General features: G+C 51.2%; 4 long non-coding RNA genes across 4 annotated transcripts; all 4 read left to right on the top strand.

Moving 5' to 3' along the window:
• Nucleotides 1-14,901: 14,901 nt before the first annotated feature.
• LOC120403594 lies at nucleotides 14,902-22,878 on the top strand. The gene is made up of 7 exons (XR_005597611.1): nucleotides 14,902-14,984; nucleotides 17,905-17,957; nucleotides 19,318-19,386; nucleotides 21,191-21,262; nucleotides 22,254-22,307; nucleotides 22,439-22,513; nucleotides 22,780-22,878. It is a non-coding gene; the product is annotated as an uncharacterized LOC120403594 (long non-coding RNA).
• Nucleotides 22,879-33,779: 10,901 nt separating this feature from the next.
• LOC120403604 lies at nucleotides 33,780-34,612 on the top strand. The gene is made up of 3 exons (XR_005597613.1): nucleotides 33,780-33,849; nucleotides 34,187-34,260; nucleotides 34,554-34,612. It is a non-coding gene; the product is annotated as an uncharacterized LOC120403604 (long non-coding RNA).
• Nucleotides 34,613-36,950: 2,338 nt separating this feature from the next.
• On the top strand, nucleotides 36,951-38,393 carry LOC120403606. Its single transcript, XR_005597615.1, has 3 exons — nucleotides 36,951-36,988; nucleotides 37,714-37,855; nucleotides 38,322-38,393. It is a non-coding gene; the product is annotated as an uncharacterized LOC120403606 (long non-coding RNA).
• Nucleotides 38,394-40,163: 1,770 nt separating this feature from the next.
• LOC120403600 lies at nucleotides 40,164-44,647 on the top strand. Its single transcript, XR_005597612.1, has 5 exons — nucleotides 40,164-40,310; nucleotides 42,667-43,017; nucleotides 43,539-43,634; nucleotides 44,150-44,254; nucleotides 44,377-44,647. It is a non-coding gene; the product is annotated as an uncharacterized LOC120403600 (long non-coding RNA).
• The last annotated feature ends 26,211 nt before the right edge of the window (nucleotides 44,648-70,858 follow it).

The following is a 70,858-nucleotide window of genomic DNA, read 5'->3' as shown; positions in this document are numbered from 1 at the left end:
TGTCCCTTGTCTAGCAAGTGCTACTTAATGGATAGTGAGACATCTCTGTCCTAACGCAGTCTCATAGTTCCTCATTCACATAATCAGGGTGACAACACTTTATTCCTACTGCCCCAATAATCAAAGAAAGTGGGGGTCCCAGAGCTGTCAAAATAACCATGCCAGGCTGCCGTGGGCTATGCTAGGTGGGGTGGGTGTGCCAATGCAAATACCTGAAATTCCTTTCCACACTCCCCATACTTCACCACCAGATGTCAGGGTAGAGCTCATCCTGACTCTGCTTACATCAGGTATCATTACAAAGCTTATGATCTACTGAGTGTGTTCATCCCATTTGTTTGCATGTATTATTTCTATGTCTGGAATTAGGAGAATAAGATATAAACTTGTATTACTGATATAAACATATTAAGTGTAAGCCATTATGGGTGCTTCAGAATCAATGACCCGTAAATGGCTCTGTTTATTTGCAAACCTTCCTGGGTCCCTGCAGGCCAGCCCTGGAAGAATGGAGGCTGGGGTCTCGCAGGACATATGAACATGTCACCTGATACTGGAATCCATTTTAAACCAGGTGCTTTTCTATTTAGAAGGAGGGGAGGGGACCCAGAGAGACAAAAGATTCCACCTTGTGCCAAAGCTATAAAAGGGGGAGGAACAGAATCAAGGGGGTTGCCAGCCATGAGAAAACCCCTAGTTTCCACTGAAGATGTCTGCAGGAACTAAGAAGGTCTGTACCAGGGGAAAGGATTGGGCCCACACTAGGAAGGAGTCTAGTCTGTGAAAGAAGCTTATTGAAACATCTCTGAGGGTGAGATTTGACCTGTAATCAGTTTCTTAATGTATTAGCCTTAGACTTGCATGTTTTTGCTTTATTTTGCTTGGTGACTTAACAGACAGAATAAAGTATTACTTGAAACCACTTAAATCCTACTTTTTCTACTTAATAAAATCACTTTTGTTTATTAATTAACCCAGAGTAAGTGATTAATACATGGGGGAGCAAACAGCTTTGCATCTCTCTCTCTCAGTGTTCTGGAGGGTCGACAATTTATGAGTTAACCCTGTATAAGCTTTATGCAGAGGAAAATGGATTTATTTGGGGTTTGAATCCCATTGGAAACTGGGTGTCTGGGTGATGGAGATAGGTGATCTGCTGAGCAGTTTTTGGTTAACGTCTTCAGCTTTGGGGGCGTAGACAAGAGCTGGATCTGTGTTGCAGCAGTCTAGCATGTCTGGCTCAACAAGGCAGGGTTCTGGAGTCCCAAGCTGGCAGGGAAAATGGGCTCAGAGGTAATTCCAGCACATCAGGTCACAGTCCCAAGGGGGTCTCTGTGACCGAACCCATTCCCCACCTCTTGCCTTTAACTTTGTTCAGTTCCAAATTCTGTGAAACAGGAAGTGGTTTTGCACCACATTTAGTTTATTCAGTGTGTTCATGTCTACAGAACTAATATTGCTGCTTCTTTGTTGTGTTAATTTGCTGGGAGTGGGAAAGGGGTAACTTTAGTTAAGAGGAATTGTGTGAGGAGGAGATCACTCACACTTTTATTTCCTGTTGAACTTCCTCTCTTCCCCCCAACAAAACATTGGACAACTGGTTTGGCACCACATGTGGTTTATTTACTGTTATGTGTGTTTCATGTTTGCAGAATAATTCCACACATAGATTTTCAGAATCTCTCTCACCTCTGGTCTGCTTCTGGTTTCAGTGTAGAAGCCCCAGAGTAGGTGGGTGAAGTGTATGCATGGGGCATCTGGGGGGAGTACACTGTGAGGATTTTGGATCACTTGTGCTGTTACTGTAGCCTAGCCCACAGATAGGTAGTAGAAGTGATGGCTAATGTTTCCCATGTGTTGTTTTGGACAACAGGTACCTAAATAAAACAAAAGTTTGTTGACAATGAGTAATTCTGGACTCCAGAATGGTTTCTTTAGAAGGTCTTTAGAAGCATAACAAAGGAGTGATGATCAGGGACACACCCAAACCCCTCAAAGCAGGAGATGGAGGAAGAGATGCTAAGCAAACACAGCTGTTCAGATGTTGCTTAGGGCACGAACAAGGCCCCACCTTCCCCGTCTGTCGTGCTGTCTGCAGGAATGGCTGCCGTGATTGCTTCTATAATTTAACATTTTTACAAGGATGGGTTGCTGGCCTACCACTCCACCCTCAAGCTGGGTAACGAGTCTACTGCTTTTCATCTGGTCGCAACCCTTTGGCCTGTCCGGCTTAGGTGGCCCTATCAGGAATTACACTCCTATGTGGGGGGAGGGATAGCTCAGTGGTTTGAGCATTGGCCTGCTAAACCCAGCACTGTGAATTCAATCCTTGAGGGGGCCATTTAGGGAACTGAGATAAAAATCTGTCTGGGGATTGGTCCTGCTTTGAGCAGGGGGTTGGACTAGATGACCTCCTGAGGTCCCTTCCAACTCTAATCTTCTATGATTCTATGCATAGCTCTCCTGTCACTGGAACACACAAGCTCCTCTGCCACATCAAGGTGCAGTCCCCAGGAAAAGATCAGAGAAACAGAACAAACTTAATTAACATGAGGAACAAATAAATCCATTCATGCAATCTAGCTGAGTGAGCGGCTTCACATGCAGTTATGCTGAGCACTTAGAGGGGCTTGCTGCTTGTCACTAACAAGGCACTCATTGTTGACAATGAGTAATTCTGGACTCCAGAATGGTTTCTTTAGAAGGTCTTTAGAAGCATAACAAAGGAGTGATGATCAGGGACACACCCAAACCCCTCAAAGCAGGAGATGGAGGAAGAGATGCTAAGCAAACACAGCTGTTCAGATGTTGCTTAGGGCACGAACAAGGCCCCACCTTCCCCGTCTGTCGTGCTGTCTGCAGGAATGGCTGCCGTGATTGCTTCTATAATTTAACATTTTTACAAGGATGGGTTGCTGGCCTACCACTCCACCCTCAAGCTGGGTAACGAGTCTACTGCTTTTCATCTGGTCGCAACCCTTTGGCCTGTCCGGCTTAGGTGGCCCTATCAGGAATTACACTCCTATGTGGGGGGAGGGATAGCTCAGTGGTTTGAGCATTGGCCTGCTAAACCCAGCACTGTGAATTCAATCCTTGAGGGGGCCATTTAGGGAACTGAGATAAAAATCTGTCTGGGGATTGGTCCTGCTTTGAGCAGGGGGTTGGACTAGATGACCTCCTGAGGTCCCTTCCAACTCTAATCTTCTATGATTCTATGCATAGCTCTCCTGTCACTGGAACACACAAGCTCCTCTGCCACATCAAGGTGCAGTCCCCAGGAAAAGATCAGAGAAACAGAACAAACTTAATTAACATGAGGAACAAATAAATCCATTCATGCAATCTAGCTGAGTGAGCGGCTTCACATGCAGTTATGCTGAGCACTTAGAGGGGCTTGCTGCTTGTCACTAACAAGGCACTGTGAGAGACAGCCCAGGCTGGAGAAGTTAGTGGGCACAGCCACTGATAACATTTTACTACCCCTCCATTCAGTACTAATGTGATTTGTCACCGAACACCAGCCAGATTTGATCACTTTGAGTGTTATATCCTTGGGGGCAGCCAGTTTAGGAAGAAATCACTTGAGGCCAGTCAGCAGACAGCTAACAAAACTACCATTTTATTTACAGACACAGAGTTCACCCAACCAGCCGAAGCTGGCTGGGCAATCCCCTAATAATCTAACTCAGTTGCCATAGGAACAAAAACCATGACAACCAAATACACAACATATTCCTCCCCCCCTAATAAGAACATCCCCTAAATAAAACACACAGTAGACTAGAGAAAGAGGGTAGACTGCCTCCATTCCTGGCTAAACCCTGGGGATTATTTTGCCCCATAACCGTGGGTTCGCCCTAGCTAAAGATCCAGCTGATGAGGAGACCTTCTGTCTCTAGGTGGGTTACGGCAAACTTCTGGTGTTGTTGCACCCGAAAGTACCATGGGCTCAGGGTCCGCAGCACGAACAGGTGAGGTGGTATCAGCTCATGCTGGGCAAAGGGGTATCTCAGCCGCCGGCAGTAATGGAGGAGAACAGTCAGGAACAGGTGATTCGTGATTCGGTGTCTCACCAGAAGAGGTGAAGTGAGACCCCTCAACTGCAGATGTGTACTGAGGACTGGCATGACCTGGCAACAGCTGATCTACATGTCGCCACCAGGTAAGATTCTCTGAAGTCCGGACTGTGTAGGAAACAGGTCCTGTTTGAATGATGATTGTGGCAGGGACCCATTTAGCTCTGGAAGTATAATTCCAAGCCAAAACTGGCTGTCCCGGGCTAAAGGTTCAGTCTTTTGCTCTGGGTGCCCATCTGATGACTTGATATTGTTGCTGATGTTGTACAATTTGTCGGGGTTCAGAAGGTTTCAGCAGATCAAAGCAAGTGCGCAGCTGTCGTCCCATCATTAGAAAGGCCGGGGATGCCTGGGTCATAGCATGAGGTGTGTTTCTGTAGGAAAGTAAGAAGGTATCCAGACGCTTATGAATGGAGTGTTGTCCCCTTGCTGATTTCAAAGCGTGTTTCATTGTCTGCACAAATCTTTCAGCTAATCCGTTGATGGATGGATGATATGGTGCTGACGTGATGTGGTGTGTCCCTTTTGCCTTCATAAAATTTTGAAACTCCTGAGAGACGAACTGCGGTCCGTTGTTGCTCACAAGTTGTTCTGGCAGACCAAAACGACTAAAGAGTCCTCGTAGTTTTTGGATAGTACTCTCTGCAGTAGTGGACTGCATTATAGAGACTTCTGGCCATTTAGAATGGGCATATCTACAGCCACCAAGAACATGCTTCCTTCAAGGGGGCCAGCGAAGTCAACGTGAATACGTTGCCATGGGTTTTCAGGCCAGTCCCATGGGTGTAGGGGTGCCCACTGGGATGCATTCCTCACACCCTGACATGACATACAAGCTTTTGCCTTCTCTTCAATAGCACTGTCCAATCCAGGCCACCAAAAATAGCTTCGTGCAATTTCCTTCATGCGCACTATTCCACAGTGACCGGAATGGAGCTGTTCTAACATCTGTGATCTCAGTGGTGGTGGAATAATGACACGTCTCCCCCACAACAAACAACCAGATTGGACCGATAACTCCGTCCTCCTGGACACGTAGGTAACAAAGTTGGGTGAGACCAGAGAGGTTTGTCGAGTTTTTCCATGCATCACCAGGTCCATAACTTGGGACAATACTGGGTCAACGCGAGTTGCCTTCTTTATCTGAGTAGCAGTGATGGGTTTATTCTCTACCTGTTCAAAGTAGAAGATTTCCTTTTGGGCACTATCTTGATGTTTGACCGGCAAAGGCAACCTTGAGAAGCCATCTGCATTGCCGTGCAGAGTGGATTTCTGATATTTGATTTCATATGTGTGTGCTGAAAGTAACAATGCCCAATGTTGCATACGACTAGCAGCTAATGGGGGAATGCCTGTGTAGGGTCCAAAAAGTGACGTCAGAGGTCGATGGTCTGTGAGAAGAGTAAACTTTCGCCCAAACAGCTATTGATGAAACTTTCGAATTCCAAAAACAATTACTAATGCCTCACATTCGATTTGGGCGTAGTTAGTTTCTGCTTTGCTTAGAGTGCGTGAAGCAAAAGCAGTAGGTCTCTCTTCTCCCGAAGGCATAATGTGTGACATGACTGCTCTCACTCCATAAGGGGAGGCATCACAGGCCAATTGTAGGGGTAAGGATGGATCAAAGTGCGTTAGAACTTCAGAATTTAGCAATGCATCCTTAGCTTTGTTAAATGCAACATCACAGGCTTCAGTCCTCTTCCAGGCCTTGTTCTGCCCAAGGAGCTCATGAAGTGGTTTTAGCAGTGTGGCTAACTGTGAGATGAACTTTCCATAATAGTTCAGTAGTCCTAGAAACGAGCGCAGCTGGCTTACATTTCGAGGTGGGGGAGCCTCCACAATAGCTTTAACTTTTGCAGGGGCCTTATGAAGACCTGCAGAATCAATAATGTGTCCCAAATATTCAACAGAGGGCTTGAAGAATTCACACTTGTCTTTGCGAACTCATAGGCCATACTCTCCCAGTCTTTGTAGGGTAGCCTCTAAATTCTTTAAGTGATCCTCTTCATTTCTTCCAGTGACCAGGATATCATCCAGATAGCACTGAACTCCTGACAAGCCACACAAGATCTGGTCCATAGCCCTCTGGAACAGGGCGGGACCAGACGTTATTCTGAAGGGTAGGCGACAGTATCAATAAAGCCCCTTATGAGTCACAATAGTCAACAGCTCTTGGGACTTTGCATCGACGTGCATCTGTAAATATGCTTGACTCAGATCAATCTTACTGAACTTTTGTCCCCCAGCCAGGCCTGCGAAGAGTTCATCGATGTGGAGAAGCGGGTATTGCTCTGCACACAACACTGGGTTGACAGTGACTTTAAAAACACGGCAAATCCGGAAAGAGCCATCTTTCTTCACTATTGGAATGATAGGAGTGGCCCATGAGCTATGGGTAACTGGTATTAGGACTCCATTGGTGACCAGGTGCTCCAGGTCTGCTTCAACTTTTGGCCTGATGGCATATGGCACAGTTTGGGCTTTCAGATATTTTGGTGGACTGTCAGGTTTAATGTTCAATGTCACAGTGATTCCCTTCATACTTCCCAAATCATCTCCAAAAACAGCAGCATGTTTCCTTAGTATAGGGGTTAGATTGGTTTCTTCTTTAGTTATCTGGTGCACTTCTGCCCAGTTCAGTTGAATCTTCCCAAGCCAAGACCTACCCATTAAGGCTGGGTAGTTACCTCTCACCACAAACAGTGGCAATTTAGCAGCCTGTCCATTGAGCTCCACCTTAACATCAATAGTGCCCAACATGGGCACAGCTTCTCCCGTATACGTCTTCAGAACAGTTTCTGTTGCCTTAAGCGGAAGATGCTGTAGCTTTTCTTTATACACAGTCTCGGAGACCAGCGAGACAGCTGCACCGGTGTCCAGTTCTGTGCCTATAGGTTTGCCATCCAACAACGGGGTTACCCAGTATTCATGTGAGCCCACTGCCAAAGACAAAACATGCAGTGGCACTTCCTCTTGCGATGAGGTGTCACCTTGATCATCTTGGGTCTGCTCTAGAGTATGCAGGGTTCCTCTTTTTGTCGGCCAGACCACAGGCCTCTTTTTCTTTTGTTTTCAGGCACACTCAATGTGTCCCTTTTTGCCACAGTGTCGACACACCAGGTCCTTACACCAGCATTCTGATGCCTGGTGACCCGGCTTACCACAGCGGTAACATTCTTACTCTGCACCGTTTTGTGGGTCGGTTCTTGTGACACTTTTTGCACCCTAGGGGATGCACCGATGTGTTGCGCCTCCCTTGTAGCCAGTTCCATGGAGACAGCAATATCAACAGCCTTCTGTAATGTAAGCTGAGCCTCTGTCAGTAGGCGCTTCCGTATAGCTTCACTGTAGAGGCCACACACTAACCTGTCACGCAGGGCATCATTTAACATCTCTTTAAATTCACAGTGTTCTGCTAGCTTTTTAAAAATTGCTACAAATTGTACAACTGTTTCATCTTCCTTTTGGTCTCTTTTGTGGAACCTCTATCTTTCAGCAATTACCAGTGGTTTTGGGGAAAAATGGGAACCCGAGGATTTCCACAATGTCACTGTAAGATTTAGTCTCAGGCTTAACAGGGTGTAGTAAGCTGCATAGCAGGGAGTAGGTTTTAGCCCCTACAACACTTAAGAATATTGGCACCTTCTTCGCTTCTGTAATGTCATTTGCAATAACAAAAAGCTCAAAACGCTCAGTATACACATGCCACTGCTCTGTATTCTCATCAAAAGGTTCCAGTGGCCTGGTCAGAGTAGCCATGATTTTTAGTTTCACTTTCACAGTCAGTGCAAACAAGCAGGTTTTTTGTTTGTTTGTTTTTTACCTTGACTTCTACTTCCTTCTGTTACTAGAACAGCACCGGAATCCCATCCTCATCGCCACTTGTTATATCCTTGGGGGCAGCCAGTTTAGGAAGAAATCACTTGAGGCCAGACAGCAGACAGCTAACAAAATTACCATTTTATTTACAGACACAGAGCTCACCCAACCGGCCGAAGCTGGCTGGGCTATCTCCTAATAATCTAACTCAGTTGCCATAGGAACAAAAACCACGACAACCAAATACACAACGTTGAGCAACACTGCTCCATCTGCTGGATATCTTGGCAGAGTAGGTAAATACTCATGTTTGCTCCTGAAGTCTCTCCCACTCCCAGCTATTTGTCAGGGGAGAACTCATTCAGACCCTGTTTACACAATTGTAGCCATGCCACTAAAACCACAGAGCTGGGATGGTACCCCTGGGATCAGCTGTATTAGAAACACAGGGAACAACCCCTGCTTCTTCTGTGGAGCCCAGACTTCTCAGGGCTTCCTGAATGGAACAGGAACAGCAGTGGTACATTGGCATTAGGAGTGTTTTCTTCTTCAGGTGTGACCATCAGTGGCAGCAGAGTCTTGTAGAGCTTCCTGTTCACCCTCTTAGAACTTTTTCTTAATGCTTACTGATTAAGTTACGAGTGACCATTGCTCATCATAGAATCATAAAATATCAGGGTTGGAAGGGACCTCAGGAGGTCATCTAGTCCAAACCCCTGCTCAAAGCAGGACCAATCTCCAACTAAATCATACTAACCAGGGCTTTGTAAAGCCTGACCTTAAAAACCTCTAAGGAAGGAGACTTCACCACCTCCCTAGGTAACCCATTCCAGTGCTTCACCACCCTCCTAGTGAAAAAGTTTTTCCTAATAGTCAACCTAAACCTCCCGCACTGCAACCTGAGGCCATTGCTTCTTGTTCTGTCATCTGCTACCACTGAGAACAGTCTAGATCCATGGAACCCCCTTTCAGGTAGCTGAAGGCAGCTATCAAATTCCCCCTCATTCTTCTCTTCTGCAGACTAAACAATCCTAGTTCCCTCAGCCTCTCCTCATAAGTCATGTGCTCCAGACCCCTAATCATTTTTGTTGCCCTCCACTGGACTCTTTCCAGTTTTTCCACATCCTTCTTGTAGTGTGGGGCCCAAAACTGGACACAGTACTCCAGATGAGGCCTCACCAGTGTCGAATAGAGGGGAACGATCACGTCCCTCCATCTGCTGGCAATACCCTACTTATAGAGACCAAAATGCCATTAGCCTTCTTGGCAACAAGGGCATACTTTTGACTCATATCCAGCTTCTCATCCACTGTAACCCCTAGATCCTTTTCTGCAGAACTACTGCTTAGTCATTCGGTCCCTAGTCTGTAGCAATGCTTGGGATTCTTCCATCCTAAGTGCAGGACTCTGCACTTGTCCTTGTTGAACCTCATCAGATTTCTTTTGTCCCAATCCTTTAATTTGTCTAGGTCTCTCTGTATCCTATCCCTACCCTCCAGCGTATCTGCACTCCTCCCAGTTTAGTGTCATCTGCAAACTTGCTGAGGATGGCAGTCCACGCCATCCTCCAGATCATTAATGAAGATATTGAACAAAACCAGCCCCAGGACCGACCCTTGGGGCACTCCACTTGATACCGGCTGCCAACTAGACATGGAGCCATTGATCACTACCCGTTGAGCCCAACAATCTAGCCAGCTTTCTATCCACCTTATAGTCCATTCATCCACCCCATACTTCTTTAACTTGCCAGCAAGAATACTGTGGGAGACTGTATCAAAACCTTTGCTAAAGTCAAGGAATAACATATCTACTGCTTTCCCCTCATCTACAGAGGCAGAAGGCAATTAGGTTAGTCAGCTATGACTTGCCCTTGGTGAATCCAAATAGATTGTTCCTGATCACTTTCCTCTTCTCTCAGTGCTTCAGAACTGATTCCTTCAGGACCTACTCCATGATTTTTCCAGGCACTGAGATGAAGCTGACTGGCCTGTAGTTCCCCAGATCCTCCTCCTTCCCTTTTTTAAAGATGGGCACTACATTAGACTTTTCCCAGTCATCCGGGACCTCCCCCATTCGCCATGAATTTTCAAAGATAATGGCCAATGGCTCTGCACCAACTCCTTTAGCACCCTCGAATGCAGCACATCCGGCCCCGTGGACTTGTGCTCGTCCAGCTTTTCTAAATAGTCTCAAACCACTTTCTCCAAAGAGGGCTGGTCACCTCCTCCCCATGCTTTGCTGCCCAGTGCAGTAGTATGGTAGCTGACCTTGTTCGTGAAGACAGAAGCAAAAAAAGCACTGAGTACATTAGCTTTTTCCACATCCCCTGCACTAGGTTGCCTCCCTCATTCAGTAGGGGGCTCACACTTTCCTTGACTTTCTTCTTGTTGCTAACATACTTGAAGAAACCTTTCTTGTTACTCTTAACATCTCTTGCTAGCTTCAACTCCAAGTGTGATTTGGCCTTTCTGATTTCTCTCCTGCGTGCCTGAGCAATATTTTTATACTCCTCCCAGGTCATTTGTCCAATCTTCCACTTCTTGTAAGCTTCTTTTTTATGTTTAAGATCAGCAAGGATTTCACTGTTATTTACTATTCTTTCTACACATCAAGGATGGTTTGTTTTTGCAACCTCAATAAGGCTTCTTTACAATTCAGCCAGCTCTCCTGGACTGATTTCCCCCTCATATTAGCCTCCCAGGGGATCCTGCCCATTAGTTCCCCGAGGAAGTCAAAGTCTGCTTTTCTGAAGTCCAGGGTCTATATTCTGCTACTATTCTTTCTTCCTTGTGTCAAGATCCTGAACTCAACCATCTCATGGTCACTGCATCCCAGGTTCCCATCCACTTTTGCTTCCCCTACTAATTCTTCCTGGTTTGTGAGCAGCAGGTCAAGAAGAGCTCTGCCCCTAGTTGGTTCCTCCAGCACTGTACCATAAAATTGTCCCCTATACTTTCAAAAAACTTACTGGATTGTCTGTGCACCGCTGTATTACTCTCCCAGCAGATATCTGAGTGATGAAAGTCTCCCATGAGAACCAGGGCCTGTGATCCAGTAACTTCTGTTAGTTGCCAGAAGAAAGCCTCATCCACCTCATCCCCCAGTCTATAGCAGACTCCCACCATGACATCATCCTTGTTGCTCACACTTCTAAACTTAATCCAGAGACTCAGGTTTTACTGCAGTTTCATACCGGCGCTCTGAGCAGTCATACATCTCTTGAGTGGTGAGCTGGAGCCAGTTCCCACCGGTTCGCGGGAATCGGTTGTTAAATTTAGAAGCCCTTTTCGAACCGGTTGTCCCACGCGGGACAACCGGTTCGAAAAGAGCTTTTAAATTTAACAAAAGCTCCGGCAGCTCCCTGCCCTTCCCCCGGACCCAGCTCACCTCACTCTGCCTCTGCCTCCTCTTCTGAACGCTCCCTCGGCTTCTCCTCTCCCTCCCCAGCTTCCCGCAAATCAGCTGTTCGCGCGGGAAGCCTGGGAGGGCTGAGAAGGAAGAAGCAGTTTCCCGCAGGGCAGGGGCAGGCGCGCAAGCGGGACGAGGGCTCCAGGTGCCTCACGGCTCCAGCCTGGCCCCCAACCCTGACCGCGACCCCGGCCAGCGCATGTCCGGTCCCGGACCCGGCCAGCCGGGCGGCGCGGCTCTGACCTGGCCCCGATGTGGGCGCGGCTCCAGCCCAGCCCTGGGGTCCGGCCCCAACCTAGGCCGGGCAGCGCAGCTCCGGCCCGGCCCCTAGGTCTGGCCCTGACCTCAGCCGAGTGGCGCGGCTCTGGCCCGGTCCCCGGGTCAGGCCCCGACCTCGGCCGCGCGGCACAGCTCCGGCCACTGGGCCTGGCCCCAGCTGGGTGGTGCGGCTCTGGTCCCAGACCCGGCCCGACCCCGCCCCGCCCTCCAGGCAGCATGGTAAAGGGGCAGGGAGCAGGGAGGGAGTGTTGGATAGAGGGCAGGGGAGTTGTGGGGGCTGGATTATTGTCAGAGCGGTCAGAGGGCAGGGAACAGGGCGATTGAATGGGGACAAGGGTCCCCAGGGGCAGTCGGGAAGGAGCAGGGGTTGGATGGGGCGGTGGGGGGCAGTCAGGGGTAGGGATTCCAGGGATAGTCAGGGGACCGAAGAGGTGGTTGGATAGGGCAGGGTTCCCGGGGTGCAATCAGGAATAAAAGGGGGAGTTCGATGAGGCAGCGGGGGGCAGTCAAGGAATGTGGAGGGGTTGGATGGGGCAGGAGTCCCGGAGGGGTGAGTGGGGCACAACCCCCTCACGCGGTGAAGAGGAGCAAACCAGTTGTTAAAATTTTGGCAGCTCCTCACTGGGTCCATTTGTCAGAAGAAGACCCCTTTTGAAGGGGGGACAAAGAAAGGGGGTACGTTTCAAAGTGGCAAAGGGAAATACGCTGGCCAGGGGCATGAGGACATTGGCCCAGACAAACGGGGAGGGACTTGGTTAAGGGGTGGAGGGAGACAGAAAAACGGACAGGCGTGGGATTGGCTTCCTGGCTTTTTTCCTTTGGACACGATTTTCCCTGTGACTGTAACAAGGAGACTTGAGAAATACCTGCGGCCACCGGCGAGGTAGGTGGTCGCCCTGCGAGCACAGAGATGCACATTTTCTGCTCGGCTGTTCCCTGCGCCAGCGCCGGGCCGTGATCGTATAGTGGTTAGTACTCTGCACTGTGGCCGCAGCAACCTCGGTTTGAATCCGGGTCACGGCATTGCTTTTTGGTGGTGGCGGCGGCAGGGGGCTATCCTGCAGCACACCTGGTGGCTCAGCCTGATTGCGTCCATTTGCAAAGAGAGCCAGCAGCCGGTCCCTACTTTCTGCTTAGTAAAGGAAAGGCCGTGGGGTCCATCTGTGAGAAGAAGAGTCCCAGGAATTGTTGCTGGGCGCCAGGGTCGAAAATCAGCGCGTTCCCTCCTGGAAAGGGCTGCGTTTGGCATGTGCGTCCAGTGCGCGTTGAAGGGAAGGCTGTGCGTGCCTGGGAAGCTGAGTCCCTCCAGAGGCGCTTGAAAAGCCAAAGTGTCCCTGGGTGAGTTTGTGATGAGGTGAATGTGAAGTGTGTAAGGGGGAGGGTGTGAAGAGCAGGTTTGGAGAGGCCAAAAGGTGGTGCTGATGTGGTAGGTGAGGGCAAGGTCCCAGGTGGGTGTTGTGTGAGGAACTGTGTGGTCCGGAAAAGGCCGTCTGGTGGGCAAGGGCAGGTGCGTGGGTCGAGGTGTTTTTGTAAGGCCTTTGGTGCGTCCAAAGCCTTTGGGAAGTAGAAGAGGGCAAGGGGTGTTGTTGCCTCCTGGGGCCCAGTTCTCTCTTACATATAGTGCAACTTCTCCATCTTTTTTGCCCTGCCTGTCCTTCCTGAACAATCCTTCCTTTACCATGTGTCTACAATCCCCCTCATCTTTTCCAGCCAACCTGCTCCATGTCTTGATCACCCATCCCATTAACTCTGCCTTCCCGCCACATCTCCACTCATTCCCCTTCGGAGCCCTCTGTAAAATCATCTCACCCATCAGACCAACCCATTCTGGTCCCTCTCCTGGCTCTCTTGCAGGTCCTACACTAGAGCTAGCAAATTTCCCAAAAATGCATCTCTCAGGGCGACCCAAAGCACGTGTGAATTCAGCAAATCCTTTCAGCCACACACAAAAAGGGCATCTTTTGTTTTAAAAGTCAAACCAGTCTGTTTGGGCCATTCCACAGCAAAATGTTGTCACTTTTCATTTTCAAATTGAGGCAACTTTTAAAAGGGGCATGGGGGGTTGAAAAACACCCAAAAACAACCTGAAATGAAAAACCAAAACAATTTTTTTTCAGGCCAAACCGAACTAATTATATATATATATATATATATATATATATATATATATATATATATATATATATATATATATATATATATATATAGTGTGTGTGTGTATTTCTCCGACTGGCCCCAAACATGAAAACTCACTGATTTGCTCAGCTCCATTGAGCACAAAATGCAGCTCCTTGTTGAGTTTTTTGCAAACTTTTTCCCCACCTAGCTCTCTGGGTTCATTCCCCCGCCGCTCTCCCAGCCATTCCCTTTGTGTCCTTCCCTGGCTCTCCCTTGCCAACCCCTTGCCATGCTGCTCCTCAGGCTAACATTATTCTCCCTTTCTCCTGCCCCAAACTTCCCTCTCTTATTTCAAGTTCCTCCTTAAGCAAGATCCTGCTCAGGAGAATGGGAAATCAAATAAACCAAGCAAGAGATTCGCTGCTCTTTGGGGTCGGGCCTCTGCCCTCCCCTGTGTTGCACAGCCCCCAGCATGCTGTTGGGGCTCAATAAATAACCACGGGTCCTGCACTCTGACTGCCTTTTATTACAGCCTTTAACGGGATTTAGTGTCTGTGTGTTTCCTTAGGAAAGAATCTTCTCAGCCTTTTTATTCTCTCAGCCCAGGGCACCGATGCAGCTGTGGCTGGACTAGCAATTGGAGCACCTCACGCTGAAACAGACGGCCAGTCCAATCTCATGCTTCAGGGATTCCATGGTCACTGAGGGGTGAGGAAGGAATTTTTTACCCATAGGGCAGAGAACAGCAAAGCTGCCCAGGTGCATTGTGGGGATTTCACCTTTCCCTTCGCTGCTGCAAGAGGCAAGATACTGGAGTGGACTGACACAGAATGATTTTGCACCTTGAGGTTGAATCACCTTTTCTCATGACTCATTATACAGACAGGGTTTGTGGGGAGGCTCCCTTGGATTAAAATTCCCAACAAAAGCCAAGAGCAATCCCCGCTTAATCCAATCTGGGGGATGCAAACCCCAAGGGCCCTAGCTAGACAGCCCCAGCCCACCTTGCCTCTGTGATGTCAGCAGTGGCCCTGTGTCACAAAGGGAGTCGGCCCTGTGTCACCAAGGGGGTAGGCAGCCTGTGGCTCAGTGGGCTCTGGGAGCTGGAGGAGGGAGCACACGGCTGTCTGGGCTCTGCTATTCAGACAGCTGGGAGCATTTTTTGGAGTGCATAGCACCTATTTACACAGAACTCGCGGAGGAATCCACATCCTCACTGTCATCTGCGATTATATGTGAGACATCAGAATATTTCTGTGGCTTGACCAGCCCAGCACAGAGGTGAGGGACCTTTCCTAGTGTATCTTCAGGGGTAGGAAAAAGAAGTACGAAATTATACGAAGCTCTGAGAATCAGCCTTTCTTTAGGTAAATATCTAAAAAGCAAAAATGGAAAACAAGATTAAAATCACTGATTTAAATCAAGATTTCCTGTGCTTGCTGATTTAAATCACAATGAAAATCATTGATTTGACTCGCTCTGATTTAAACCAGTCCATACTGCCATGAACTTGATGTGGGATGGAAAGGGGTAATTTTAAATTGTTTTGGATATCAAGTAATTTTATCCCAAAACTTAGTAAAAATATTTAGTTTAGAGAAACAAGGAATGCTAGGCTAGCTCTTATTATCTCTTTCTGACATTTCTGGGTGTGACTCCACTATTTTAGACACAGGGGCTCTTTTACATACCTTAGGGAACACCATGATTAAAGCCAAGCAAAATAATCACTGTTATTAACCATGGCTATTTTATTATCAAAGAAAAGAAAACACTAAACACCACAACAAAAGACAGAACACAAATGATAAAAGGCTGATTTCTGTTCAGTCTCATCTGTATGCTTCTCTCTGGAGAGCTTTGAACAGATGACACCTTTGTGAGCAGGCCTGCCTTTGGTGGGGCACTTTCCTTTTTATAAGTTGAAACCAAGGTCTTATTTCCCAAAATTATTGTGAGTCATAGATACCAAGACTGTTTATGGATGGGCAAAATAATTTTAAGAGCAGGCGGATCCTGTTAATAACTAGACTTCTTATATAAATGGGCAAAGTAAGCAATTTTATCTAAATCCTCTGAAATAGAAGAAAGTAGTTAAATTGCTTAGGTAGAAGAAACCATTTAAGAGGCTGTCTTGAGACTGGCCAATTAACAAAATATTTAGAATCTTAAATTCAGTAAAATCACATGATTTCTCTGTTTCCCAATGTTTAGCCCTTGTCTCTTTCCCAAATGCATGGTCTAACCATTTAGTGGTTAACAGGAGAAACTGTTAACATCTTAAATTACAACAGCATTTCCATATCACAACAAAACTGTTACAAGAGTTTATAACTCTAATCCCTTGGCAGAGTTTTAGTTAACTTCTCTTACCAACACATGCTGAAGTTTTGGGGAGGTTTCCTTGGGCTGGTTTCTTCGCAAGTCTTCTCTCTTCTATCTGTGTCAGCTTGCTTGTAGAGAGAGAGGATGAGTTGAGTTTGAGCAGGGTAGCAGAGCCTGTGCAGGGTGCTCATTTAGAGTTTTTATACTCATCTCTTCCCTATTTCTGTTCAATTTTAGAAAAACACACCTCTCTCACCCTTTCATTGGCTCCGTACATTCCTGGAGCCTCTTCATCTTATGGATAGGTAGTTTGTTAATGGGTATATGTGTTAGGGTTGTAAGTCTTTCTTGACAGTTGCATTTCCTTTGTTTTTGTTGGAGAGATTCTCAGAACATCGTCAAATTTAGTCTTTTAACTTTTAACTTATTCAGTTCGTTTTCTGAGATATTTCTTCCATTTCATTAGGGTTCAACAGGAAATGGAATTCTGTTTTTAAAAAGCCCAAACCTGTGGTTTATGTAAAGGTTTTTAGTTCTCGGAGCAGTCTTTTATAATTAAATAATTTTTAACAAGTCTTTCGCTTAAATAGTGATTGAAGAAGTTGTTGATTCTCTAGAACAATTGTTGATGCTGATTCTTCTTATCTTTCTGAGTTGGGGGAAGGAGTGGCTAGAGCTCCGCCAGTAACTAATTAATTCCCCATTAATGTAATAAATAGTCTAGACTTAAATGTCTTCTTATATTGGTAATCCCCTGAGCAACGTCATTAGATTTCATGTTAGTACATAATGCATTTTACCACACGTAGCAATGAAATTAGAAAAGCACATTAGACACTTTGCATTCAGTTAAAATACTTTGCAAATATGCCCTCCAAAACAGTTTGCCATTGCAATATTTTAGAAATCAAGTAAGGTTTTCTACAAAACTTTTTCTCAACTACACACATTTTTCTCTAAAAATGTAAGGACACAAGCAGAGGGTTTTCTTGCAAAGAGGGGCTGGTAGAGCCCACTTTACAGCCTAGATTTATTGTTCTAACACATCCCTAAATTCATTTAGGAATATCCAACATAAATAACAGCCTCACCTTCTCCTACAGGGCCAGATCTTTACTAAAACATTTTTCTTTATAACATTTGTTTTATTGAGATAAAGGATTGGCTCTATAATAAACTGGCAGCTTATAGAAGAGGGAGGTGCTCTGGTGCAGATAAAACACTCTTTTGGGTGCTTTGATTCTTGAGTTCCTTAGTTACAAGTGGTTTGTTATAGCCATTAAACTTCTATTAAATATTTTGTACAAAGCACAAATGCCAATAATCAACATATATTTTAAACAGAGCACAAAAAGAAAATAGTATAAAAGTTAAAGCAGATTAAAATGAGGACAGCTGCCTTTTAAAGTTTGTACAGACACTCTTGCGGGACATAAACAGTTTTATGGTCAAGGAGATGTTATTTTCCGGACATTTGCTTATTTCTGGATGACCAAAAGCTGAAGCCTTCTGCAATTTCTTTGATTAGCGTGAACATTTTATAACCTAGCTAACTAAAACTGGGCTACCCTTATATTTTCAAGCATCCTGGTGATAATATACGTATGGGTATATTTGAATGTTCAGTAAAGGCACAAACATGTTTGTAATGACCTAACATTATAAAAATAAGTTATAATAATGCTGTTAATAAAATTTTGACATCAATTTTGAGGTCTCGCCAACTCCTGGCTGTCTTATCTCTCCAGCCAGGCAGGCAGCAAAACCCCCTAAATCTGGGTCTTCTTGGCCCATCTAGAAGTATGTGTGAGTATGGTTGGGTCTGTGTCATGGGAAGGAAGCCCTGGGGACTCATTCATGTTGGTTCTTGTCTTAGGAGCCGATATGGATCTTTCCGGCCACCTCTGCCAACTGCTGTTCGGTCTGGAGGTGAGTAGGAATTCTCCCCAGAAATGGACCATCCTCTCCCCCCATTGCTGTCCTCTCCAGAGCTACCTGCAGGGGACTACTGGGAATCTGCATGGAATCTTTATGTGCCTGGGGAGTCAGAGTCTCCTGATGGAGGAGATTTGGAGCATTTTAGCTTTATTTAAACCCCCAGACATTTCTAGCCCTTCTGGACTGGCAGGGAATTCTCTGATGGGACCCCAATGCATCACTGCCATCCTGGTCTTGTCTGCATTCTTCTTGTCTCCTGAGGGAGATCTGTTATTAACTAGAGAAGTGGGGACAAGCAGAGTTGTGGAAGTCCTGGCCTCTTGGGCTAAAATCTCGAATGGAATCTAAACCAAAATCTCTAATGGAATCCTGCTGATTTGGGAAGAATTTGGGGCAGATTCTCCCCAAATTTCCCCCTGGCCCCTATTGCCTCTGCCCATGTGTAACAGTGTGGACTCACCCCTGCGGCGCCTCCTGCTGGTTGTCCTCGGGAATTAGCTCTCCCAGCCTTGGAGCGCCCTCTGCAGGCCATTGATCCGCCTTGCCACTGGCCCCATGTCTCTCCCAGGACCCCGGTGCCCCTTTCTCTGGGTGCTGCCCCCTGGCAGTACCCCCACAGTTCTGGGTCTCCCCCTCCCAGGGGAACCCCCACCCACTATCCCCACTTCACCTCAGTCTTGGCTACTGCCCAGTCTCAATCTAGCCCCCGTTCACTGGGGCAGACTGCAGTATCAGCCACTCATCACAGGCAAAGGGTTTCGGACCTGCTGCCTCTGCCTACCATGGGATGCCCCTTTGCAGCCCCAGTACCCACTTGGCCTTACCCTAGGCCTGCAGCCTGGGGGGTTTCCAGGCCGGAGCTCCCCAGCTCCTCTTGCCTTCCCCTAGCCCTGCTCCACCTTAGGTACCCAGGTACGCTCCCTAGCAGCCAGGCCCTTCTCCCTCTAAAGGCAGAGAGAGAGTGTTTGCTTGAGCTCCAGGCTCAAGCCTTTATAGGGCCAGCTGGGCCCTGATTGTGGCGTGGCCCCAGCTGAGCCTGTTTCCTCCCAATCAGGCCAGCTTTTCCCTTGCCACAGCCCTCTCCCAGGCCTGTTTTAAGCCTTTCCAGGCAGGAGCAGGTGACCACCCCGCTACACCATGTTATCTCAGCTCCTTACCTGTTGGGTGAGGTGTTTGTGAAATGCCTTGGAGATGGGTGTGCAATATAAATGCTCTGGGCTGTGACTGATGGCAGTCCCTCTCCAGAGGTGCCCTGCAGTGTGATTAGTTCCCCACACAGCTGTATTGTCTACCTCACCCCCTGGGACCAGGAAAGGAGGAAATGACCCCTCCCCTTTGCTCTTATCCACAGACTAGTGGAAGGAGGATACAGCAGCCACTGGGAGTTGCAGCCCTTCCCTGTCTGGGCCTGCTGCTTCAGGTAAGTAGGAACCAGGGGTACAGACTCCTCAGATTCACCCCTTTCCCTGTGTAACCTTCTGTAACCTTGATGTTGAAATGTTTCCAATTCATAGTAAGTTGTTACAGATAAGGCTGCAACAAAACCCAGGTTCAAGCATCTAGGTCGGTTACAGAAAATGTATTTAGGTGACACTATGAATGATAAAATAAAATGATTAGTTAAGCAAACAGGTGTGCAATTACCACCTACACTGTCAACACTGAGTGTGTGTATAACTGTTGTATTGTGGATCAATGCAGGATCAGTCCACTGACAACAGCGTGAAGTACAGCTTTAGAACCCTGGGACATAACGGTACCCTAGGGGTGTTAATTGGAGCGCTCACCGAATTAACAAAACAACTCCCCGTAGAAACCATTCTCATACTATTGAACGTGCAACTGCCCCTTACACTAATTATATTTCCATCGTCTCCTTATTGACTTTTTACATTACACGTGGTTTACATTAACATCTGCACCAATAGCCTTCCCATACTATTAGTATAGATAACATTTTAATAAAACAGTCACAATTCTCAAAAACACTCATTAAACCTCCTGCTTAATCCAGTTATAACCAAAACCTAACAGTAGCATTACCCCAGGCCATGTCCTTGCTAACTCTTACTTTCCCATAACAGGATTTCCAAGTTATCGCTAACTTTCCTCACACTAACAACTTTGGTTTTCTAAATTCTTCTACACTTAAGCAAACTTAGGCCAAAAACCTATTTTCTATTTATTTCTTAACCTAAACCATCCCATAGGTAGGCCAAATTCACAGCCATGAAAAAGTCATGGACCATGAAATCAGACCTCCCCCATGAAATCTAGCTATTGGAGGGGTGGGGAAAGGCAGGCTCCTACTATGCCCCTAGCTCCAGCTACTAGTCCCCTCTGGGCTGGGGAGGGACGGAACTGGCACTTCCCCTGCACAGCTGCCCTCGTGGGGGAGATCAGACCCCCCTCCGGGTACATACCCCGGTTGCTCGGAAGGCAGTGCAGGAGTGAGGGTGGCAATCCCACAACCACTCTACAACAGTTTTGTGTCTCCTCCAGAACTCCCTTTTGGGGCAGAACCCCCACTACAACACTGTAAACATTTGAAAACCTGAAATTGATTTTCAAATCCTATGGCCATGAAATTGATCAGAATGGACCGTAAATTTGGTAGGGCGCTACCTATAGGCTATACCTGCCCTTTGCCAACTCCCTCCAGTGGGTCGGCCCCCTCCTTCCCATTACTGAGATTCTGCTTGTGCCTGGCATTCGACTTTTCCAGAGGCCTTGTGGTCTGCACTGCCTGAATGAGGAGGGCTCTTGGAGTCTCCATTTCCCTGCAGTTCTCCCTCCCCAGGCACTGCACGCGCTAGATTTCTAAATCCTCCAAGCTGTGTTTGCTGCAAGCTCGTTCCCCCCGCCCCCCCGCACTGCTGAGACCCCACTGCGCACTGTGTGGGAGTCGGGGGCTGTGATTGTTGGCACCAACCTGTGACAGTGAGAAGGAGAGCTGGGGTGGCTTTGCCTCTGTTTAGAGAATCGCTCCTTTCTGGATCACACAGGTGTTCTCTGTAACTGAGAAAGTTCTTTGGTGACCCAAGTGTGACTGTATATGTTACTCAAAGAAATCACATTCATTGGAGTGTCACAAGAGGACTGGAACCTGCTGCTTTGGGTACAAAAACCTCCCCTCCCCTCAGCACTATCATTCAGATCATTCCCCTAGGGGTTCAACCAGAGACCTTTAATGGAGAAATTTAACTCTTCTCTTCTATTGACAGATACAGCAGTGCAAGAGACTGCAGTGTCAGCCAGAGATGGTAACCCACCTGACACAGAGTCTCCTGGTCCGGGTAGGCAGAAAGCAGCGTGATACACAGCCAGAATTCCTTTCCGAGGCCAAAGCTGCTGTTCATCTGCAATGTCTTTTACAGAATCAACATAATGTTTAGTAACAGGGGGTTGCCGTGTTAGTCTGTATCCAGAAAAACAACAAGGAGTCCGGTGGCACCTTAAAGACTAACAGATTTATTTAGGCATAAGCTTCTGTGGGTAAAAAAACACTTCTTCAGATGCATGGAGTGAAAATCACAGATGCAGGCATTATATAATGACACATAAACTAACATAATATTCAGTTCTAGCTTGTGTAAACAGTATAATTCCCATGGGATCCTTCTGAATGAACAGTGGTATATTAATGCAGGGTGCTAGATTAGAGAATCACAACTGTTATTATGAGAGTAAATGTCTCATTAGCCTCAAAATTCAGAAGGATGTCCACAACTGCTGGTTTGGTGGCTGTGCAGTGAGGTGGGCCAGAATAGGTCATTTCTTGATCAGAACATACCTCATAAACTCAAATACCTCATGGAACCAAATGCTCTAGGTGATACAGCTGCCTTGCTGAATCCCAAGGAAGAGGAGAGGTACCACTAAAGTTTTATCCCCAAGGAAGGGGGATCCCACATTTCAGTGCTGCAGCTCTGTGCATCTACCTCCATCTGAGCCTCGCAATGTCTCTGGCTCCCTGGGGTTCTCCAGCTCATGAGTTACGTCCTTCTGGCTGAGGGGAACCCAATGGAATCCCCTTCAAAGCCCCTAGTCAAGTAAAGAGCCTCCCCATGTAAATGAAGTTTCCCCCCCACCTGGAGCAATTCCAGCCATCTTGGGAGCCACAGACCAGCACAGAGAATTGAGCCTGGGTCTCATTCCACATGGCAATGCAGAGCACCGGGCACCAGAGCGCTAGCTTGGCCTCCCAAGAGTGAGATGTGAATGTTCTGAAGTCTGTGCAGTAGAAGAGAAACTTCTCTGATCTGTTTACATTGGTTCTTGTCTTAGGAGTCAATATGGGGTTTTTGGACCGTCTCTGCCAAAGACTGACTCAGACTATTGGTGAGTAGGAATTCTGCCCAGAAGCATCCCCCACGATACAGATTTACCCCAGTTCCCCTCTGATTCCTATTGCCCTTACATAGAATCAGTCACATGACACCTCACCCCACCACTGCCCTTCTGAATTACAGGATGGACACCTTTCCGAACGGACAGGACAGATCTGGGCTCCAACCAGCCAGGCCCCACTGACTCTTCTGTCCCAGGTAGGAGCAGGGCCGGCGCAACCCATTAGATGACCTTAGGGCGCTGACATTTGGGGGATGGCGACCGTGGCGGCCGGATGTTCGGCTGCCGTGGTTGTCAGCAGTATTTTGGGGGCGGGACCTTCTGTCGTCTCTGTCGGGTGCGCCGTTTTGGGAGTGGGACCTTCTGCCACCTAGGGTACCAAAAAGGCTGCTGGCACTCCTGGGTAGGAGTCAACAACCTTTCGCTGTGACAAATCACCACATTTCTATTTCTGTCCCATCAGGAAGTTCCATCCCAGTCCACACAGGATCATTCAGTGCCTCATTTTCCTAGCTTCATAATGGGGCTAACAAGACTCACAACCTTCACTGGGGTCTGGAAGGTGTGAGTAATGTTTGTAAAGGGACTGGAAGTGGAAATGCCTGATCTCAGTGTTAAGTAACATGACACTGTCCGGGCAGTGATTGGTGGAAATCCCTCGCCAGTTCCCACACAGTTGTATGTCCCTGTCACCCCCAGGGCATTCTATTAGTGACCATGATTGCGGGAAATTAACCCACCATCTGCCTGTATCCACAGACACAGAGGAGCAGAAGGTGGCCCAAAAACAAGACCCTTCACCTCAAACCCTGGCTGCAGGAGCAGGCAGCCACTGCAGCACTTTCTGTGCTGAGCCTCCTGATCCAGGGAGGCCCATGCCCAGTATTGAGTGCTAGGAATAAAGGGTGGGGGAAAGCAGCCACAGTGACAGCAAAACCCCAGTGCTGAGAGGGCAAGAAGAGACTCCACCCAGGCTCTGTGCCCTGCTCTGCACATGCACATAAGCCACTGCCCTGTGCTCCATCCTACACGCCAGCCTCCATGCCATCCCACGCTGGGCTAAAGCCCTGCTGCCATAGGGCAGCACTGGAATCACCACCGGGCAGCCTGGGTGACAGTAAAGGGGGAACTTACCCATCAGGCAGCTCCCTCTACCAGCTCAGCTCCCCAGGGGCTCTTCATAAGAACATAAGAACGGCCATGCTGGGTCAGACCAATGGTCCATCTAGCCCAGTACCCTGTCGTCTGACAGTGGCCAATGACAGGTGCTTCAGAGGAATGAACAGAACAGAGCAATTATCAAGGGATCCATCCCCTGTCATCCAGTTCCAACTTCTGGCCATCAGAGGTTTAGGGACACCCAGAGCATGGGATTGCATCCCTGATCATCTTTGCTAATAGCCATTAATGGACCTGTCCTCCATGAATTTATCTAGCTCTTTTTAAACCCAGTTATACTTTTGGCCTTCACAACATCCCCTGGCAATGAGTTCAAGAGGTTGATTATGCATTGTGTGAAGTAATACTTCCCTTTGTTTGTTTTAAACCCACTGCCTATTAATTTCATTGGCTGACCCCTGGTTCATGTGTTATGTCAAGGGATAAATAACACTTCCCTAGTCATTTTCTCCACACCATTCATGATTTTATAGACCTCTATCATGCCTCCTTAGTTTTCTCTTGTCTAAGATGAACAGTCCCAGACTCTTTAATCTCTCCTCGTATGGAACTGCTCCATCCCGCTAATCATTTTTGTTGCCCTTCTCTGTATCTTTTCCATTTCTAATATATCTCTTCTGAGATAGGGTGACCAGAACTGCACATGGTATTCAAGATGTGGGTGTACCATGGATTTATATAAAGGCAATATGATATTATCTGTCTTCTTATCTATCCTTTTCCTAATGATTCCCAACATTCTGTTAGCTCTTTTGACTGCCGCTGCACATTGAGTGGATGTTTATACAGAACTATCCACAATGACTCCAAGATCTCGTTCTTGAGTGGTAACAGCTAATTTAGACCCTGTCATTTTGTATGTGGGATTATGTTTTCCAATGTGCATTACTTTGCACTCATCGACACTGAATTTCATCTGCCATTTGTTGCCCAGTCACCCAGTTTAGTGAGATCTCTTTGTAGCTCTTTGCAGTCTGCCTGGGACTTAACTATGGTGAGTAATTTTGTATCATCCACAGATTTTGCCACCTCACCATTTTACCCCTGAACAGCAAAGGCCCCAGTACAGATCTTTGGGGACCCCACTATTTACCTCATTGTGAAAACTGAAAATAGATTCTTACCCTTTGTTTCCTGTCTTTTAACCAGCTACAGTCCATGAGAGGACCTTCCCTCTAATCCCATGACAGCTTACTTTGCTTAAGAGCAAACTTAGTTTCCTTCTGTTCATTTTAGGCACCAAGCGAAAGGCCTATTCATCACCCAGGGGACAGCTTGCCCCAATCAGCAAGAATGAGGAAAGGCCAATGAAGACCAGAGTGAGTGAGGAGAGAGTGGGAAATCCACAGCACACTGGGGAAGTGCCCATGGCACAGATGGTACAAGGTTCCCTCCATCACCAACTCAGCCTGGACTCCCGTCCCCTACTGCCTTTCCCACGACAAACTGACCCTCTAAGCTCTGACCCCCTTTCCCCATCTGCTTGCTCCCAGATTCGCTGCCATTCTCTGGCTCTAGAGTATATGCTGTGCCCCCCACTTGCCAGAGCAGGTGTCGCAGATGAGAGGAGACTCCATTCCCAGCACCTGGCTCTGCTTTCTTTCTTCTTTGCTGGCTGGTCAGCAATGGGCTGCATTAGGGAACCAGGGAGAGAAATAATAACCATCCTCCTGAGCTTCACCTCTCCCCACAGTGTCCCGCGCACTCACCTCTCCCTGGGCCCAGGGCAGGATTAGCTGTTAGCCCAGCCTAGACCTGCGGAGAGCAAGGCTCCAGGAGGGGAAGTGGCCAGCCCAAGGCCAGAAAGCAGGAATACACATCCCTGGTACACTCTGGAAGTGACCGTTGTAGGAGGTGAGCAGGCAGAGACAATGGACCAGATCCTTGGCTCCTGGTAAGGCCACAGGAAGGGACATTAAGCTCTCCCTGCCAAGCTCCCGCGTGGTTTCCTCACCCCAGCATGGGGGCAGGGAGGAGCCCTTGGATGCTGTCTCTCCATCCCTGACCTGTCTGCGTGGGTCTCTAGACTGTCAGCCCTTCAGGACAGAGCTTGTCTCTGTCTGTGTTGTGCTGCACCCAGTGCAACAAGGCCTGATCCTGACTAGAGCCTCGGCGCTGCCATAACATCAGTAGTGATAAGTAATCAGGGCAGGCCCCGCTCTTCCAAACCGGGCCCCACCATCCCTGCCATCCTCTCAGAACACACATCACCCCAGCTGGCACCAGGTACAACTATCCCGTTGAATCAACCATAAGTGACACTAGGCTAGTGCAAACAAAGGGCTCAAATGCCCCTCCCAGAGAAGGGAGAGTCCGGCCCCAGCTGGAAGCTGCTCTCCACCAGGGCCATAACCTTATTCCTTCCAAGTCTGGGTTGTGGTAACCCAGCTGCTGATGGAGACTCTACACATTGAGGCTTGTCTGCCTGCCATGTCATTGCCATGTCCTGCATCTCTTCTCTTGTACAGAGCCTTGCTTGCATGAGGGACATGGATGAGGCTGCCCTGAGGAAGGACATTGGCACCCTCTTCCCAGCACTCCACTCCATGGTAAGAGATGCTGGGATCACTCAGGCAAAATGCCGGGGACTGTTGGCTTAAACTGGGTAGGCTGTGGGAAGAGCTGTCTCTGCCTCATCCTGTTCCCATTGAGGGATGGATCCTGGAGAACTCTCCTTTGGTTTCTTTTTCTCCCACCCACCCAAATCCCTTTGACCGGGAACATCAGCATCCCACACCTTGTTCCAACACTCCACATCTTCGGTTCCTGACCCGTCAAACTCTGCTTCTACATGAGCCATGGCCCCCGAAGCCTCAGCATCACTCATAGACTGATCCAGCTTGCTGGCCTGTTGTTTAGATGGGAATTAGAATCTGCCTCTCATAGGCTCATAGACTTTAAGGTCAGAAGGGACCATTATGATCAACTAGTCTGACCTCCTGCACAACTCAGGCCACAGAATCTCACACACCCACTCCTGTAACAAACCCCTAACCTATGTCTGAGTTATTGAAGTCCTCAAATCGTGGTTTAAAGACCTCAAGGTGCAGCAAATCCTCCAGCAAGTGACTCGTGCCCCACGCTGCAGAGGAAGGCGAAAAACCTCCAGGGCCTCTGCCAATCTGCCCTGGAGGAAAATTCCTTCCTGACCCCAAATATGGCGATCAGTTAAACCCTGAGCATGTGGGCAAGCCTCACCAGCCAGCACCCAGGAAAGAATTCTCTGTAGAAACTCAGATCCCACCCCATCTAACATCCCATCACAGACCATTGGGCATATTTACCTGCTAATATTCAAAGATCAATTAATTGCCAAAATTAGGCTATCCCATCATACCATCCCCTGCATAAACTTATCAAGCTTAGTCTTGAAGCCAGATATGTCTTTTGTCCCCACTACTCCCCTTGGAAGGCTGTTCCAGAACTTCACTCCTCTAATGGTTAGAAACCTTCATCTAATTTCGAGTCTAAACTTCCTAATGTCCAGTTTATATCCATTTGTTCTTGTGTCCACATTGGTACTAAGCTTAAATAATTCCTCTCCCTCTCTGATACTTATCCCTCTGATATATTTATAAAGAGCAATCATATCTCCCCTCAGCCTTCTTTTGGTTAGGTTAAACAAGCCAAGCTCTTTAAGTCTCCTTTCATAAGACAGGTTTTCTATTCCTCGGATCATCCTAGTAGCCCTTCTCTGTACCTGTTCCAGTATGAATTCATCCTTCTTAAACACTGGAGACCAGAACTGCACACAATATTCCAGATGAGGTCTCACCAGTGCCTTGTATAATGGTACTAACACCTCCTTATCTCTACTGGAAATACATAGCCTGATGCATCCCAAGACCGCATTAGCTTTTTTAACGTCCGTATTACATTGGTGGCGCATAGTCATCCTGTGATCAACCAATACTCCGAGGTCCTTATCCTTCTCTGTTACTTCCAACTGATGTGTCCCCAATTTATAACCAAAATTCTTGTTATTAATCCCTAAATGCATGGCCTTGCACTTTTCACAATTAAATTTCATCCTATTACTATTACTCCAGTTTACAAAGTCATCTAGATCTTCCTGTATGATATCCCAGTCCTTCTCTGTATTGGCAATACCTCCCAGCTTTGTGTCATCCACAAACTTTATTAGCACATTCCCACTTTTTGTGCTAAGGTCAGTAATAAAAAGATTAAATAAGATTGGTCCCAAAACCAGTCCCTGAGGAACTCCACTAGGAACCTCCTTCCAGCCAGACAGTTCACCTTTCAGCATGACCTGTTGTAGTCTCCCCTTTAACAAGTTCCTTATCCACCTTTCAATTTTCATATTGATCCCCATCTTTTCCAATTTAGCTAATAATTCCCCATGTGGAACTATATCAAATGCCTTACTGAAATCGAGGTAAATTAGATCCACTGCGTTTCCTTTGTCTAAAAAATCTGTTACCTTCTCAAAGAAGGAGATCAGGTAGATTTGGCATGATCTACCTTTTGTAAAATCTACCTCTAATTTCAAAAGGGGGAACTATACAAAAATGAGGGGGTTAGTTAGACAAAAGTTACAAGGTACAGTGACTAAAGTGAAATCCCTGCAAGTTGTGTGGGCCCTTTTTAAAGACACCATAATAGAGGCCCAACTTCAATGTATACCCCAAATTAAGAAAAACAGTAAAAGAACTAAAAAAGAGCCACCGTGGCTTAACAACCATGTAAAAGAAGCAGTGAGAGATAAAAAGACTTCCTTTAAAAAGTGGAAGTCAAATCCTAGTGAGGCAAATAGAAAGGAGCACAAACACTGCCAACTTAAGTGCAAGAGTGTAATAAGAAAAGCCAAAGAGGAGTTTGAAGGACGGCTAGCCAAAAACTCCAAAGGTAATAACAAAATGTTTTTTAAGTACATCAGAAGCAGGAAGCCCTAAACAACCAGTGGGGCCCCTTGACGATGAAAATACAAAAGGAGCTCTTAAAGGTGATAAAGTCATTGCGGAGAAACTAAATGGATTCTTTGCTTCAGTCTTCACGGCTGAGGATGTTAGGGAGATTCCCAAACCTGAGCTGGCTTTTGTAGTTGACAAATCTGAGGAACTGTCACAGATTGAAGTGTCACTAGAGGAGGTTTTGGAATTAATTGATAAACTCAACATTAACAAGTCACCGGGACCAGATAGCATTCACCCAAGAGTTCTGAAAGAACTCAAATGTGAAGTTCTGGAACTATTAACTAAGGTTTGTAACCTGTCCTTTAAATCGGCTTCGGTACCCAATGACTGGAAGTTAGCTAATGTAACGCCAATATTTAAAAAGGGCTCTAGGGGTGATCCCGGCAATTACAGACCGGTAAGTCTAACGTCGGTACCGGGCAAATTAGTTGAAACAATAGTAAAGAATAATATTGTCAGACACATAGAAAAACATAAACTCTTGAGCAATAGTCAACATGGTTTCTGTAAAGGGAAATCGTGTCTTACTAATCTATTAGAGTTCTTTGAAGGGGTCAACAAACATGTGGACAAGGGGGATCCGGTAGACATAGTGTACTTAGATTTCCAGAAAGCCTTTGACAAGGTCCCTCACCAAAGGCTCTTACATAAATTAAGCTGTCATGGGATAAAAGGAAAGGTCCTTTCATGGATTGAGAACTGGTTAAAGGACAGGGAACAAAGGGTAGGAATTAATGGTAAATTCTCAGAATGGAGAGGGTAACTAGTGGTGTTCCCAAGGGTCAGTCCTGGGACCAATCCTATTCAATTTATTCATAAATGATCTGGAGAAAGGTAAACAGTGAGGTGGCAAAGTTTGCAGATGCTACTAAACTACTCAAGATAGTTAAGACTAAAGCAGATTGTGAAGAACTTCAAAAGATCTCACAAAACTAAGTGATTGGGCAACAAATGGCAAATGAAATTTAATGTGGATAAATGTAAAGTAATGCACATTGGAAAAAATAACCCCAACTATACATACAACATGATGGGGGCTAATTTAGCTACAACGAGTCAGGAAAAGATCTTGGAGTTATCGTGGATAGTTCTCTGAAGATGTCCACGCAGTGTGCGGAGGCGGTCAAAAAGCAAACAGGATGTTAGGAATCATTAAAAAGGGATAGAGAATAAGACTGAGAATATATTATTGCCCTTATATAAATACATGGTACGCCCAAATCTCGAATACTGTGTACAGATTTGGTCTCCTCTCCTCAATAAAGATATTCTAGCACTAGAAAAGGTTCAGAAAAGAGCAACTAAAATGATTAGGGGTTTAGAGAGGGTCCCATATGAGGAAAGATTAAAGAGGCTAGGACTCTTCAGTTTGGAAAAGAGAAGACTAAGGGGGGACATGATAGAGGTATATAAAATCATGAGTGATGTTGAGAAAGTGGATAAGGAAAAGTTATTTACTTATTCCCATAATACAAGAACTAGGGGTCACCAAATGAAATTAATAGGCAGCAGGTTTAAAACAAATAAAAGGAAGTTCTTCTTCACGCAGCGCACAGTCAACTTGTGGAACTCCTTACCTGAGGAGGTTGTGAAGGCTAGGACTATAACAATGTTTAAAAGGGGACTGGATAAATTCATGGTGGCTAAGTCCATAAATGGCTATTAGCCAGGATGGGTAAGAATGGTGTCCCTAGTCTCTGTTCGTCAGAGGATGGAGATGGATGGCAGGAGAGAGATCACTTGATCATTGCCTGTTAGGTTCACTCCCTCAGGGGCACCTGGCATTGGCCACTGTCGGTAGACAGATACTGGGCTAGATGGACCTTTGGTCTGACCCGGTACGGCCTTTCTTATGTTCTTATGTTATGTTATGTTCTTAAAACCATGTTGTATTTCGTCCCAATTACCATTGACCTCAATGTCCTTAACTACTTTCTCCTTCAAAATTTTTTCCAAGATCTTGCATACTACAGATGCCAAACTAACAGGCCTATAGTTACTCGGATCACATTTTTTCCCTTTCTTAAAAATAGGAACTATGTTAGCAATTCTCCAGTCATACAGTACAACCCCTGAGTTTACTGATTCATTAAAAATTCTTGCTAATGGGCTTGCAATTTCATGTGCCAGTTCCTTTAATATTCTTGGATGAAGATTATCTGGGCCCCCCAATTTCGTCCCATTAAACTATTCGAGTTTGGCTTCTACCTTGGATGTGGTAATATCTACCTCCATAGCCTCATTCCCATATGTCATCCTACCGTTATCCCTAAGCTCCTCATTAGCCTCATTCAAGACTGGAGCAAAGAATTTGTTTAGATATTGGGCCATGCCTAGATTATCCTTAACCTGCACGCCATCCTCAGTGTTTAGCGGTCCCACTTCTTCTTTCTTTGTTTTCTTCTTATTTATATGGCTATAGAACCTTTTACTAATTGGTTTTAATTCCCTTTGCAAGGTCCAACTCTACATGCTTTTGGCCTTTCTCACTTAATTCCTACATGTTCTGACCTCAATTAGGGAGCTTTCCTTGCTGATCCCTCCCATCTTCCACTCCTTGTAGGCTTTCTGCTTTTTCTTAATCACCTCTCTGAGATGCTTCCTCATCCAGCTTGGTCTACAACTCCTGCCTATGAATTTTGTCCCCTTTCTTGGGATGCAGACTTCTGATAGTTTCTACAACTTTGACTTGAAGTAATTCTAGGCTTCCTCCGCCTTTGGAGCCACAAGTTCTTCAGTCCAATCCAATTCCCTAACTAATTTCCTTAATTCTTTAAAGTTAGCCCTTTTGAAATAAAAAACCCTAGTCCCAGATCCATTTTTGTTTATCCTTCCATCTAGTTTGAACTGAATTAGCTCACGATCACTCGAACCAAGGTTGTCCCCTACTACCATTTCTTCTATGAGGTCCTCACTACTCACCAAAACCAAATCTAAAATGGCATCCCCTCTTGTTGGTTCTTCAACTACTTGGTGAAGGAATCCATCAGCTATCGCATCCAAGAAAATCTGAGCCCTATTATTATTACTAGCACTTGTCCTCTAGTCTATATTTGGGAAGTTAAAGTCTCCCATGATCACACAAATTCCCATTAGTATTTACTTCATTAAAAACATTAAAGAGGTCTCTATCCATATCCAAATTGGATCCTGGTGGTCTGTAGCACACTCCAAGCACAATCCCAGGGGAGGGTCTAGTAGCTTTCTTTCCCAATGTGATTATGGCCAGACAGACTCTGTCTTATCCATTCCATCACTTCTTATTTCTTTACAGTTTACCTCATTATTGATATTCAATGCTAGTCCACCACCTTTGCCTTTATTTCTGTCTTTCCTAAACAGCACATAGCCTTCAATACCTGTACTCCAGTCATGACTACTATTCCACCATGTTTCTGTTATCCCTATAATATCTGGTTTCACTTCCTGCACCAGTAGCTTTAGTTCCTCCATTTTGTTACCTAGGCTCCTTGCACAAACATATTAATTTTTGCCGTTTGGCTTCACTGACATTCTTTACTCGATTAGGCACAGACATTCTACCACCAGTATCACCTATTAGACTGGTATCTACACTACCCTTCCTCCTTATGTCCATTCTCATACCCACAGCTGTATCCTTTCTTACTTTGTTTTCTTCCCTCTCAATGTTAAATTCCGGTGTGGAGATTACCTGGACATCTCCCAACCATCTCCCCCAAATTCCTAGTTTAAAGCTCTCTTAATCAGTTGTGTCAGCCTCCATCCTAGAAGTCTATTTCCCTCCTTACTTAAGTGAAGTCCATTCCAAGAGAACAGTCCTCTGTCCATGAATGCTTCCCAGCGGCCATACATCCCAAAGCCCTCCTTATAGCACCACTGCCTGAGCCATCTGTTGATTGTCATAATCATGTCACACCTTTGTTACCCTTCTCTAGGAACCAGCATAATCCACTGAAGATCACCTTAGCCTCGATTTCCTTAAGTGTGTTCCCCAGTCTGGTATAGTCTCCCTTGATATGGTCCAGCGAGAATCTAGCTGTATCATTTGTTCCCACATGAAGGACAATCAGCAGATTCTTTCCCGATCCTGTTACTGTCCTTTTCAGCCTTAGGTCCACATCCTGTATCTTAGCACCCGGCAGACAGGAGTCCCCAATCATGAAGACCTGCCTTTTTCTGATGATGGTGCGATTCTCCGGTCTATCCCCTGTTCCCTCTGGCTCCAAGTCCTCTCGATTTCTATTGTCTCTTGCAATCCTCCGCAACCCATCCCGTATTCTCCTGGGGCTCATATTCGGTGTTATCTCCATTGACTCTTCCCCTCTCCCTATAGGACTAACTGCTCTTCTCTTCTTCCTTGCCTTCTCACCTTCAGCGACCACCTGCTGTGCCCCTTCTTCATTTTCCAACTCTGCAAACCTCTTCCTGAGCTCTATTTCTCCTTCACTAGCCCATCTTTTCCTCTGCTTGGTTCTCTTAGTCACAAGCTTCCACTGTCCACTTTCCTCACCCAACAGTCTCCCCTCAGAATTCTTTGGTCCTGCTTCCATCTGCAAGTCTGAGCTTTTCTCTTCAGCCTCCTCATGTCTTTGCTCCATCATCTGCTTGAACCCCCTTCTAAACTCAACCAGAGTTTCCACCTATATCTCCAATCATCAGATCTTTTCTTCCATCAGCTCTATCAGGAGGCACTTCATGCAGACAAAACTCTTTTCAGGTACCTCCTCCAGGATTATGTACATGCCGCAGCTTCCACATCCATTCATCCTCATTGTGTCTTCCACTGTTCCCTCTGTATCAGTCATAGCCTTCCCACCTAAAACCTGTTAGTTCAGGAAACAAAACAAAACAAACCACCACAACCCACAGCAAAACAAACCCCCAATGGGCACCAGAACACTGGCAGAACACCACCCACTACCTTCACTAGTCTGTCTATTCCTCTGCCTGGCTCTCTTGGTCTCCCCCGCAAACTCCCACTGAAACTCCCCTATTTACAGCTCTGTTTGCTGGCTCCTGTGCCGCTGCCACCCTCACCCTTCACTCACCCCTTCACTCTGCCATCCAAGGGCTTGGCCTGAGAGACACTTGATCTAATTTACCTTTTCTGGTGTTGCTTTCTTCTCTTAGGTGTGTCATCTACCCAGAGAGCACCTGGAGGAGCGGAGAGAGACCCTGGACTCTCTGGTCCATCTGGGTAAGAAACCCATTCACCTTTCCCAGAGAAGGAGATCACAGCCTGTGGAATTTCAGAGCCCAGGCATAGAACTATATTCCTTTGCCCTTTATGATTCACCCCATTATGATTCACTCCTCTTCCTGCAGCTCGCTTGTTCCTGGTGGAGCTGCTTGTGTTCCTGTTCAGGATGCTGAAAAGGACGAGGAAGAGGAGACCTGTGCCAGTCTCTTCATTCTGGACCGGCTAGTCCGATCCAACAGTGAGTGACCCCACAGTGAGGCCTCGTCTTTTGATGTGTTATGGCCTCTTGTGCAATTAGCAGTGCTTATCACTGGGCCTCATTGGGATCATTTGTACCTGTCTGCAGTAGATAATCCAAGTCCTGCAGCCGCTCAGCCGATGCTGTGGCAATGAGAGAGGACAATCACTGCTGGAACTGCAAGCGTGGGCAGATGCAGCTGGTTTCCCATGGGGTAACCTGCCAGGAGGGTCATGTAGGGACACTGAGGTTGCTCTAAGGTTCCTGAGAGCTCAGGTTACTGCACACCCCAGTTTAACATCAGCCCTGCCAAGCCGTGTGTCTGTGTCTCTTACAGTTTCCAAAATGACACACCATACAGAGAAGCTGTTCACAGCCCTGGGGCCAATCCTGCAGAGCACAAGCATACGGGTGAGTCTGGAACCATGGCGAATGTGGCCAAAGCTAGTGAATGTCTGGCTGCCAGTGCGGAGCCTGCCGGGACCCTGTGCATCGAAACACATGACCCATCAGTGCTCCATAGTGTAGGGCAGAAGGTGGGGCAAAGAATCCCAGCAGGGCTCCGCCTGCATTGCCATCTCTGGGCTGCCTAGCAGTATTTCACCAAACACCCCACTGAGAAAGGATCCCAGCCTGGACTGGGAGGGGACAAGGTCCCTCCACACTGTGTGCAAATCATTTCTGTTTCTGTCTGGGTCTGGCAGGTCAGAGAAGCCCCTGCTTATTTTATACGGACAATGGGGGCGCATGGGGTCTTGGAGAAATCTGTATCAAGACTCTTAACTGACTTCTTGGTGCATCAGTGCACCCTGACTCTCGACAGCACGGTAAGAATCCACAGAGACCTTAGTGATGGGGGTCCGTGAAAAGGGCAGAACATGGGGTCAAGGGTTAGGGAAGGAGGGGCAGCTGCAGATGGGGAGGGGCAGGCGATGGGCAGCAAATAGGGCTTGGGAACCAGATGGAACTGGGGACAGCGCCCTTCGTCTACTGATGGAAGATGATGATAAATAGAAGACAGTGTTTTTTCCTCCCAGCCCATTCTCTCTGATCCCTCTCCCAGCTGCCATCCGGGCTCTGTCCCTCGTGCTGGGAGGGAAGGACCCCTGGCTTCCTCCTTCTCTCACCCCTCTGTGATCATCCGCCCTACAGGCTAAGCCATGATGGATCTGGTTTTCACCAGGCAGAGGGGTGGAGCCTAGACCTGGCTCCACACAGAGCCAGGGCTGGTTATGGCACAGTCACAGCCAGGGTTGCACCTTTTCCCTTCAAGCCCCATTTTCACCCCCTGCCATGCCCACTACAGTTACTGTGCCACGGAGGTCTCCACTGAATCTAAATCTCCCTGGTGTCTCCTTTATTTCTCACTATCAGGAGGAAGCAGGCGGGAAGCGCACCATGCAGCTCGAGGTCCGCCAGCTCTGCTCCAGCACCCTGCAGTCCCTGGGTGACTCCCCCAGAATGGCCAATGTAAGTTACCCTGCCCCTCTCCATTGGACGCAGGCCTCTCTGGGTCTGAGCTTTTCGATGAGACAGGCCCCAACCAGACTTATTTATATGAGCCTCCCCGCTCCAGAACATCATGGGGTTGGGTAAAATGGACCCCGGAGCCGAGCCAGACCTGGTTCTTTGGAACAGAGAACACTCACTGGCTGAGTGCCCCTGCATGCCAGGGCTTGGTGTCCCAGGGGCTCTTCCTCTCTAGCATCCCCTGTGGTCAGTCATGCTGGTTCTGCAGCTTCCATAACTCAGTCCCTCTTCATCGGTCCCTTTGTTAACTTTTTCCTGGCTGTTACAGGGTGGGGTCTATACAGCCCATCACATTCTTGTTTTGCAAAAGCCAACCCTAGCCCAGGAGTTCCTGCCTCTCACCCACACTACCCTGGTGCCTAAGGGAGAGTCCACTGAGCTGGGAGACACTACATCCAAATTTCATCTCTGCTGACTACCGCTTAGGTTTCCACACACTGCACAGACCTGATTACTGACCCAGGCCTCAGAATGCAAGCCTAAGCAGTCAAGTATTAGCCAGCCCCTCCCCACACTGAACAAATTAACTGCGACGTTGCGCAAGGTCACTTCAGGCAGAGCTGAGACTAGAAGCCATATTTCTAATAAGGCAGACCCAAGTATTGTGCACTCAGCTACACTGTCTTTCAGATTGAGCATGCCAAATATACGTGCTTTAGCTGGATGGAGATAGACCCCGGGGGGTTCCTGATCTCCACTATTCTATACTGTCTAGCAAAGAGTTGTGTAACCCTTTGGCAGAGTGTGTGTTAAGTCCCCCTCTTGTCCACACAGCAGACAGCAATTGCGTCTGTGGTTCAAGTGGCGCGGGGATGTGAAGGTCAGAGCTCAAACCTCCCTGAGTGCCTGTCATGGTTTCACTTGATAGTATTGGTTTTCCTAGTCTCCTCTTTATTGATCAAGCTGGTGTATTGCGTTCACACCGTGAGAACACAGCCTTTCCAAGTGGAACTGGAGTTAGGAAATTCTGTGCTGTCGATGATGTTACACTCAACAAAAGGCGGGAGGTCATTCATGTGTCACTTGATTTGGTGCTGGAGGCAGACCCTGACAGGTGTGAAGGAGGAGGGGGTGGGAATCGCTGCATGGTTCAGGCTGGGTAGAGAGATCTGGCTAGCAGTGGCGAGGCCAGGGGTCCTGTCTAGTGTAGGAAAGAGAGAGCTGGTGCAGGAAGAGGATATTTCCATACTGAGATGGCTTTTCTCTGCTCTGCAGATTTTATGGCCTGGGCTGCTCCTTCAACTGAGCCCAGCAGCCCATGGGCCAGCCCTGCCTCTCCTCCTGCAGACCTCGGTCGGGGTGGATGCAGGAGGAAGGCAGGCTACCCTTGGCCAGGAGGTGCGGCAAGGCGAACAGAGGTGAGTCACAGTATTTTATCCATCAGCTCTTAGTCCTTCTGTAGTGAGAGGCGTCAGCCCCCAGGTTGGGGTGGGGATCAGCTCTTGGCTCTGGTTCCGGCACATTGCAAGGACACAGCCAGCTGTCAAGGGCACAGGTAGAGCTCAGAGACAAATGTAAAAGATCCCTCCAGAGTCTGATGGGATGTCCCCCATTTCTGTTCACAGGGTGTCGGTCAAGCCCCAGGGCCACTCTACCCCAGGAGCTGCTGGTGAGTAACTCGCAGCCAGGAGGTTTCCTTATGCTCAGTGGGAAGGGGCCACTCCTGGAGCTGGCATGCAATGTCTGGTGGCTCTTCTCCCCGCAGCCCCCAAAGGAGCTGGCTCGTCACATTCCTCGTGTTCATTGCACATCAATCCAGCACTCTCGGCATTTAACAGAACCAGGGAGCTCTCTGAGCCGGCCACCTTCCTGGCTCCCCTGATCCTGGGGCTGGACCAGGTCCCCCAGCACAAGTTAGTGCAGCCCTCGGATGGCTCCAATAGAAGCCAGCTGGAATGAGCCCCTAGGGACTGTTGTGCAGGCCCCCTCCTGCCCCCTGGCCTCCAGCATCCTCCCTTACCCAGGGGCAGCTGGGGATTCCCTTTATGCCCAGCTGCCTCTTTTGGGCTGCTTCAAGCTCCCCTGGTGCTGCTCTAACCTAGGCCAAGGATCTGACCCAGCAGCTGCCTGATGCCTCTCGATAATCCTGTCTCCTTTCATTTGAGCTAGAGCCAGCCCAGGAGTGAGAGCATGGAAGGAGCCATATAGCTGGTCCATGGAGTGTCCCTGATCCACTGAAATATCCATCTCAATCCTGTCCTGGTTGTCAGCTCCACCTCCCTTCTGTCTCCTTCCCTCCACCACTGAGCTCTCCCCCTGCACCTGTAGGGAGCTCCCTTCTCACACTGCCTTGCAAGGGAGGGGTACAGCCACCTCTGGCTCTTTGTCCGCTAGGTGCTCAGTGCATCTTCGTATATGACGGTGCAGGTCAGAAGGGCAGCCATGCTCCTCCTCTTCCAGCTGATCAGCATGTTCCAGGCCGGGTCGGGCCGATTCTGGGATAACTACATGACGGAAACACTCCTCTATGTGGAAGGTGAGGAGGGAGTGTCTCCCCTTGCAGGAGTGAAGGGAGGGGACATTGTGGTGCTGGGCTCAGAGAGGGAGAGGCCAGGGCCTCCCTCTGAATCCAGGATAATATGATGCTGTGACCTTGGAATCAGAGAGGATCATGTCAGGATCATATCCCTTGGTTCATCTAGCCCAGCCCCCTGTGCCCAGACAGGAAGGATCCTTTCCAGGACCGTATCTAACCTTCATCAGACACCTCACACCCTGGGGAAGGATCTCGGCAAGCAGAACTCCTGGCTATTTCACATCAAGGGGTCTGGGTCTGAGGAGCATTGTTGTCCATCAGCGATTTGCAAAGAGCCATGGATCCCCTTGGGGCCCGTGAGTCAGCAGCTCCTTCCCACTCCCCACCAAACAAGAGCCAGGTTGCAGGCTGCTCCCCAGTAGAAGGGTCTAAACACAAAGGAAACAGACCTGCTCATCTCTTCCAGATCACAAGACCTGCTCTTCTCTTCCAGATCACAAGACCTGCTTCTGCCAGAAGGAGTGGGAGCAGCAGCTGCTGCAGGTAAGGGTCAGAGAAATGGAGGGCTGGAAAGGAACTCAAGAGGTCATCTAGTCCAGCCCCCGCACACTGAGGCACGATTAAGAGGCCCCTCAACCACACTGCATTGTGGGACAGAGGAAGCGGCTGAGCCCAGCAGATACAATTGGAGAAGCACTAGGGGCAGCTCACAAGGATTCACAAGCATTAGGAGAGACGTGGGGGGTGACAGTGCATGCTCCCTCTTCCCCTCTCCTCCCAGCTGTGGTGGGTTCCTGGCTGGAGCTATTAAGGGGACCAGTTTCTTGGCCTCTCTCGGTTCTAACTGGCTCTTCTTTCCCTGCCAGTTCCTGGAAGACCTTCTCTTCTTCATCTCGGCCCTACCTGGCTGGGCTGTTTCATCGCTAGTATCAGGCGCCAGCTGGCTCACAGTGATAAGTGGCCCAGTGACTAGGTCAGTGTCCTGGAAGGAATTGGGGATCAGTGCCTAGTTCAGAACAGCAGTCGCTACTCAGGGGCAGCTTGGGGCCAGTGAAACAGACAACTATACCCAGTGGGCTCTGTGCATGCCAGGCCATGCCCAATGCATCTAGCATGATGGTGTCTCTTTCGCAGAGCTTTCTCTACAAGTGCTGGGGCACTGGGCTGATGTTTTCTTCAGCAGAGAGCATCAAGCCCCAGCTATGGCGCCTGGTGGAGATGGTCGATTTCCGAGAAGAAGTGGAAAGAGAGGTGAGGTCTTTGCTCCTCCACTGTCAAGTGATCCCTCATTCCTTGTCAATCCCCTGATGCTACATGTGTATGTTCTGCCTTGGACAAGGTCCAGTAGATTGAAAAGATCTTCCTTATACCCATGCCCATGGCGATGACTTTGAGAGCCCATCCTGGCCCCTTGGCTTCTTGCTCAGCATTCCCATCTTTCTGTCTCTCAGGGATTCGCCTGAGCGCTTGGGCTGTGTGCCAGGCAACACCTATATGAGATTTTCGCCATCCTGGAGCACTGGGACGAGTTCGTCAGCAGGGTGCAGCTCCAGCCTTCTGCCGGTGGCTCTCTGGAGGTATGGTCCCACCTAGCATCTCTGCTCTTTCATCCATCCCTTCACCAGCCTTTGCAGGTAATGGGATCTGCCAGGGAGCACCTTGCTTCCCAGAATTTCCAAGCAACGGCTCAACTTCTGTGGAGGGAGCCCTTTCCTTACTCCTCCGTGGAGCTGCAATCACAGCACAATGGGGTGGATCCAGGGGGGATGGTGGGTCCTGTTGTATAAGCTCTCCAGGGTATGTCCTGGGGAGCTCAGACATGCTCCACGCAGCCCCGTAAACGAGGCTCAGAGAGGGCCCAAAAGACACTGCCATACCATCAGCTCCAGCTGACACATTTCTCAGCAGAACAGACCCTTGGTCTTCCCCTGAACTGGTCTATTTCACAGACCTTCCTGGCAGATGCATCAGGGCTGGCATGTCAGACATTCCCCCCTCCCCCCAACACCACCACCACCACCTTCCCAGTAACTCTCTCGGCCAGTGCAATCCACTGTAGTCCCAGTGACATCTCTGGAGCTAGGGTGAATTAAAGCAGCTGCTAGTGCGTCCCCTTCGGCTGCTGGGTCACCTCAACCTCCCAATCCTGGGGAGCTGGGAAGGGCCTCGGAGTCCAGGCAATTCAGCTCAGCAGAGTAGCCTTTGGTTGCTAAGCCGGCTGGGTGAAAAATCCTCCCCTGGCCCCATTCGTGAGTTAGGAGCAGCTTAGGCCATCCCTTCTCCTCACTCTTTCCCTTGCAATTCTCAGGAGCCAGCTTCCATCGAGCAGCTGAGAAGCTTCCTGCTCCTCACCTATGGCCATGTGGTCCACTCAGGCCCCACGGATCTCATCCTAGAGACCATAGGCTGCAAGGTCCTGTCTCCCATGCGGCAACACTATTTTCTGAACAAACATGTAAGTCGGAGCCCTCCCCTGGCCACCCACACAGCACGTACCCAGGCTGTGCACAGCAGCACAGAGCTATGTCTTTGCATAAACTTAGCTCCGAGGGCTGGCCCTTTGCCCCAGGAGGGACAGGAGACATGGGAACAGCACCATTCTCTGTGACTCCCCCATCTCAATTACCTCCTTCTCTGATTCCAAGCCCATGGAAGCTAATGGAAGGACTCCCATCTGGGCCTCGTTAGCGTGTAACTGAGCATCACTTGGTGCGATTGTCCAACAGATCAGAAGATAAAGATTTAGGGCCTGTTTCCCCACACACTGCAGTTGATGGTGTAGCTGGGCACAAAAGGTGCACTGAGAGATTCAGGCCCCTAGCCCCGTTGACAGGCTCTGGTGCTGAAGGGGGATTTTTGAGATAACTCTAGGTTGTTTTCTTGCCATCGGAGGTTTGAGGCCCACGTTCAGTCCTACGCTGGTTACAATGCCCATATGAGCATCCCAGCGAAAAGTAGAGAGGATGCTAATTTGGTTTAATTGAATGTTCTCCTTGGAGAACGGATGCCTTGGTAGGGAGAGCCCAGCCAGCTCCAGAGAGCGGCAGATTCCTGTCCCAGATCAGACAGTTATGACCTGATTGTCAGGGGAGGTGAGCAGCCACAGGGCCCATTGACAGCTCTGGGAAGTGCAAGTGCTCAGCACCTCTGGAAATCAGCCCATTCCTTGCATCCATCTCTAGAGATGTTCCCCTAGGGAATGCAAAGATAATAAATAATAATAGGAGATATACCAATCGCCTAGAACTGGAAGGGACCTTGAAAGGTCATCAAATCTAGTCCCCTGCCTTCACTAGCAGGACCAAGTACTGATTTTTTGCTCTAGAACCCTAGGTGGTCCCCTCAAGGATTGAACTCACAACTCTAGGTTTAGCAGACCAATGCTCAAACCACTGAGTTTCCATTTGTAGCAAAGTCCCTCCAGAGGTAAGAGTAGGATTGAAGACAAGATGAAGGAGAGGCATCAGCCTTTTATAGTCTTTTCCAGGTGTAAGAACACCTCTTTGTTCTTGCTGTGGAAAATTACAGCAAAATGGAGTTTGGAGTCATATGGACAAGTCCCTGCATACTTTGCTGAGTTACAAGGTGTATCTGCTTCTCTCAGTGGGTCAGTTGTATAGCTGATGATCCTTAATGGGCCATCAACCAGGCTAGGCAGAGCTGACACCAGCTTGTCTGAGGTGTCACCCAGAAGCATAGCAGAAGTTTGAAATACGGACAGAACAGAGCCAATATTCATAACTTCAACTACAAACCGATACACATATACAGATAATATATCCATAACCAGCAAACCATAACCTTGTCTTAGACACCCTACTTGACCCCCTTTATACAAGATTTGGTGCCACTACAGGACTTTGGTTGAAACAATGATCTATATGGTCCCAGTTCTTCTCAATAACGTCACACCTCAGCTGTTCAGGACTCTAATGCTTCCCGTCACAAAATTGCCTCTGCCCAGATCCCCCGTCCCTGATCCATGGCAGATGCTGAAGTTTCCAGATGTGCCGTCAGGAATGGGGCTCTTGTGACTGTCCCCTGAATTCTGGCCATGTGGCCGCTCCCAGGCCATCTTCCCAGCTCCGTGCCCCAGTGCACTGCACTCTGGGGCTGAGGGTCGGTGAGGGTGTCAAACAGCGTTTGGAGAGTCCACCTCTTGCTGAGTAACCGGGCTCCCGCAGGTGAGTCAGGCCCCATGACTCTCTGACTTTGACTCTCTTTGACTCTCTGCTTTGTGCTGCAGGAGATCCTCAGAGGCAAGGACTGGGCCTGGCTGCAGAGCCCCGATCACCAGCACGCCCTGCTGGCCATCTCATACTTAGGGTACGTCCATGGGGCCTGACTCACCTGCGGAGCCCAGCAGCCAGGAATGGGCAGATGGAGGGAGAGGAAATGGGGGAGGGATGAGCTGCAATAAGAACCGGAGGATGCTCCTCCCTGGTGGCTCACTAACGGGCCATATCCTCCTTGGCCTCCGGGTCTCTTTATCCAGCCCCAATCTCTGCATATTGCCTGGTAAGAGAGAGCCCATCCCGTCAGCATGAAGTGCTGTGAATGGCTGCAGCCACAGAGCAGGGCCCAGGATCATCCCTGGAAAGCAGCTTCCCCAGCAGAGCCCCTGCCGGGCCCAGGGAGCATAGGCATCTCCAGACAGGGCCATTCCCTAGGTGGTGGCTCTGCTGGAAATGCCCCTTGGAGCTCTGCTGCTTAGGGAGGGAGCTGTCCCTCGTTCCATCAAACCCAACCTGACTCATGCCAGGACCTGTCTCCGTTCTAATGGCCCCGTCTGCTCCATTCCTTCCAATCAGGAAATTCGAGCCTCGCCTGTCTAAGGAACAGGAGGCTGAGACCATCAGCACTTGTATCGTCAGCGCCATGATTCAGCGCCCAGCCCTGGTGAAGCTGAGAGGGACTGAGGTGGCAGAAATCTCCACTATCCAGGCAGAAGTTAGTGAGGCATGGACAAAGCTGCAGCTTCCACCTGCCTCCTTGGCTGGGAAACTCAGCCACCCCCATGCTGAGTAGCTGGACCCTGGCCCAATGCAGAGAGCTGCGTGTCCAACCGAATCAAGCCCCTCGGTTTATTTTCCAAAGGGCTGGTGACAAGTGGCTATGCAGTTAACTCTGCAGTTGGGTTGGCAGGGAGGACAGCTGTAGAGGTGAGTGTCTGTGAGACTGTACAGAATTACCCTGGATTCTTGACACAGGGAACTAGAACCTACCCCCAGTTTACACCAGCTGAGGATCTGGCCCAGAGTGTTAAATAGCATTTGGTGCAAAGGAAGCAAAGCATGGATTCGGGACAGCCACACGGCCAGGCCATGCCTTGCCCTGCCACAGAAACAGAGATTGGCTGGAGTGGGGATGAACAGCTCAGCCCTTGGCGATCCAGCGAGGTGTTGGGGGGGCAGCTGGGGCCTCTCCAGAGGGGGAGGGAGGAGGCCTTCCCTCCAGAGCCCCACTCAGTACATGTGTTGGGGAGCCCAGTTGGGAGGAAGGATTCTCTGGGGAAGGGCAACCCGTGGTCCAGGTGAGACCCATGTCTATGTGCAGGGGGATCAGTATCACCTGGGTAAAGGGACCCCAAATACCAACAGCACCTGGCTTCCCCCTAAACATCCCCCTTCCTTGTGCACCTCACCTCCCTTGCTATTTACTTCCCTGCTTCTCTCTGCTCCAGTCTATCCAAGAACTGCCCTGGGAGGGCCTGGATCTTGTGCTGCAGAGGTTCCTGGAGCAGCACCTGACCCCCACCATGCTACTGCAGCTGTTTCTGGTATGATGGGGAGGGGGGAAGGGGCCCATTCGCACTGGCCATCTGGGGACATGGGCCATCTGGTCAGCTCTATCTGAGCCACAAGAGGGAAGGCTCCAGTTGATCCCGAGAGGGCTGAGCAGGCCTCCCAGCTGCTGTGAACTAGCCAGTCCCCACGGGGCATACACCCACCCCTGGGATCCAGCAAGACAATCCTAGTCCTGCTCCAGGGGTGTCACTTTGGCCTCCTAAATTTGGGCTAGCGCCCCTGTGTCCCTGAAGAAAACTGCCCCGAGATGCCAGCAGTATCAATGGGGAGAATCCTCAAAGTGCTGAGCCCAAGACCCTCAGACCTGTCCCAACGCCCTCCCCCCGCCCCCCGCAAAAAAAAGGGGAGGAGTGCTGAGTTCTAGTGTCTGGAAGCAGAGAAGAAGGGGTTAAATGCTCCATGTCATCTCCCTGCTGGGGCAGGAAGCAGGTTCTGGGGGTCGCTCCGGCATTGCTGCTGCTCACACGGCTTTCTCCCTGCACCCCAGCACTTGCAGCCATGGATCTGCTCTCCCCAGGCCCAGGAGAGGAGCCGAGCTGTGAGATCCAGCGCCCGGCTCTTCATGTTCTATCGCTTCAAAGCCATCACCGAGGTGAGCAGCGCAGACCCTGCTGCCCCCTCTCCCCAGCACTCACAGAGGGGGAAGGGGGTGATACAGACAGAGCTGGGCTCGCCCCAACCCATGCCCTGATTTTCTGTTTGGTGGCCCATTAGGACCTGAAACCCATGACATAGCAGGGCTACAGCTGCTGACAAGCCAGGCCTTCGATGCTCAGGAGGCCACCAGATACTGGGCATCTTAGGCTCTCTACTGGCTCTTCACGCCTTGTAAAGGTAAGATGGAGCAGTAGCAGTCACCATTTCTCAGCCCTCACAGCCCCAGCCTTTACCTAGCGAGCAGGGCTGCAGAGAGAACATGGCGCCTTCATCGTAGCCCTGACCAGAGGGACATGGAGCAGAAGTGGGTTGGTACCTACCGGGCTGACCTGGCATCTGCCCTTCACCAGGTGCCTGGGACCATCTGGGACCTCCCCTGATCTCACCCCACCCCCAACACACCTACATCAGAGTGAAGGGTGGGCAGTTGGCCCAGGAGCCAGCTGAGGGCTCACCCTAGCTGGGCATTCCCAGCTGCGGCCGGAGTCTGGCTCTTTGGCACCTCTGACCTGGCTCAATGGGGAGGGGGAAGAATCCAGCCCTGAGAGCTCTGCCTGAGCACTGCTGGTTTCTTGTGCAGCCGTCATGTACACCAAGACAGGGGCAGTGTTGACCATGCTGAGCAAGACGCAGAAGGATGCCAGCTGCAGAGAAAATCCGGCCCATGTTGCTAAGATGAGTAAAAGAGATTGTGGCTGGAGAGACAGACACACACATAGGAAAGCGGGGGTTATTGTCTCCTTCCCTCAATGAGGAGCTGGCAGATGGAAATTCCTGGGTATGGGCTCCAATGCCCACTCACATAGCCCTGGGCACAGGCTGTCAGTGCCTCTGTCCCCATTCCCCAAAAAGCAAACCCACCTCCCCAGGCCTGCTCGCTGCTCACACTGGGCCTGGGCCTTTCCCTGCAGCTCATTGCGAAGCACCTGCCGTCGCGTGACCTCACGCCCTTCAGCTTCACTCTGCTGTTGGACCTGCTGGAGAAGGGGGAATGTGCTGAGCAGCTGGCAGGCGTCATGGAGGCGGTGCTGAGAGAGCAAGAATCAGAGCTACAGGGCCAAGTAATGGCTGGGCATTGGAGGCACCATGCTGACATCTCGGGCAGCTCCATCTTGTCCCAGGCCTAGAATTCCTGGGGCACGAGGGAGGGTGAGGGGAGACGTCCCTTCTCATCATCATTGATCAATGGGACCCATCCATGCCCTGTCTGCAGGGCGGCTGCTGGGCACGGCCCTGTAATTATTTGCAGGCTTTGATCGCAGGAGTCTGGCTTGCCCAGCTCACTTCCTGGGAAATGTGCCTTATCTCCAGACCCATCCCCCAGCTGGGGGAACAGAGTGTGGTCCCCCATTTCCACTGACTCTTTGCCCAGTGGACACAGATTGACGTAGAGGATGGAAATGCATCCCAGACGCTTAGATCCCACTCTGGTGCTGCAGCAGCCCAGGTGTGCTGTCACAAGGGGAGGTACAGCCAGGATATCCGTGGGGTGGGGTGTCACTGGGCAGCAGGATTGGGACCCTTAGTGCTACGGAGCTGGATCGGGTGGGGGTTTCAAGGTACCGAACCCAGAACCCCCCTCGGCTCAGTCACTCGCTAGGAGAGTTTATCCGTGGCCTTCGCCGAGCCATGTGACCGCTGACTTGTTTCTGAGCCTGCCCAGCTCCTCCTGGCCCTTGCCTGCCAGCCACTCACAGTGGGGGTAGGGTCTCAGCCCCTGCTTTGCCTCCACAGGTGCAGGATCTCCACGCGGCTCTTTCCTACACACTGAGCCCACCCCGGGGCGGGGCGGCTAAATGATGGGACAAGAGACATCCTACACCTACTGGCTACACAGCACACCAAGGCTGCGGTCAGCATCCTCCTGCAGATGCCCTGGCCTTACAAACGGTGAGCACCTGCCCCGGGGAAAGGATAGAACACCCCCCTCCAGCCTCTGAGTCCCCCCTTAATGGGGTCACTCCACAGCACCATGGTTACACGCCTCACAGACCCTCCCCTTGCACACAGGCCCCCAGGGAACAGGCCTGCCCGGCATGCTGTCACCATTAGCCTCCCTGTCCCCTGGAGGGCTCCGTGTGCTCTGGGACCCCCGGCTCAGGGCTCCCCCAGCTGAGCTATTCCTAACACTGCTGCCACCCTCCCCCACTTCCTTCTGTGCTAACCCCTCCCGGTTCAGCTGTGCAATGGCTTGGCTGGCTGGAGGCCAGGCCAGTCTTCCAAGGCCCCCCCCATCACAACATAGACCAGGAGAGACCCCATGTGAGCAGGGTCACCCCCTCTGTCAGCATGGCCCCCCGCTCCTGGCAGGGCACCCCCCAGGCTGAGGCAGGAGAGGGGCCAGCCTACCTGCATCGCTCTCCACAGACGCCCCTACACTGAGCATGTCCCAGCAGGAGCACTCCCTCCCCCCAGCTGAGAAATGCCCTCTCCCCCCGGGAATCCCAGCCTGGTATCTTCCCCATTGCCACACACTTTTAGACGCCTCATCCCACCCCTAGAGGCTGGTCTTCTCCGATTCACCAGCCTGCCAGGTTCCCCCGGGCCAGCAGCGCCTTCCCTCCATCCTGCCCAGTGCTGACAAGCACAGAGCCCATTTTATAACCCATTTTACAGCCTTCTCCAAACCACCCCCCCCCCACAGAGCCATGGTGTGGCCAGAAATAGAGCCTGCTTCCTCCTGAACCCCCCCACCTCCTCACACCAGCCCCCACCCCTGAGCCCGGAGTCACTGCTTCCCCCCATGGGGGCTCTAACCCCAGCCCCTCTGGTTCCGATCAGGAGAAGGCAGCAAGGGAGGGAGGGAGCCCCCCCAGCTGGGAGAAGTGAGTCTGGCCACCTCCACCCACCCCTTGCTGTGACACAGCGCCTCGTGGCAGTGCCCAGGCAGGAGGGTATGAACCCCTTAGGACTGGCCAGTGCCTGAAAGGCCTTGAGGACAGCCACCAGCAGGCTCAACCTGCTGCTTCTGGCCCATCACCCCTCGGAGGGCATCATCCCCGGTGTGCACCAACTGGGCCCATCCTCTGTGTTAATTCCTTACCTGCCATCCCTCTGTCCGTCACAGTCGCATCAAGGCCATCTGGAGATTCCTAGGCGCAGACCCCACGCTGACCAGGGAGGTACTGCACATCCTGCTGGATGACAGCCCAGAGAAGGGCCAGGCTAATGCTAGCCAGACCCAGGACAGGAGCTGCCCCCAGCCAGCCTGGCTGCTCCCGGAGGTAAGTTCCCAGCACTGGCAGTCAGCCCTCTCTCCCGGCTGTATTCTGCACATGGCCACAGTCTTCTGACTGTATCTTTTCCCTTCCAGACCACACGCGGCCTGTGGGAGCTGATCGGGGCCCCGGGGCAAGCGGACACACTGGAGGGACGCGAGGACGACCTGTTCGCCTCTTGCTTCCTCGCCATCGCCTGCCCCTGGCACAGCACCTCTCAAGAGTCCAGCAGGACCTGCCCAGTGACGCCAGTCCGTGCAGGTAATGTGTGGGACTGATGGATCCCAACGCCCACAAAGTATCTGTGCTAGCCCCTAGAAGGGGGAAGCTTCCTGCTTCGACCCTCGTTTTCCAGGGACTCCCGACGCTTTCTGGGGACCAAAGGTTCAGATCATCCAGGTTTCTCATGCTTAGGAGCGGGCAGAGCTGCCCCCGGAGAGTCAGAGAGTCAGAGAGCGCCTCAGAGTGGGCAGCTCAGCAGGGTCATGAGGGAGCTGAGCCTGGGAGCGGGAGGAGGGGGAGCAGAGCAGGGGAGCAGGCCAGAGCTGGCTGCTGTCTCTATTTACTGTCTGCTTTGAAGGCTTTGGGACAGGCCCGGCCTGTCACTGAGCCACTTCACCCCTTTTCTGCAGTGGGCCCTGGCGGGCAGGGCTCAGGACAGCAGGGCATTCAGGGGGTGTCATAAATAAACAGATCAGGGTTAAGGTCTCTTACCTGGAAAGGGTTAACAAGCTCAGTAACCTGAGAAACACCTGACCAGAGGACCAGTCAAGGGACAGGATAATTTCAAATCTCTGTGGAGGGAAGCCTTTGTCTGTGTCCTTTGTTGGTTTGCTCTGTTCTCTTTTTGGATCTAAGAGAGGCCAGACATGTCTCCAAGTTCCCCTGGAGTAGTTCCTACTATTCAATAGTGAGTATTAATTAGAAAGGCGGATTAGTCTTATAATTTGATTTCTACATTTGCAATTGTGTGTTTGCTGAAGGAAATTCTTTATTCCTGTTTGCTGTTACTTTGCTTTTACTGAGAAAGAAAGGAGGGGGGGATTCTCTCCAGAGATTAATAAGTTTAGACCCTGTGTATTGTTCCATCTTGGATTACAGAGTCAAGTTAGTTTCTTTTTATTCTTTAACAAATCTTTTCTGTTAAGAACTTGGTTAATCTTTTCTTGGGTGGATTCTCAGGGAAAGGGGAGGAGGGAAGCATCCCTCTGTAGTGGATCACGGTATCTCTCCTAGGAAAAGGGAGGGGGGAGGAAGCAGGGGGGAATGGTTTATTTCTCCTGGGTGTAAGAACTCCATAGATTTGGGGCTCTTGGGATCCCCAAGGATTTTGGGGAAGGATTGTGTCCCAATCCACGTACCTGATTGGGTGGTGGCAGCTTTTACCAGATCTAAACTAGGATTTGTAGTTTAGAGGGAAACCAGTGCAGGTCCCCATTTTGGAACCCAACAGCTCTAAGTGGGGGTGAGACCTATGACATGGTGGGCAGTGGTGAGGGATTTTTCTGGACCAGTGAGCCATTGCTATTCTCTTCTCCTAAAGCAGGACTGCAGGTTAGGAGGGAGAGATACCCTGTAACAGGCGGGTCCGGGACTCAACCCTCTGAGGGGAGGAGGGGAGTCACACCGGCCCGCTGGTCTCACAGGGGTTCTGTTCTGTCTCTTTAAGGCTAGGAAAGGCCCAGGCTCTCTGGTGCAGGGGCTGGGCGACAAACAGTCTAGATAGGTCTCAGGCCTTTTGCGGCAAGCTGAGCGGTAAACAATATAGGGGCTCAGGCCTCTTGTGGCAGGTTGAGCCAGTAACAAACAGTACAGGGGCTCAGGCCTCTTGTGGCAGGTTGAGCCAGTAACAAACAGTACAGGGGCTCAGGCCTCTTGTGGCAGGCTGAGCCAGTAGCAAACAGTACAGGGGCTCAGGTCTCTTGTGGCAGGCTGAGCCAGTAGCAAACAGTACAGGGGCTCAGGTCTCTTGTGGCAGGCTGAGCCAGCAACAAACAGTACAGGGGCTCAGGCCTCTTGTGGCAGGCTGAGCCAGTAGCGTGAGGGGAACAACTGCCACCCGTGAGAGGGGTGGCAGGGGGGGACACAGGCCCACCCACTCCACTGTGTCCCGGCCCGGGGCCCTAGGCAGCGGTCGTCACCGCTGACGGTCAGTGGGGATCCTGACCGCAACACACTGACATGGGCTCGGTCTGGTCAGCAGCCTGACTGAGGTCGGCTGCCCCCGGGCCACTTCCACTGTCCCCCTCTTGTCCTACCTGGTCCACGGCGTCTGGTCCCGGGAAGTCCCACTGCATGGGTTCCTCACAACCCGGGCTGGGGGGTAGATCGGGTAGTTCCCCGGGGAAGTCCGGCCAATCCTGCTCCGGGGGTTCCTCGGGGTAACAGCACGGTAGCGGGGTAGCTCCTACTGGCTCCTCGTCGTAGGTGGCACGGGGAAGCTCCGGCAGGTCTTCCCAGTAGCGGGGTAGGGTGCTCTCCGGCCAGTCCAGGCAGCTGCCCGGGGCTCCAGCGGTTCCTCCGTCGGGATCTCCCTCGGACAGGTCTGCTCTCTCCGGTGGCTGGGCACTGACTGGGCTGGAAGGCCCGGCTTTTATCCTTCCGGGTCGCCGTCTGACCCTCTGAGGGGCGGGCTCACCACGCTGTAGCCCCGCCCCTTCCTGTGTCCGGGGCTCAACCCTCCCCGGGGAGGAGGGGAGCCACACCGGCCCGCTACATTCCCCCCCCCCCCAAGCCTGGCTCCCATACCTTGGGGCCAGGTCCTTCCATCTCCTCAAGACGGGACAGGAAGTCGGCATTTGCGTGGTCCTTGCCCGCCCGATGCCAGATGGTAAAGGCATAGGGCTGTAGGGCTAGGTACCACCGCATGATCCGGGGGTTGTTATCCTTCATCCTCATTAACCATTGGAGGGGTGCATGGTCCGTGACGAGGGTGAAGGGGGCACCTAGGAGGAAGAATCGGAGGGCATCACAGGCCCACTTCACTGCTAGGGCTTCTTTCTCGATCACGGAATAGTTTCGCTCGCGGGGGAATAGTTTCCGGCTGAGGTATATTACTGGATGGTCCCCCCCCCCTCCGCTTCTTGCGACAGGACCGCCCCTACGCCGGTCTTAGACGCATCTGTCTGTAGAATAAACGGCTTGTCGAAGTCCGGGCTGTACAGGACTGGTTCCTGGCAAAGGCGGTCCTTCAGGGTCTGGAAGGCCACCTCGCACTCGGCCGTCCAGCGCACCTGTCGGGGGCTATTTTTCATGAGGAGCTCAGTTAGGGGTGCGGCAATTGATGCGAATTGCGGAATAAACCGCCGATAATACCCGGCGAGCCCCAGGAACTGCCGCACTTGGCGTTTCGTCGTGGGTGTGGGACAGTCCGCAAGGGCCTGTACCTTGCCTACCAGGGGTCTGATTCGTCCTCCTCCCACCGTGTAGCCAAGATAGGTGGTCTCCTGCCATGCGATCCTACATTTCTTAGGGTTGGCGGTCAACCCTGCCTCTCGCAAGGTTCGTAGGACCGTGGCGACCCGGTTGAGGTGATCTTCCCAGTGGCGGCTGTAGATTACCACGTCATCCAAGTAGGCGGCTGCATACTCCTGGTGGGGCCGCAAGAGGTGGTCCATCAACCGCTGGAAGGTCGCAGGGGCCCCATGGAGGCCGAACGGCATTCGATTAAATTGATAAAGGCCTGAGGGGGTAGCAAAGGCCGTTTTCTCTTTGGACGCTTCGTCGAGTGGGATCTGCCAATATCCTTTGCTCAGGTCCAGGGTGGTAATAAATTGGGCTTCCCCCAGGCGGCCCAGGAATTCGTCCACCCTGGGCATCGGATAGGCGTCAAACCGCGAGATGGTGTTTACCCGACGGAAGTCTATACAAAATCGGCGCGTACCGTCCGGTTTGGGGACCAGCACCACCGGACTGCGCCATTCACTGCAGGAAGGCTCGATGACCCCCAAGGCCAACATGGTTCGGACCTCTTCTTCTACCTCCTGCCGCATCCGGTATGGCAAAGGCCGGGTAGTTTCCCTGATCATTTTCCCTGGCTCGGTCAGAATCGTGTGACAGGCCTGGGTTGTATACCCCGGGACTGCCGTGAAGGTTTTTTGGAAAGCCTGCAGGAGACATGTAGCCTGCTTACGCTGCTCTGCCGTGAGCGAGGGGCCTATCGGGGGTTCCTCCACACCCCTTGTCTCGGCCATGTCCGGGCCCAGTTCGGGCTCAGGCAGGCAAGGGTCGATCAGTAGGCCCTCTCGGTCACACCATGGCTTTAGCAGGTTGATGTGGTAGACCTGGAGCTTCTTCCGTCGGTCGGGTTGGCGGATTTCGTATGTCACGGGTCCTACTTGCCGCACCACCTCATAGGGCCCCTGCCAACGGGCCAACAGCTTCGACTCGCTGGAGGGTAGAAGCAGTAGGACCCGGTCCCCAGGAGCGAACCTCCGGGCCCGTGCCTCCTGGTTATAGTTCCGCTCCTGCTTCGCCTGGGCTGCCCGCAAATTCTCCCGGGCTACTGTCCCGGCCTGAGTTAGGTATTCCCGTAATTGGTGGACGTACTGGAGGAGGCCCTGGGTTGGGGAGACCGACTCCTCCCATGTTTCCCGCATCAAATCTAGAAGTCCGCGGGGTCTCCGCCCGTACAACAGTTCAAAGGGGGAGAACTTGGTCGAGGCTTGCGGAACCTCCCGGATGGCCAGCAGCAGGGGCGGTAGGAACTGGTCCCAGTGCCGCAATTCCTCGGGGGGGAATTTTTTTAGCATGTCCTTAAGGGTGCGGTTAAACCGCTCTACCAACCCGTCGGTCTGTGGGTGGTATACCGACGTATGCAGCTGTTTCACCCCCAGGAGCTTGCAGACCTGTTGGAGCAGCCGGGACGTGAAGTTAGTGCCCTGATCCGTTAGGATCTCCCTAGGCAACCCTACTCGGGCAAAAATCTTCATCAGTTCCCCCGCAATGGTCTGGGCGGTGATGTTCCGCAGGGGAACGGCCTCGGGGAAGCGGGAGGCGTAGTCCACGAGGACGAGGACATACTGGAAGCCGGCCGCGCTTCGGGGAAGCGGACCTATCAGGTCCATGGCGACCCGCTCAAAGGGGGTCTCGATGACTGGCATAGGGACTAAGGGGGCCTTGGATACCCGAGGTGGTGCGGCCAGCTTACACTCGGGACAGGAGGTACAATATTGCTTCACCTCTTGATGGATACCGGACCAAAAGAACCGCGCCAGGATTCGGGCGAGGGTCTTTTCTTGCCCCAGATGCCCGGCGGCGGGCACATCGTGGGCCAACTGCATCACGGCCCTGCGGTGACAACGGGGTACCAGCAATTGCGTCAAGGGTTCCCGGGTGCATGGGTCTCAATCGATGCGGTAGAGCCGATCTCGACGCAGCTCGAAATGAGGCCACTGCGTGGCCCGATGAGAATCCACTACGGAGCCGTCGACGGCCGCAAGTTGTTGGTAGGCCCGGCTAAGCATCGGGTCCGACCGCTGGTCGCGGCAAAAGTCCGTATCGAAGCGAGGTGCTGAGGGAGTTGGTCCCGGCGGCCCCTGACCTTCTTGGTCTCCCCCCTCACTCTCCTCACCCGCCTGCCCCGCCTCTGGTGGAGGTCCCCGGGGTTCAGCAGCCAACCCCGGCGTTGCCCGGAGGACCTCTTCAAATGAGGGCCAATCTCGCCCCAGAATCACCGGATAGGCCAGGGCAGGCGCCAGGCCGACGACTACCCGCTGGGTAATGCCTCCCACCGTTAGCTGGGCCCAGGCACTCAGGTAAGGTCGGACATCTCCATGGATGCACTGTAATTGTATCGGCATCAGACGGGGGTTGGCCGGTGGTCCCAGAGTTTGGCGGACCAAGGTCTGGCCGCACCCTGAATCGATCAGGGCCCGTGTGGTCTGGTTCTCAACCGTCACCGGGATTATCAGCTTGGGGGCCTCCACCCGGCGGGCCCAGCCGGCCCCTACGTAAACCTGCCTGAAACTGCAATCCATCTCAGGACAGTCTCGTTGTACATGTCCTGCTTTCCCACATCTAAAGCAGGGACCGAGCTCAGGGCGTCCACTCCGGGGAAGGCTTGTTCTCGTACTTCGGGGGGGGGCTCCGCCGGACCTTGGGCGCTCCCTGGGTGAAGGCCGGGGTAGTCAGCCGGGGAGCTGCTTCCCAGCGTGGAGTCGGGGTTCCCTGTCGGGGTCCCGGCCCGTGGTCTGGGCCTCATGGGTGGGGCATGTTCGACGCCCTCTTCTCGTCCCGGGGTCGTTCGGGCCCCGAGGTAGGTGGCCAGAAGGTGGGCCCTATCGAGGCTTCAGCAGCCAGGAAGCCCTCCGTGAGCGCGACGGCGTCCGCTAAGGTCGTCGGTCGGTGGCGGAGTACCCAGGCCCTGTCTTTGGCCGGCAGGGTGTGAACAAACTGCTCCAACACCACCTGCTCGGTGACCTCCTCCGCCGTCCTGACGTCTGGCTGCAGCCACCTACGGCAGGCCTCCTTCAGGGTCTGGGCCACCATCCGGGGACGGGCTCCCGCCGGGTAGGTATGTCGCCTGAATCGCTGCCTAAACGTCTCCGGGCTAATGTCCAAAGCGTCTAGGACTGCAGCCTTCACGCGGTCGTAGTCGCGGGCTTCTTTGGTCGCCAGCCCCCGGTAGGCTGCTTGGGCCGTCCCGGTCAAATAGGGGGCCAACAAGGTGGCCCACTGGTCTCTTGCCCATCCCACCACGAGGGCCACCCACTCAAAAGTGACCAAGAAGGCCTCCGGGTCGTCATCTGGGCCCATCTTGGTCAGACACAGGGGGGTTGCCAGACGCGGACCCCCCCCCGTGCCCTCCCCCGCGGGCCATTCAGCGGGGCGGGGGGCGGGCCCGAGGAGGTGCTGCAGCTGGGTCCCAAGCTGCTGCACCAGCTGCTGTTGCTGCTCTAGCTGGGCTACCTGTTGCAGTTGCTGCTGCTGGAGATGGGCCGCGTCTCGCTGCCCCTGCTGTTCCAGCTGGGCGGCATGCTGCTGCTGCTGCTGTAGGAGCTGAGCCGTCTGTTGCCGCTCCTGGCTTTCCACCAGCAGCTGGAACAGCCGGTCAGTCTCCATCTTCCTGGCTAAGAGGGGCGGTCCGCCGCCCTCTCACTGGCCCCTTCTCACAGGGGCAAGGGATCACGGTCCCTGGTCAGGTGCCACTTGTAACAGGCGGGTCCAGGGCTCAACCCTCTGAGGGGAGGAGGGGAGCCACACCGGCCCGCTGGTCTCACAGGGGTTCTGTCCTGTCTCTTTAAGGCTAGGAAAGGCCCAGGCCCTCTGGTGCAGGGGCTGGGGGACAAACAGTCTAGAAAGGCCCAGGCCCTCTGGTGCAGGGGCTGGGCGACAAACAGTCTAGATAGGTCTCAGGCCTTTTGTGGCAGGCTGAGCAGTAAACAAACAGTACAGGGGCTCAGGCCTCTTGTGGCAGGCTGAGCCAGTAACAAACAGTACAGGGGCTCAGGCCTCTTGTGGCAGGCTGAGCCAGTAGCAAACAGTACAGGGGCTCAGGCCTCTTGTGGCAGGCTGAGCCAGTAGCAAACAGTACAGGGGCTCAGGCCTCTTGTGGCAGGCTGAGCCAGTAGCAAACAGTACAGGGGCTCAGGCCTCTTGTGGCAGGCTGAGCCAGTAGCGTGAGGGGAACAACTGCCACCCGTGAGTGGGGTGGCAGGGGGGGACACAGGCCCACCCACTCCACTGTGTCCCGGCCCAGGGCCCTAGGCAGCGGTCGTCACCGCTGACGGTCAGTGGGGATCCTGACCGCAACACACTGACATGGGCTCGGTCTGGTCAGCAGCCTGACTGAGGTCGGCTGCCCCCAGGCCACTTCCACTGTCCCCCTCTTGTCCTACCTGGTCCACAGCGTCTGGTCCCGGGAAGTCCCACTGCATGGGTTCCTCACAACCCGGGCTGGGGGGTAGATCGGGTAGTTCCCCGGGGAAGTCCGGCCAATCCTGCTCTGGGGGTTCCTTGGGGTAACAGCACGGTAGCGGGGGAGCTCCTACTGGCTCCTCATCGTAGGTGGCACGGGGAAGCTCCGGCAGGTCTTCCCAGTAGCGGGGTAGGGTGCTCTCCGGCCAGTCCAGGCAGCTGCCCGGGGCTCCAGCGGTTCCTCCGTCAGGAGCTCCCTCCGACAGGTCTGCTCTCTCCGGTGGCTGGGCACTGACTGGGCTGGAAGGCCCGGCTTTTATCCTTCCGGGTCGCTGTCTGACCCTCTGAGGGGCGGGCTCACCATGCTGTAGCCCCGCCCCTTCCTGTGTCCGGGGCTCAACCCTCCCCGGGGAGGAGGAGAGCCACACCGGCCCATTACATACCCCGAAGGCAAACAGACAAGGTTTTCTAACTGGCTTTGTTAGAAGGAGTTTTTTTTCAGCTGGGCTAAGCTGAAGGGAGCTATTCTCTTCTTCTAGAGCAGGAAAGCAACCTGAGAGAAGGGGGGGGGGGTTACAAGTATTCAGTTCTAACTGGTATTGTTAGAAGGAATCTTCAGCAAGGTTGGCTGGAGGGAATTAAGTTTTCCAGCAGGCTTTGTTGGAAGCAGTTTTTCTTTCTGGTTGCTGGACAGGCAGCTTGAGGAAAAGGAGGTGTAGGGTTTTCTAACAAGGCTTTTGTTAGAAGGGACACCTACTGAGAGGGTACTTAGCAGTTTGCAAGAGACAAGTTACCAAACCAGTTTTTCTAGTTTCTTGTGAGCCAGCAAACAAACAGCACCACATTTGCAAATGAAAAGGTTTTGTTTCTTTCTATTCAGTCGCGAGTAGACAGGGTAGGGATTGGGAAGCAAGCAACCCAATTCATTCACTGCAGAGGGGTGTGGCCAGCACCAGAAAGCACAAAGACATGAGTACCAGTCAAACAGCTAATCACAAGAGAGAGCTGGAGAAGCAACAAGCCACAGAGGCTGACCACAGGAGGGCGTTGGAGCTCCAGAGGGAGGCCCACCAGCAGGCCCTGGGATTAGCAAGAGCTAACCCACCTGTTCTAGCCAACCCTAACAATCCTTCTCCAGGCACTGTTCCCCATCCCATGAAATTTCCCACCTACATGGCAGGTGAGGACACTGAGGCCTTCTTAAAAAATTTTAAAAGGACCTGCCATGGGTACAGCACCCCTGAAGACCAGTACAAGGACTGGTCAGCAAAGTGGACTTTTGCTGTCTATGACAATTATTCCATCCCCATGCTATTGGGGGAAGACTTGGCCAACCATGTGCAGCTGGCCAAGAGGGGGGGAGTGGTCACCCGCAGCCAAGCCAAACAAGCAGGCACTCCCATCCCTGTTCCTAAGCCATCCACCAGAGACCCAGACAGAGGTGGTGGAACCGGATCCCATGCCAACAACTACAGCAGCCATAGTACATCCAGTCCCAGGACCGGAACTGGAAGAGCAACCAGCAGCAGAACCAGCGCCAGCACTGACGCCAGCGCTTGCAACTCCACCGCCAGAGGGCGCCAACGGGCCTGAACTGGCAGAAGCAGCAGACAACTCTACCCAAGAGGCTCAGCCAGAGCCTGTCCACAGTCTATGGAGGAACTGGTGTCTCCAGCCTCAAGGGAACAGTTCCAGACTGAGCAGGAAGCCGATGACAGCCTTAAGACAGCTTGGGCGGCGGCATGGAGCAACCCACCGCCTCTCAGCTCTTCTACCCGATCCCAGTTTGTTGTACAACAAGGACTTTTATATAACAAGATTCTTTCTGGTGGACACCACAAAGGCCAGCATCCTCAAAAACAGTTGGTAGTTCCAACTAAGTACCGGGACAAGCTCTTAAGCTTGGCCCATAATCATCCCAATGGTCATTCTGGGGTGAACAGAACCAAGAACAGGTTGGGGAAGTCCTTCCACTGGCAGGGGATGGGCAAGGACATTGCCAAGTATGTCGGGTCAAATGCATAAAAAGTGTTCTTCAATGTCAAATATCTTGTTGTTTACATACTTAGTAGTATATGTAATAGTGCATGTGTTTTGTTAATCTGTTTATTTTAAAGTTCTACAAGGAAATCACCGCCAGTGTGGGTCCCCCACTGTCTGCAATTTGGGGGGCGTGTCATAAATAAACAGATCAGAGTTAAGGTCTCTTTTACCTGGAAAGGGTTAACAAGCTCAGTAACCTGAGAAACACCTGACCAGAGGACCAATCAAGGGACAGGATAATTTCAAATCTCTGTGGAGGGAAGCCTTTGTCTGTGTCCTTTGTTGGTTTGCTCTGTTCTCTTTTTGGATCTAAGAGAGGCCAGACATGTCTCCAAGTTCCCCTGGAGTAGTTCCTACTATTCAATAGTGAGTATTAATTAGAAAGGCGGATTAGTTTTATAATTTGATTTCTACATTTGCAATTGTGTGTTTGCTGAAGGAAATTCTTTATTCCTGTTTGCTGTTACTTTGCTTTTACTGAGAAAGAAAGGAGGGGGGGATTCTCTCCAGAGATTAATAAGTTTAGACCCTGTGTATTGTTCCATCTTGGATTACAGAGACAAGTTAGTTTCTTTTTATTCTTTAATAAATCTTTTCTGTTAAGAACTTGGTTAATCTTTTCTTGGGTGGATTCTCAGGGAAAGGGAGGAGGGAAGCATCCCTCTGTAGTGGATCACGGTATCTCTCCTAGGAAAAGGGAGGGGGGAGGAAGCAGGGGAGAATGGTTTATTTCTCCTGGGTGTAAGAACTCCATAGATTTGGGGCTCTTGGGATCCCCAAGGATTTTGGGGAAGGATTGTGTCCCAATCCACGTACCTGATTGGGTGGTGGCAGCTTTTACCAGATCTAAACTAGGATTTGTAGTTTAGAGGGAAACCAGTGCCGGTCCCCATTTTGGAACCCAACAGCTCTAAGTGGGGGTGAGACCTATGACATGGTGGGCACTGCCTGTACTTTTCTCCTCAGGGTCAGTCTCCTGGGGGTGGCAATTTTCACATCTTTGGAGGAGAGCGAAGGTCACATCTGCAGACACTCCCCCACAGTTAGGGAGGGGAGAACCAAAGGCAGAAGTGGGGCAGCTTCTATTCTCACCCTGATCCCTTCAGTGCTGCAGCAAGGGAGTCCTGCCCCCCCACCCCGCCCAGAGAGCAGGCATCCCCACATCACCATCTCCTGCCTCCTTCTCTTCCCAGCATGGCCGTGCAGGCCCTGGCGTGGGTGCTGTGCTTCAGGGGCAGTCAGCCAGCTGTGGAGCTAATGGACCAGGAGCAAGGCTGGCAGCTGCTAGAGGAGGCCCAGCCTGAGAGGTTTGCTCTCCGTAGCAGGTGAGGACAGAGGCTGCAGGAGTCACGTTCTCACTCTGGAGCCCAGTGGGGCAGAGATGGGAGGGGGTGGCCAGGACCGAGCCAGATTCCGGCATGTGCAGGGTTGTCAAGCACACGTCAACACGAGCTCTTGTTCTCTCCCAGGGCCATAGTGACCCACCCAAACCGGGCCCTGAAGAGCATCCCATGGCTCCTCCTTCCCAGCCTCCAGGCCAGCCAGGAGGGCGAACGCATGGCCTGCACTGTCCTGTTCGCAGAGGTGAACCTGGAGGACCAGGGGGGAGGGTTAACCAGGCACAGAAGCTGATGGAACAGGGGGCCAATAGCTGGTCAGCTAATGAGAGATGGTCCTGGTGGTGTATTGCTTGTAAATTAATCCCTCTGCTGGAGGCTCTGTGGTGGGGTTTGGGAGCACCCCACTGGAACCAGAGGGAGCGCTCTGCCCTGCTCATTTCACTTCTGTTAAGCTCAGCTGAAGCCAGCCTCCCGTGAACAGCAGTTGGCATGGATCTAAGTCATCTCCTGGCCTCTGATCACACTCCCTTCCCCTTGCTCTGGCCGGGCTAGGACCCACTGGCCTCACCCAGCCTCTCTGACAGCTCCGTTCGGTCCCTTTAGTTCCTCGGCAGCCCCCTGCTGATGGAGAAGGAGCCCAAGGCCATGCGGAAGCAGGTTGTGAAGGCCAGGCTGCAGCAGACAGAGGACAGCAACATCCACATTCGAGACAGAGCGCTGCACGGCCTCAGGAATGCAGTGACCGAGTTCCCGAACAAGGTGGGTCTGGAATGGCAGGATACTAGGCAGAGAGGGCTGGGTAGAAATAACCTGTTTCCCCTTCTCCCCAGCCCATGGCTCCTGTGGAGCAGACTGGGCTGTAGGCTGACTTGCCCGGACTGTGGTTACACTCAGGCTGACAGAGCATTGCTCACTGAGCGGTGCCCAACCCCTTCTCTGCAGGTCAGGAAGAAGCGAGACCAGATCCTGGGGAGCTTTGTCCGTGCTGTGTGCAAATCCAGTAACCCCCGCGTCATTCTGGACACCATGGAAGGGCTCTGCTGGATGCTGCGGGACCCCAAGGCGCCTCTGAAGGTGCACGTTGCTGTCCCACTGGACCTGTAGGCGAGAACGTTCTTTGAGGATGTAAGTACCAAGCAGGGCAGACCCCATGGCGCTATAGGACACCCCACAGGGGGAGATGCTCAGGACCTGCCCTCACGCAGAGGGGGCTCAGTGTCCGATGCAGACACATTCCTGGATTTATGGGGCAGCTCAGCTCCTCTGCCAGGGGAGGCAGGGATAGAATCATTCTTGGGCCCTGGGCCCACAATTGTTCGGCAGCCCTGGGGCCCAGCAGGAAGGAGGGGAGTTTGCAGGGAATTGTCCTGTCATTTGAACTAGCTGAAACCTCTCTGGGCTCTGCAACTGCCAGGCTGCTTCCCAAAGCATGTGAGGGCCTGAGCCTGTCCTCCCTAACCACCTTGTGCCCCCTGTCTGCAGGAGAACAGCGGCCTGAGGTGGGCCTCCATGGAGCTCTTTGGCCACCTCAGCAAATTTATTTCCAATAAGTCATCCCTGTTCAGGGCTGAGGTGGAGAAGAGCATGGGGATGCTGCTCATCCACCTACAGGACGGAGACCCCCAGGTGGTCCAGGTGAGTGCAGATGAGGGCTCATAGGGGCAGGGGTGGCTGGGGGCATTATAACAACATGGCAAGGGTGGTGCAAACTCCCCCCTCCAAGCCCCAAATCTCCTCAGTGCTGCCCTGTGGCACCCAGGACCCCCCCAGTAATCCAGCCTTCCCCCACCCCACACAGAGCTCTGCCGGCTCTCAGAGTGTAGCTGTGGGGTAGATCTGTGGGGTTTCCTTCTCCTCCTCGATTCACCACAGGCACCTCCAGCCTCCCTGCCCAGCCAGACTCTCCGCGGCTGTGGCTCCATTTTACAGCCTGCTCTGTTTAGTGGCCAGGCCCAGGCCTATCTGTGGCCCCTAGCAAGTGACCTAAGCCAAGCTGGGTCTCAGGGAAGGGCAGGTCGCTGAGGCCGGCTGGCTCTCCATTGCTGCTGCTCTGCCCTCACTTGTGTGCTAGCTCCTGTCTGGGAATGAGCAGCCTCCTGCAGCAATCCCCCACCCTCCTCCCCTGAGTAGCAGCCCCCAATAGTACCTGGGATTGAGGGGAGGCCAAGTACATTGGTCACCGGGCAGTGCTGTTAATGGCCCAACAGGGACCCACAGGGAATAGCCCCTTCCCTGCTCCAGGAGTGTCCCTCCCCAGCCCCAGCACTCGGACCTGGCTCCCCTCAACCCAGCCAAGCTGGAGATAGGGGCTGTGGGGGCCTGGGGAACAACCGTCAGGCCAGAGGAGGTTCTGCAAAGAGGTGGCTCCTTGCTGCTCCGGCACAGCGGAGTCTCCCCAAGCCACTCAGGGAGGTTCACCCAGCTCCCTTCTCACCCTCTCTGGCAGGCATGCAGGTGGCATTGCTGCACTGCGCACCCTTCCTCGGCTACCAGCCCCTACGCCCGCTCGTGCAGAGCCAGCTGGCCGAGGGGGTGGCCCCCGCAATCCCCACCTTCCTGAGCGAAGCCTGCAGGACCCTGGTGAGTGAGCTTTGTGGCGTGGGCCCTGCAGGACAAAGGGGGGGGGGAGGACCTAGGCACAGATGGGTTTCCCTGCTCCAGGGAGCCCCCTCACTGACTCGGCCCCATCCTCTGACCTTGAGGATGGCTCCCCTACAAGTCAGCTCTGTCCCATGGGAGGAGTCAAGGGGGAGAGGGATCTGACAGCCAGGGGTTCCTCACCTCCATAGCAGGCAGCTCCCCTCAGCCTGGGGAGGATGTGTGGCTTGGGACTAACTGGGTTCTTGGCTTCCCACTCCAGGACTGCGCGGGGAGGCTGAGCGAGAAGGCTGCCCGGAGAGCAGCAGCTGCCCAGCAGCTGATAGGTAAGAAAAGAGCTGGAGCTCTACTTCCTATTATCCCTCCCTGCCCCATGAGTCCGGGGCCCAGTGCCACATGCACATTGCCAATGGGCGGGGGGGACGACTGGCCTCCTCTGCCCACACACAAACACACCCAACTCCCCCCCACTCCTTCCCACCTCCCTGAGACAAAGGGAGAACCAAGGCTCCTTGCAGCCAGAGGCGGGAGGGCTCTGCGGCCAGAGGGTCTCCTCTGTCCTGGCCCTGGGCAAGCCCAGCACCTGCCCAAGGGTGAGATCCTGCCTCCCAAAGGTCTCACCCTGGTTCCCCTCTTGCACCACGGAGGTGCTGGCCCCAGCCAGGGCCCCCTGCAGCCTGTACAGGGAGGACAGAGAGAGATTCACAGGAAGCCCCATCCCTGCCCACTCCAGCTACCACCAGCCATGCAGGCAAAGAGCCAAGGCAGCAGCTCTGCCACACTGTGCTTCACGCCAACTCCCAGTGAAGCTTGTGTGCACAACACCTCTCCTGGCCTTTGTGGGGCATGAGGCCAAAGGCAAAATGATCCCAATAATCTTGGGGACTGACTCTCCACCCAGCTCCTTCCCCTCCTCTGCCCAGATGGATTGGGGGCAGGGAGCACCTTGAAGGACAAAAATACAAGCGGTGGCTGGTGCCCTGCATGCTGTTAAATAACCAGGCCCATCTGCCTCCCCTAGGATACATGATGGACAATTGAAGCCAGAGAAGAGCAGGAGGCTTGGACCGCCCGCCCTGCTGTAAGTCACGGCTGAGGGATATTGCTGTGCTGAGAGGGGTGGGGGAAAATCGGTGAGGAGTTCTAGGGGTAGGGGACAGCAGCCACATTGCATGGTAGCTGGGAGCCAGACCCCAGCTGGAGTGACCTGCAGAATGTAGGACCAGGGAGAAAGCCCTTGGGGCTGGTTCTGGGGTATCCTCTCCCCGGCTATAGTTTGAAACTCCCTGCCCCATCGGGTGTTCCCATCCTGGCCCAGGCAGGAGCCATGGCTGGTCAGCAGGGTCTGGGAGTCAGAAGTGAGTCATTCCTGGCAGGCAGGGGGCAGTGGCAAGCAGAGAGGGGGAGACCTGGCTGCTGGAGGAGACTTTTCCTCCTAATCCCTCACCAGCTTCAGTGGGCGAGGCTGGGGGTTGCTCCGAGCCTCATTTGGTGCTAACTCTGCAGAATTCAGCCTAGCATATGCCAGGAAGGCGTGTTGCAGACCCAGCACTAACCATGTCTCCCAAGGATTGCTGCCAGCCCCCTGCAAGTGGCAGCTCAGAGAGCCCCTGCACACACGGAGCAGCTGACCACCACCCAAACCCCTACTCCACCCCAGCCCCAGCTATGCTTATGGGGATACGAAATTCTAGTTCTGAGCTTCCCTGCCTTCAACAGCTGATCATGCCCCAAAGGGCTGCACCAGAGCTGAGGAAACAGAGCCAGGTGCTCAGGAAACACATCCCAGGGCTGGAGTGTGTAGTCCAACCCCTCCCCTGCATCACGGGCATTAGTTCTGTCAGAGGCTGACCCTGCCAGCTGCTCACTAGGCAGAACCCAGCCAGGTGCTGAGCAGGCCATCCTAGGCCTGGTGCTTAAATGCCTGTAGAGGCTGCAGTCAGCCCAAGAAGGGTGGGCAGGGGTTGGCATAGAGTCGCAGGCTGAATTGCAGGTCACAAGCAGACCCAGTGTCACTTCTCACAGCCCCAATCCACAGAGCAAGGGAGGAATAAGGTTGCTGCAGCCAAAATTTCCTTCACTCTGGCTGCAGGCCCTGGGCTCAGCCAACATGTGACCCTGGCTGTCAGAAAACTCCCCACCTCCCTTTAACAAGCGACACTGCCGAGGACAAACTGCAGGAGTCAGCTCTTGCTTAGGGTGGGGCAGTCTGAGCTCTTTACATTGTCTTTGTAGTGAAGAGAATTCCTGACCAGCAAGGCCACTAATCATAGCAAGAGCCAAGAGGTTATTTAAGGTAAAAAAATTCTTTAAAAGAGGTAGGGTGGGGAGTAAACAGAAGCCTAAATTACAGCAGGTAGCATGTACGCGGGAAAGGAGAAGTGTTAAGATGGCTTGTGAAGAGCAGATAACTGAAGGGATATAGACAAACACTAAAAACCACTTTAAGGAGATCAGAAGCCTATGAAAGAATGGGTGGATTTAAGAAAGCAATCAATGGTGACAAGGACATTGTTGAGAAGCTAATGTTTTTGTGTGTGCATCTTCTGCCTTTATCACAGAGGCTGTTGGAGAGAGATCTGTCCCAGACCATTTCTCTTCTAGTAATAGAGGTACCGTTGGGGCTTAAGATAGCAGCAGAAGCAGTCTGATAAGCTGATAATTTACAAAGTAACCCTCGCCCCCACTTCTTTGAGCTGGAATTCATCCTGCTCTTAGTAGTAAAAGGGCCCTACCATCAATCAAACTCTAACCCCACCACTTAACCCTGCCCACCTGTCACCAGAAGTTCCACCTCATTGGGGTGTTACTTCCAGGGTCAAGACACCACATGATCAGAAGCAAGGTGTGTCATGTGACCCCTCTAAGAACTCTTCCCACTGCCCTTTACCAATCAGGATGGGTTTTCCCCCATAGGACTGCCCCGAGAGGAGATTTGACCAATCAGAGGGAGTTCTGGGGTGGAGTGACCCGTCTGGAAGTGGGTCATGTGACCCCTCTAACAACTCCTCCCACATCCCTCTACCAATCAGGAGGAAGGGTCCTACCATAAATCAAACTGTAACCCCACCCCTTGACCCCTTAAATCTTGCCCACCTGTCACAAGAAGTCCCGCCCCATATGGGTATTACTTCTGGGGTCAAGGTGCCCACATGACTGGAAGCAAGGTGTGTCATGTGACCCCCTAAGAACTCCTCCCACTGCCCTCTACCAATAAGGCTAGGTTTTACCCCCATAGGACCACCCCACGAGGAGATTTGATCAATCAGGGAGTTCCAGGGCAGGGTGACCCATCCAGAAGTGGGACATGTGACACCTCTAACAACTCCTCCCACCTCCCTCTACCAACCAGGAGGGGTTTCAGCCACTGGGGATTACCCCAAAAGGAGATTTGACCAATCGGGGAGGAATTCGGGGGCAGGGTGACCCGTCCGTAAGTGTTTTGTGTGACCCTTCTAAGAACTCCTCCCATCGCCCTCTACCAGTCGCGATGGGTTTTGGCTGCATAGGACTTCCCCAAGAGCAGATTTGACCAAAATAGGGCAGGTTCTGGGATGGGGTGAACCGCCCAAAAGAGGGTTGTGTGACTTTTCTAAGAACTCCTCCCAGCGCCCTCTGCCAATCAGAGCGTAGCGCCATCACCCTGTAAGTCCCAGGGCAGAAGAGGCCATCTTTTACCAAGAATGCATGTTTTAGAAATTGTGGAAACATGGACTCCTTCACCACCCCCATGAGAACTTCAGACTTTGTTTTAGCCCCGAGCATCTTTGGACTTGTGTGGAGAAAGCGCTCCATCAGCAACAGTTCCAACGAGGGCCCTTTGACTCAACCGTTGATGGAGACGCAGGAACCCGACCCCGAAACCTAAACCCTCGTGAGTTACCCAGATGAGTGTGACAGCCTCTCATTGTCCACCCCCCTAGAGGTGGAAGGCAATCATGGATTGGAGGAGTCACCGGCAGACAAGGTGAATGGAAAAGACGTCGCTCGGGTAAATGAATGATTAAGAAGCGATGGGTTTCAGAGTAGCAGCCGTGTTAGTCTGTATCCGCAAAAAAACCAGGAGTACTTGTGGCACCTTAAAGACTAACAAATTTATTTTAGCATGAGCTTTCGTGAGCTAAAGCTCACTTCTTCGGATGCATAGAAGCGATGGTTAAGGATGGGGTGTAATGGGGTTAGGAACCGACCCGGGATTGCATAATTTTAAAAACAAGCAGTGGGGGTGCTTATGCTGTTTCTTTTCTGAAAAATCTCTCAGCAGCTTGATGATGCCTTTCTAGAGGTCTTTAAGAACGGTAGCCCTGTGTGAGGAAATATATCATGCATCAGCTGTTTTTGCTCATGTCTGAGACACCGATCTCAAGAGGAAAATCTGGAAAAGGACAAAATGGAAAAATGAACCAGCTCAGACTGCCTTATGGTAGGGGTCATGGCGTCCATTTTTATAGGCAGCTGTAAAAGATTGCGTTAAACCAGGCAATTAATAAAACTTATTTAAATGTGTCAATATGAGTGTGTCCCCCTCCATAATTGTTTTAGTAAAAGATGATACCAGTAACAGTCATGTCTTCACAGACAGCTCTGTTAAAGAAAATATATTACACCCCCGGGGAAGTTGGGAGTGAATCCTCTTTTTCAAGTGGCCAAAAAGCATAGTAAAACTTTAAATAGAAGACAGGTAACAGCTCGGCTTTCAGACCAGGATGCTTACACTTTACACAAACCAGCTTGAATACGTTTTAAAAGAAATAAGACCATTATTTCAGATGTGGATGCACAATGGCAGGCAGATTTGGTGGATATGCACTGGTTCTCCAAACACAACAGCGGTTTTAAGTACATCTTAACAGTGGTAGACATTCTATCCAAATATGCCTGGACCTTAGGCCTGAAAGACAAGACGAGTGGTGAGGTATCCAAGGCCTTTAAAGCTATTTTCAGTGAAGGTCACATGCCACAAAAATTACAAACCCATTGGGGGAAAGAATTTTTAAACAAACCTTTCAGCACATTGCTAAAGCGGCATGGAGTTCACCATTTTGTTACTAATAATGAACTCAAAGCAGGGGTTGTGGAGCGATTTAATAGAACTTTAAAAACTAGGATGTGGAGATATTTTACAGCCCATAACACCTTTTGCTACATTAATGAGTTACCCGACTTTATAAAGAGTTACAACCAGAGCTTTCACAGAACTATATGTACCAAACCTGCTGATGTTAACCCTTCAAATTCTCTGAAGATATGGGGAAAATGGTTTAAGGAGATGGTTTTAAAATAAAACCGGTTGTTGCCCCTTTTAGAAAAGGTGACCACGTGAGACTATCCTAAAACCAAAGGAGCTTTTGAAAAAGGTTATGAACAGATGTTTACCAATGAGATATTCATAGTGGATGAAGCCTTAACCAGGGGCCAGAGACCTGTATACTGATTAAAAGATTACAAGGGTGAGGCAGTTACTGGATCTTTTTACCTTGAAGAATTACAAAAAGTAAACCCCAAACGAGACAGGATTGAAACAGGGCCATCCAGATGATCCAGGGGGCCTGGAGCAAAGCAATTTCGGGGCCCCTTCCATAAAAAATTGCAATACTATACAATACTATATTCTCATGGGGGCCCCTGCAGGGCCCGGCACAAATTGCCCCACTTGCTCCACACCTTCTGCATCTTGGCACAAACCCAGTTTTGAGAAAATTTCTTTACAAGGTGTCACTGGTTCTCAGCATCAGCTAGTGCTAAAAGGCACTCAAGCTCATTAAAAGGGTTGGACAAATATTTTCCGTCAAAACTTTTTCTGGATCGAAAACTAGGGGTTTTTAAAAAGCAGAAAAAAATCATGGACAATGTTTCTTCAAAATTTGTTGTGTTTTTTTTAATTGAAAAGCTGAAATTACTCTGCCAAAACCTAAGATGGTTTGGGGTTTCAGAAGTGTGTGGCCAAATATTTGCTGCTTGCTGATTGTTTAAAGAAACAATAAAAAAAAATCTACTTAAAAAAAATCCAAAACTTTTGAACCACCTCAGCTTGTGTCCAAACACCTGAGCCCATCCAGTCAGAGATTTTTCCAGGTTTCTGATACTCTGGTGGCTTTCTTGACTCATATCTGTCTCCATAACTTTGGGTTCACTTAGGTTAGAACATAAAAACAGCCATACTGGGTCAAACCAAAGGTCTATCCAGCCCAGTATCATGTCTACCGACAATGGCCAATGCCAAGTGCCCCAGAGGGAGTAAACCTAACAGGCAATGATCAAGTGATCTCTCTCCTGCCATCCATCTCCACCCTCTGACAAACAGAGGCTAGGGACACCATTCCTTACCCATCCTGGCTAATAGCCATTAATGGACTTAACCTCCATGCATTTATCTGTTTCCTAGAGACTGGCTCCATGGGGTCCCTCACAAACTGGAGATGGTTACTGTGGGTTTGTCTTTAGTATAGCTTATGTACATACTCCACAAACTGAGCATTTGAGCTTGTTCCAGTATCTGGGATGAGCCTATGTTGTGAAAACTGAAATGCTCAAAATAGCACATGCATGTGAATGGACTCAGGGTGCTAACATTAAATTAACCCAGGGGCTCTCAAACTGGGGATCAGGACCCCTCAGGGGGTCACAAGGTTATTACTCAGGGTCGTGAGCTGTCAGCCTCCACCTCAAACCTTGCTTTGCCTCCAGCATTTATAATAGTGTTAAATATATAAAAAAAGTGTTTTTAATTTATGGGGGGAGGTGCACTCAGAGGTTTGCTATGTGAAAGGGGTCACCAGGATAAAAGTTTGAGAACCACTGAATTAACCCCTCTGAAGCCTCAGGGAATGCAGGGGAGGGGGGGTCTCCCTTGGTAGGGTTGGGAAGGATATTGCTCTTCTCATGTGATCCCTCCCTCAGTGGCTAATTTTAAATGAAGCTACCCTCCCCTGACATGAATCTCCCTATGACACTGAAATTAAATATAGACTATAATTTGGCATTTGAGAAGTGAATGGATGGTATCCCTAATGGAAAAGCTTGGCTCTTCTGCAATCCTCAAACTGCTGAATGAGCTTCAGGGTAGGGAAGGCTGTGCCTCCGAAACAGCCTGGCCCTGCCCCCTATCCGACCCCACCCAATTCCTGCCTCCCTGACTGCCCACCCCCCTCAGAATCCCCAACCCATCCTGCTCCTTGTCCCCTCACCGTCCCCCAGAGACCCCAGCCCCAACCACCAGCCTGGGACCCCACCCATGCTCCCTGTCCCCTGAGTGCCCCGATCCCTATCCACACCCCCGCTGAGTCCTGACAGACCCCCAGAATTCCCCCAATCCAATCCCCCCAATCCCTGTCCCCTGACTGCCCCCCCAACCTCTGCCCCCTCCCTGTGCCCTGACTGTCCCTGGGACTCCCTGCCCCTTACCCAACCCCCCCGGCCCTGGCCCCTTAGCCCCAACTCCCCCATCACCTGGAGCCTCAGCACATCCAGGAGCGTCCCTGAACAGCTGCAGTGTGGCTCCAGTGGGGCCTGAGCCCCTCCCCGCTCAGACCCGCGTGGTGTGGGGGCGGGGCTGCGAGCTCCAGGCCGAGCGGAGGGAGCTGAGCTCAGCCTGGAGCTCACAGCCCCACCCCCTTACCACGTGGCTCTGAGTGGGGAGGAGCTCAGGTGCCCTGCCGGAGCCTCTGTTGAGGGAAGCTCCTGGATGCACTGAGGCTCCAGGAGAGGGGCGGAGGCGGGGTCAGGTTGGGCTGGGGCCGGGGAGGGAGCCTCAGCCATTCTCATGGGGGCCCCTGCAGAGCCTGGGGCCTGGGGCAAATTGCCCCACTTGCCCCTTCATCCCCCCCCCCCCGGGCATCCCTGCATTGAAAATATTCTAGCGGAGAAAGGAAAAGGGAGTAAAAAGCAACTATTGGTGAAATGGTTGGGGTGGCCCGATAAGTTTAACAGCTAGGTAGAAGCTCTCAACTCTGTGACATTTAGACATGAACAAAAAAGATTCTTCCTGCAAGGACAGAGAGAGAAAAATGAGCGATGGCGGGTTTTACATTACTTTGCCCAGCAATGCCAGCTCTGCAGTTTTTCCCGAAAACACCAGCTCAAACTTTACAATACGGCTAATTAAGCCCTTGGATCTCCTGGGTACCTGGGAGGTGGGGTTAGTGGAAATACAATACCCGCACAGCTGGAATACTATCAACAAAGACACCCCTTTCGAAATCACCTTTGGAGATATGATGTGGAATTTCATCCTATGACGACGTTATTACTCGACCATATTCGAATTACTGGCTCATATGAACAGCACCGTGGCTCGTCATCCCGGACAGCCTGAGGTGGTCATGAACTATGACCCTTGGGAGAAAAGTTAGAATTAAAACCACCAATTTTATGTATATGTTTTCTACCGGTGAGGAACTAGCTAACATTCTGGGTTTGGGCCCCAACAGCAGCGTCCAAAAATTCCCCTTCTCGGCAGACATCACCGGGGGTTTAACTCCTTGTATCTGTGCATAGCTATCATAGAACATCAGTTTGTGGGGGACTTTTCTGTCCCCCTGTTACGCTTGGTCCCTGTCCGAGGAAGGAACAATGACTTTATCACCATCACCTATGATAAACCTCATTACGTCCCTGTCAGTAAACACCACATTGACACCATCACCACTGAAATAAAGACAGATCAGAACAGATGTGTCTCATTTCTCTTCGGCAAGGTGATCTCAGGTTGCAGCTGCATCCGCAGGGACAGTGAGGCTTCTAAAAAGCAAAACACTATTATGGCGATCCTAAAAAATTATGGCCACCCCACCATCTACAGGAACTATTACAAAGCCCAGGCTGGATACGCCCTTCCTGGATATCATGGGGCCCCCGTGATGTACAGGGCTGGTGTGGGTGGAATATTTTGTAGCCTCTTTTGAAAAGCCATACCGCTTTTGAGAAGGGGGCTAGAGATTATTAAACCTCACGTAAAAACTGCAGCTCAAAACATAGCTAAAGACATAGTAGGTCATGTCTCTCGCGCTGTTCTGGAGAAGGTGGGGAAGGATCCAGCTTCACAGGAAGGATTGGGGCTGATGTACATTAAAAGGAGGAAGAGAAAGAGAAATGCGTCATACCCACGATGCACAGGTCCCCCAAAACCCTTTAAAAGAAGGGCTTTGACACGCAGGGCTGGCCATAAGCGAAAGTCCAAGAGGAAGCCTGGGCAAAAGAGGAGACGTTCTCTGCCTGGTAAGAGATATATTTTAATCAACATGGCTTTTGTTCACTGCAGGTCTAAAGAATGCACCAAATCCGAACTAGACTTGTTCCAAAAAATACATCCCATCCTTTAAGTACATGTCTGCTAGGAACAGAGCACGTCTGGGTGACGGCTCTGACTAAGTCGAACATGTTAGAACCATTAACCACAGAGCCTTTGTACACAAAAGCCCCTTTATCGTTCCATGAAGAGACATTTTTATCCTGGCCCAGCTTATTTAGCAAGACTAATGCATT

Source organism: Mauremys reevesii, linkage group 1, assembly GCF_016161935.1.
Source record: "Mauremys reevesii isolate NIE-2019 linkage group 1, ASM1616193v1, whole genome shotgun sequence".
NCBI classification, from domain to species: domain Eukaryota; kingdom Metazoa; phylum Chordata; order Testudines; family Geoemydidae; genus Mauremys; species Mauremys reevesii.
Note: the sequence above shows the minus strand (reverse complement) of the source record. Positions and strands in the feature narration are given on the sequence as shown.